General features: G+C 33.1%; 8 protein-coding genes and 1 long non-coding RNA gene across 11 annotated transcripts in view; 6 read left to right on the top strand and 3 right to left on the bottom strand.

Moving 5' to 3' along the window:
• Nucleotides 1-680, bottom strand: part of LOC108195209 (uncharacterized) — a 3,379-nt gene extending 2,699 nt beyond the window's left edge. The window contains exons 1-2 of one of the 3 annotated variants that reach the window (XM_017362174.2): nt 523-680; nt 184-427 (exon numbers count right to left, since the gene is read on the bottom strand). In XM_017362174.2, the coding sequence (XP_017217663.1) occupies nt 184-427; nt 523-571 (293 nt within the window). In that variant the 5' untranslated portion in view covers nt 572-680. Of the gene's footprint in view, nt 1-183; nt 428-522 lie in introns of those variants that run through there. The other 2 variants (XM_017362166.2, XM_064094366.1) reach the window with 2 other exon arrangements.
• A 1,888-nt stretch (nt 681-2,568) lies between these two features.
• LOC135152946 (uncharacterized) lies at nt 2,569-5,765 on the top strand. The gene is made up of 2 exons (XR_010292310.1): nt 2,569-2,917; nt 5,299-5,765. It is a non-coding gene; the product is annotated as an uncharacterized LOC135152946 (long non-coding RNA).
• A 3,773-nt stretch (nt 5,766-9,538) lies between these two features.
• On the top strand, nt 9,539-16,604 carry LOC108200833 (protein RAE1). The gene is made up of 12 exons (XM_017369127.2): nt 9,539-9,731; nt 9,811-9,875; nt 10,823-10,909; nt 11,656-11,733; nt 11,837-12,030; nt 12,626-12,767; nt 12,873-12,953; nt 14,114-14,242; nt 15,077-15,154; nt 15,924-15,995; nt 16,091-16,171; nt 16,277-16,604. Exons 2-12 carry the CDS (start codon nt 9,831-9,833, stop codon nt 16,325-16,327), a joined length of 1,038 nt encoding a protein of 345 aa, XP_017224616.1. The 5' UTR covers nt 9,539-9,731; nt 9,811-9,830; the 3' UTR covers nt 16,328-16,604.
• Nucleotides 16,605-23,899: 7,295 nt separating this feature from the next.
• LOC108205137 (beta-xylosidase/alpha-L-arabinofuranosidase 2) lies at nt 23,900-28,056 on the top strand. The gene is made up of 6 exons (XM_017374951.2): nt 23,900-24,423; nt 25,584-25,871; nt 25,972-26,141; nt 26,291-26,739; nt 26,865-27,275; nt 27,369-28,056. Exons 1-6 carry the CDS (start codon nt 23,995-23,997, stop codon nt 27,938-27,940), a joined length of 2,319 nt encoding a protein of 772 aa, XP_017230440.1. The 5' UTR covers nt 23,900-23,994; the 3' UTR covers nt 27,941-28,056.
• Nucleotides 28,057-29,094: 1,038 nt separating this feature from the next.
• Nucleotides 29,095-33,307, top strand: LOC108220134 (uncharacterized). Its single transcript, XM_017393817.2, has 4 exons — nt 29,095-29,247; nt 29,773-30,245; nt 31,815-31,874; nt 32,022-33,307. The coding sequence occupies exons 2-4, from the start codon at nt 29,784-29,786 to the stop codon at nt 32,907-32,909; spliced, it is 1,410 nt and encodes a 469-aa protein (XP_017249306.2). The 5' UTR covers nt 29,095-29,247; nt 29,773-29,783; the 3' UTR covers nt 32,910-33,307.
• A 1,412-nt stretch (nt 33,308-34,719) lies between these two features.
• Nucleotides 34,720-45,461, top strand: LOC108205127 (dynamin-like protein ARC5). The gene is made up of 17 exons (XM_017374934.2): nt 34,720-35,333; nt 36,173-36,337; nt 36,422-36,544; nt 36,831-37,052; nt 37,652-37,785; nt 38,213-38,305; nt 38,425-38,488; nt 39,532-39,580; nt 39,744-39,826; nt 40,217-40,374; nt 40,487-40,547; nt 41,791-41,853; nt 41,994-42,094; nt 42,981-43,038; nt 44,231-44,578; nt 44,899-45,063; nt 45,170-45,461. The coding sequence occupies exons 1-17, from the start codon at nt 34,989-34,991 to the stop codon at nt 45,242-45,244; spliced, it is 2,307 nt and encodes a 768-aa protein (XP_017230423.1). The 5' UTR covers nt 34,720-34,988; the 3' UTR covers nt 45,245-45,461.
• Nucleotides 45,462-45,812: 351 nt separating this feature from the next.
• On the bottom strand, nt 45,813-48,267 carry LOC108220143 (L-type lectin-domain containing receptor kinase SIT2). The gene is made up of 2 exons (XM_064094378.1): nt 47,508-48,267; nt 45,813-47,406 (listed from the first exon to the last, which is right to left on the bottom strand). Exons 1-2 carry the CDS (start codon nt 48,132-48,134, stop codon nt 45,946-45,948), a joined length of 2,088 nt encoding a protein of 695 aa, XP_063950448.1. The 5' UTR covers nt 48,135-48,267; the 3' UTR covers nt 45,813-45,945.
• A 22,047-nt stretch (nt 48,268-70,314) lies between these two features.
• Nucleotides 70,315-71,645, top strand: LOC108213508 (NAC domain-containing protein 104). Its single transcript, XM_017385341.2, has 3 exons — nt 70,315-70,640; nt 70,947-71,227; nt 71,317-71,645. Exons 1-3 carry the CDS (start codon nt 70,472-70,474, stop codon nt 71,458-71,460), a joined length of 594 nt encoding a protein of 197 aa, XP_017240830.1. The 5' UTR covers nt 70,315-70,471; the 3' UTR covers nt 71,461-71,645.
• A 57-nt stretch (nt 71,646-71,702) lies between these two features.
• LOC108213414 (proteinaceous RNase P 1, chloroplastic/mitochondrial) overlaps nt 71,703-72,089 on the bottom strand; it is a 17,231-nt gene continuing 16,844 nt past the window's right edge. Inside the window, exon 6 of the mRNA XM_017385239.2 lies at nt 71,703-72,089. This exon is cut by the window's right edge and continues 25 nt beyond it. Coding sequence (XP_017240728.1) covers nt 71,956-72,089 — 134 coding nt within the window. The 3' untranslated portion in view covers nt 71,703-71,955.

A 72,089-nucleotide genomic window follows, 5' to 3' on the forward strand; every position in this document is an offset into this window, starting at 1 on the left:
AGCTCAACTTCTCAACTACAAATCACATTTCACGGTAGAACAAATCGCTAGTCATAGAACATTACCACTACCATCAATATTTAATTACTACACTAACCAATAAAAGTAGTACTTAAAACAAAAACCTGCACATACAATATAACATAAACCCCAACAAACATAAGAATCAAGTAAAACTCTTACATTGCCGCAAACTGAATGGCATTGCCACCGCAACCCGTAAAACAATCCACAACCAACCCATCCTCAACCCGCTTAGCATGCCGGACCGCGATACTTTCGGGCGTGACAGAGTACCATCCCTCTTCATCCAACTCAATTCCCTCATCAAACCTCGAGAACAAATTGTACCTCTGTACCCAATACTTGCGAACTAATCGGGTCACTCCTGATGATTCTTTAGCCTTCTTTTTAATCTTTAATTTTACTGGAAACCATTTAGTTGATTATGCAAAATGAGTGTGGAATGTCGAATGGGATGCGAAGTAAGTGTGAATTGAAAAGATGGGGTTTTGGTTTTACCTTTGAGGAGCTTCCGGTGCTTTTCCCGGCGGCCGGATTTCGCTGGCATGGTCGGAATTTGGGCGCCTTGATCAGTGAGAGTTGTTTAGGTTAAGTTAAATTACCGTTAATTGCCTTGGTGTGCCTCCTCGGCTACTTGGGAGTTTTTAAAGTTTTATGCAAATCGAACCGTCCTCACTCCTCGATCTACTCCTCAGTTTTGAAAATATAATTCATTTGATTTTTTTCGCGTATTTTTAAATTCTTTGACCGCATACTAAAAATTATTATTTTTGATATTTTTTTTGAATAAAAATATATGATTGATATTATTATTCAAAAAAAGAAAATTTCAAAAATAATAATTTTAAGCATGCGGTCAAGAGACTTAAAAATACGTGCAAAGAAGTCAAACGACCTATATTTCAAAACGGAGGGAGTACATCTTTGATTTCAACTTTGTAGTATTAATTTTAAATTTTTCACATGTTACAAAAATTATTAGTAAAAAAATTGAATCAATTATTGTTGTTAAGATTATGATTCTTATATAACTTCCTTCATTTTATTTTATTGATAGTTTTAAAAAATTTAAATTTTGAAAAAGTTATTAAATGTAGAGCTGTTCGCGAACAAGCTCGAGCTCGGCTCGATAAAAGCTCGATTCGGCTCTGTTCGTTAAGAACTCGAGCTCGAGCTCGAACACATAAATGTGTTCGTTAAGAAAACGAGCTTGAGCCGAGCTTTTAGTGTGTTCGGCTCGAGCTCGGCTCGTTAAAATCGAAAAAATGCAATTTTTTTATGATAATTTCGTAATATATATGTGTTATTGAACGCCAAATTCAGCATATAATATATCAAATCCATCAGGAAGATATTAATTATAACATGGTACCATCAAAACACACTAAAAATTTTATCTGGCTTGCTATTTTAAGAGTAAAGTAGCGGTTTGACCTTATTTTTCTCTGGCTCGGCTCGTATTTGTTCGTGAACAAGCTCGTGTTCGGCTCGTTAGTTAACGAGCTCGAGCTCGAACACACTTTTCTGTTCGATAAGAAAGCTCGGCTCGGCTCGGTTCGATAGGAAAAAACTTAAAGCTCAGCTCGGCTCAGTCAAAATTCGGCTCGGCTCGGTTCGTGAACAGCCCTAATTAAATGTGGTATTGTTCTCTCATTTTTACATATAAATCTTGTATGAAATTAGGTGTATCAGAAATAGGGATGGGCATTTATCCCGCCCCGCTCGATCCCGATCCGATCCCCGCCCCGTTCGGGTCGGGGATTCGGGGAATTTTTCTGGGGCGGGGCGGGGATCGGGGAAAGGTTTATAAAAAATTCGGGGATCGGGGCGGGGTCGGGGATTGGTGTCTTTCCACCCCGATCCCCGACCCCGATTGTGTGTGTGTGTGTGTATATATATATATAATAATATATTTATATATATTATACTAAATATATTACTAGAAATAGATGAACTTTATAATATAATTAAAAGTAAAAAATAATCTTTATTTTTATTGATTGATTATAAATATATTGTAGTATAATATATTTTATTATTTAAATTGTTGTTTATTTATATTAGAAATCAATTTTAATATGATTTGATGTTGAAAATATAAGATAATATTAATTTTATTATTATATTAGGAGTTAGTAGTTTGTTTTTTAACTAAAAAGTATATTATATATTATAAAATTATTATTTTTTTATTAAAAAGTAAAATTCCCCGAAACCTCGCGGGGATCCCCGTTCCCCGTTCGGGGCGGGGATCGGGGAAGAAAATAATCCTCGTTCGGGGTTCGGGGCGGGATCGGGTAGGGGTATTGAATTCGGGGATCGGGGTCGGGGATAGCACTCCCCGCCCCCGAAGTGGCCCCGTGCCCATCCCTAATCAGAAATAATAAATGTTATGAATAACTAAGAATGTGATTATTTCAAATAAAAAACTAAGAATGTGATATAATTTATTTTTTTGTCATAATAATATGTGATATAGTTGAATGATTTGAGTAGCTTGAATTCCACCAGTGAAATATTCATTTTTTTTTCCTTTTCTTTTCCTTGCCACAAACCAACAGACTATTAAAATATTGGGTTAAATGGTTAGTTCGTCACCGAAGTAGAGCTAAACTTGTAAGTGGGTAATTGAACTGAAAAAACTTTCAATTAGGTAACTAAACACCATTTAACTTTTAATTAGATAACTATACGTAAACATAGCTTTCATGACCGTTAATGTCTCTTTACTTTTAATAGCACGCCGTTAAGTACTGCCATATCATCATTACGTAAGTGAATAACCCGGATAAAAACTTGACCCATTTACATATACCATCACTGCTAGAGACGAAATCAGAGTATTATTGTGCGATTATCAACATAGCATAAAGTGAAGCGATCGCGAAGAAATGTAAGTATCTTCATATATAGTATCTCTATGTTTAGTGAAGTGATTTGTGTGTTTTTACTTTACATGTATCGCTTAATTTATGATGTCCACTACCTGTTTGATGAATCGATTTTGTTATATTCATGTTCACACACTTATTTGTTTGCACAGGAGTTACAAGTGCACATTAGTTGTGTATCATAGTGGACATTTTCTGCATGTGCCATATAGACATTACTTATCAAGAACGAGTAAGGCTTATAATGATGTTGAACTTGAAAATTAGATGGTTTGAGGAATTGAAAGTAGCTTTAGGTGATGTAGTGGGAGAGTTTGATTCATTATATTATTATAAAGATGGGAAAAGTGTTAGTGGTGGGTTTTCTCTTTTAAGTGTGCTACTATGAGTCATATGAAAGCAGTGAGTAATGGGGTTGTAACGTTATTTGTTTATCATGTAAGTCCAAGTGGGAGAGAGGTTGGGAAAGAGGTGGTAACTGAATAGGAGACTCCGGGAGAGATCGATAGTGATGAACATGGTTGCAGCGATGAAGAGTTTGTTGAAATTAGGAGAGCTCCCAGGGCAGATAGGAAAGAATAGAAGAAGAGGAAGATGAACATTTAAGAGAGTATGGAGATTTAGGCAGTGATAAAGAAGGGTACTCTTTAAGTGCAAATAGTAGTGACTCAAAATATGATGTTGTGGTGAGTGAGGATGAGGAGGAGGGAATGTGCTATGCTGAGCCAACAAAGAAGAAAACAACAAATTTTGTTCCGAAAACTTTTAATAGCAACACACATGCCAAAGACATAAAGGGGGAAGTAGGTGTGATTTTTGTGGATAAAGAACAATTTAAAAGTGCAGTGAGAAATAGTAGTATGACAAGTGGGAGATCATATAAATATTTAACTGATGATAAAGGGAGGATGCATATTGTATGTGCACAAGGTTGCCCCTTCAAAATGTGGGTCAGCTACATTAAAGAAAAGGAAGGTTGGCAGATAAAAACATTAGCTGATGAACATAATTGTGTTTGGACCTGCAAAAATAAACTTGTGACTGTGAAGTATTTAGAGAAGCTATTTGGAGACAGAATCAGAAAAAATCCAAACTGGAAGCTTAGTGAGATGCAAGATGAATTCAAGAGGGTCTTAAAGGTTGATATTTGTGAGGCTAAATGCTGCAGGGTTAGGCAAAAGGCCCTGTTAGCGCGCAGTTGCGAAAAAAATGAAGGAACACTATGCCAATCTGAGGAGGTTTGGGGGGGGGGGAGATCTTGAGAAGCAACAGAAATAATACTATGAAAATCTCCACAATTAGACTACAAGAATTGGAGAGGGCATCAAAGGGAGCTGCTGAAAAGATGAAAGAGTTAAATCCTGCAGTTTGGTCCAAGGCATATTTTGGCACTCATTCTTGCACTGACAGTACAGAGAACAACATGAGTGAATGCTTCAACTCATGGATTCTAAAAGAGAGGTACATGTCTATCATAGATATGTTTGTTGAAATTCATGACAAGCTTATGGCTAGGATACATGAAAAAAGAGATGACATGGTGAATAAGGATTGCATTATTGTGCCAATAATTAAAAAAATGCCTAATTATGCTATCAAAGAAAGTGTAGGTTATAAGGTTTTGTGGGATGGGAGAGAGAATTATACAGTGAAAAATACAACATGTTCTTGTCGAGTCTGGGAAGTAACTGAAGTACCATGTACTCATGCAGTCAGTGCCATTCAACATAGTAGAAAAAAATCCAGTAGACTATGTGGCTAAATGGTTCACCAAAAAGACCTATATGAGACCTTACAGTTATACTCTAGAGGCCGTCAAAGGTGAAGAGTTTTGGGAGGATGTTGAGGGTGATGATGTGCTACCACCTCTTATTTCCAAAGTACTTAAGGGCAGACCTAAAAAATTGAGAAGAAGAGAAGGGTGGAAAGGGTCTATTAGATGTGGTAAGAAACAAAGGATAATGTATACTGGTAAAAAAATGCATTGTGGGATTTGTAGAAAGGAAGGACATAATAGATCTAATTGTCCAGATAAGCCACATAATTATCAACCACCGCCTAAGAAAAAAGCTAAAAATAACAAGAATGCAATTAAAGAAGAAGAGGAAATTAGGGATGAGGTAGAATTGCAAGGTGAAGAAGAAATCACCGATGAGGCAGAATTAATGGAAAAACGCTAAGAGGAATTGCCGATGAAGAGCCTCCATGCCAGAAAACCGCAAGTTTGGATGATATTGAGAAATCTTTGAGGGAGCAAGATATACAAAATCAGCAGAGTAGCATGAACAAGAGTACCATGAAATTTGTAAATTTTTTAACATTTTTACTAGTTAATTAGTACTTTGTAAGGCTTGATTATTGATATTTGTGTTTGTCATGTTAGATGCCTACACCTAGTCTCAAACACTGTGATATGAGGTCTGGTAGTACTCTTCCTGCATCAACTGCACCAGATGTTATAGTGAAAAGAAAAGCTAAGGGGTGCAACCAACTTGGAAGCTCACAGTCACAGTCACATGGACTTGTCACACAAGCAAAGACAAAGACTGGGAACTCTCCAGTGATAAGGAATAAAGCTGCTAAATCTAAGATTCCAGTGAAGCCTTTCTCAGCACCAAGAAAAAAGATTTAGTCGTGGATCAAGTATCTTTTGCTAATATTCTGATTATGCCGCCATACTTATATTTTGGTTTCATGTGTTGGCTTTAAGACTAGTTATATACCTTTTGTTTTATGTACTCAAGATTGCTGGTATTAAGATTTATTCTTATATTTTGTTGTTGCTATCAAAGACCACTACTGACATTTTTATTGGATTGAATGAAGTACCTATTTTCTATTCGATTGTTATGCTAATCTTCTTTACAGTTGTGTCACTTTAATTACTAGTCTTCTTTATAAACATATATTATTAAGATAAACGTACGATAACAAAATATAGTATTGATGAACCAATTTGTAATCTACAAATGTGTTAAATATTTAAAGAGTAATGAGAGCTAATGATATGTATATATATAAGAGAGATAGGTGGGTAAGTGAGGGATGGGTTTAATCTTCATATTCGGATTTACCGTTACAGCCAAGTCGGCATAGCCAGGCATGCTTATTTGAAACAAATCAGCAAATCCGTTTGTTTTCCATCCATTTCTCAAACTTTTATACGGCAATTGAAAGTTTTAAGAGGTTTAACTAGTTGACTGAAGTTTTTTCAGTTCAATTACCCACTTGCAAATTTAGCTCCACTTTAGTGACGAATTAGCTATTTAACCCGTAAAATATTTTAGTTCATCCAAGTTATAACAAAACCCAACTCAAATTTGGGTTATTTGAGTTTTTTTAATAAGTGGGTCGTTTGAGTATTTTATGGAGTACTTTTCCTTAGTTATATATCACAAATAATTAATCTTTAAATTCCTGTAAAACAAGATCGAGTATATATTCAAAATTCAATATTTAATAACAGTATACCTTTAATATGATAATATATTTAAGGGATTCTTTCATAAATACCCATACTAGAAAGATTTTTTGCAAAAATGCTGTCATTTTTTAAAATAAATTACAAGAGTACTATCATTCAAAATTTGCAAAAATACAATGCTTGCATTTGCAAAACCATATCTACAATAAAATAATCGTGTTTGTGTGTGTGATGCAAAACAGTGATCGAGACGAATCATAAGACAAGGAGACAAAAACAAGTATAACAAAACCCGAGTCCAGTGTGTGACTGTCTTCTTGAAGCGTATTCGCCCCCTCACCGTATGAGTAGAGCGATAGCATCCCAGAATAAAATGGGTTACGATGTCGTTGCAGAAGAAAGGCACCACCAGCGAGCTAGAAAACGTGCAAGAGAACTATCACCAGAGAGAGGTAGGGTTGTGGTATTGAGAGAGAGGAGGTTGTGTTTGGATGATCCCAAACCCTACAACCTACAGAGGTATTTATGGGTATAGGAAGACTTGTGTGCTACTCTTTTTCATAATTAAATAATCTGAAACAGAATCAGATTAAAACTTTCAATCTACTATATTCCATAAATAATCTGAAACTAGCAACTATATATGCAATATGTAACTTTGAAAAAATTTGTTGAAAATTATATTTAGTTGCAAAGGAGTTGCAAATATCGAAAAATAAATATCCCGGGCCAATATTAATATCACAAAAGTAATCATAAAATCAATTAAAAGTAACTCTTAACCAGGAGGTTGGGAAAATGACTTTAAGATGATGGTGATTTATATTAGAGAGCGAGAAGGGAGGATGAGCCGGAGCGTGTATTAATGATATTATCAGAATCGGTGGGGGAGTGGTGACTTCAACGGCGATCGTGTCGTGATGTTTGTTCAGAGAAGAGCAAACAGAACATACAGAAGATAAATCGCTCTTAATTTTCCCATCTTTTGATATGATTCTCATTTCGATAGGATAACCTTTCTCAATTAAATCATCGTTAAAAAAGTGTCCTTGAAAGCTCCACAAAAATTGACTTTGATGGTGTTGGTAAAAAAGGAACAGGAAGGTGAAAATGGTATTTTTGCAATTTAATTGCTTGTATGTTTAAAAGATGGTAAATTTACAAGGTTTTAAACAAGTTGATATTTAAACAAATAAATATTCAAAAGTTGGAATATAACCCAATCCAATTATGAATTTCGATTTTAGGTGATTCCGTCCTTGTATTCTGATGAAATCTTAGTGCTGGTGTTATTCATCGACAGATCTACAAAATATTTGCTTAAAATATGCATATGGACACATATTTTATCATATAATAAAACTATCGTGTCTTCACGTTAATCAGATAGTGGCTCTCTCAAATTTTAAATATATATCTGTGATTTGATATTTGATACATATTATGTGTTCTAGTAATCAGAAACCCGTGGGTCCTTTCAAAATTAAACAAATAAGAATGGATAAGAAAATCATATAAAAATGGAGAAAAAATTGAAAATATATCAACAAAGAGGATGATTAGGACTTCGATTGTTTAAATTTTGAATTTCAAACTGAAATCTTTGCAAGAGAGCATCGCAAGCCTTCACATGAACACATAAAGTGGCGGAGAATTATCCTGTTTCTCCATCAAAATAACCACAATCCTTAAGAGAGGAGAGAGAGTAAAGACGTGTTTGGCAAGGTGAGTAATAAGCAGACTCTCCTCTGAGCGAAGGCATGAGTTGCGAGGATGAATGGAGGAGGAGGTGTTTGAAAAGTGGATCTCTGATCGAGAGAATGAAACGGATCATTCATTTGGTTTGGTCTGTACACACGGGTTCTAAATGGATTATCCATTTGATAAACGGGTCAAGTATGTGGGAGAGCTGGGTACATTGTTTTACCCACAGATAAAATGTTGGTTATTTTTTCACCCTTCACTAGCAATCATTAAGAATATATTGAAATATTGAATATTGATATTGATTATAAGTACTTAATTTAATATCTATCCTATCAATATTTTAGTTCCGTTACGTAGGTGAATTCCACCAAACTAAACAAGGCCTTGATATATTTAGCCCTTACATTAATATAATTTTACATCCCACGAGGTTAGAGCATTTCCGAGAGTTGAAAATTGTTAGTTAAAAAAATATGTGTCATTTCATGTGGGTGGCCCTTTTAGATTATATGTAAAATAATTGCACTCCCACCATCACCCCCTTAACAAAAAAAATTATAAATAATTATATATCTTTACGGATAACAAAAAAATTATATAATCCATTGAAATAAACATTATAGCTAATAAATTTATATATCACCTTGGAGATGCTCTTACCAAAAAAACTAATTCGTGTATACATGGCACATAGCTTAACTTCATGTCACCCACTAAGAGCATCTCACCAAAACAAAATGACAGTCACTTTTGGCGGAAAAGTTGCTTCAATACAATACCAAAATGACGTCAAATTAATTGACACTAAACTAAAATTGGTGTCAAGTGTTTATTTGATTTAATTTTTACACCAAATTAGGAGTTTTTAAAATGTCCATTATACCCTCACACTTATTAAATAAAATAAATTTATTCCTTCTATGTCCCATTAAATTATTTTATCTTATATATTTTATTTTTCAATAATAATCGTTTTAAATTTTCTTCCTTTACTTTTTAATTCACATTGTTCCAAAATTTTCAATAAATTTATATTCTTATATAAAATTTTTTTTTCTTTCAAAAAAAGTTTTGTTTTTTAAATAGATTTGAATAAAAAATACACAATATAACGATTAAAAACATAAACCTAATAAAAATAAAAAGTTACATGATAATAAATTACCAACTTAATTTAGAATTCATATGATTAATTAAGTTAACTGGTCGTCCAAAATTTTAAAATATTCATCTGCAGAACAAACTTGTTCATTCCTTTTTCCCCATATTCATATAATTAAGTTGTCCTCTTGAATTGGTTAATAAATTTATAATTGAGTATAAATTAAATATTGATATAAATAACTTAATTAGAGAAGAATGTTTTATTTTATGTGTGTTTTTTTTTTATGTAGGATATTATGAGGATGAATTGGAGTGAATTTTTGTGATTACCCGGATGCCACTTCGATGTCATGGGTTTTTCATGCTCTACACTCTACCGGTTAGAAGCAGTTACCTTGTGAAAAATATTTACAGCTTATTTACTAAGCTACTGCGTAGCGTTCTCACTACGCTTGAGTTGTGTCTATATATATATACACGCACGCATAAAGCTCCTTCCCGTCTATTATACTAATAATAACAATAATCAGCTTCAAATATACTTGAAGAATCGTAAAGCATCGTTACGGTTTAAATCTCTGGTAAATCAAAGCTCGATTAACTTCACAGTCACATATACACACACGAGCTTGTATCTATCTTATTCTGTTGATTTTGCAGGCCATTTTCTCGCGCTCAAAATGTCGTTCGGTGTTGCTGATACGAATCCGAATAAATCGTTCGAGGTATTCTCGTGCTCAATTACTTCAATTTGTTGTTATTTTGGTTGATTATTGTAGATTATCTCTCGAATCGTTGTTAGTTTGATGAAATTGGCTGGTGCCGAGGCTATTAACCTATGAAGGTTGTACTGCATGTGTTATTTAGTGTTTGCGCGTTGTTATTTGGCCTGATTAAGTGCATTGTGCTTGATCATTGAGAGTTTAGTTGAGGCGATGTTAACGAGTTGTTATTTGGACTGATTATGTGCATTGTGGTTGATTATTGAGTGTTTTAGTTGAGGCAAATGTTCGATTATGTTAAGTAAACTAATGTAGGAATTTGATGTTTAGTGTTGAAGTTACTTGTTATGTTTTCGTATGTGTGCATGAAGATAATGTTTTTGTTTAGGCTAATAGACTCATTAAGTGCATTATGCTTGATTAATTAGTGTTTTAGGGGAAAATTTAATAATGTTGTAGAGAGTAATTTCGGAAGTTGGTGTTTACTGTTAAAATTCTTTGTAGTCGAGGCTATTAGTTTATAGAGGCTTCTTAGTGTATGCATGTTTTCGTATTTGTGCTTTATTATATGGACCGATCTAGTGCATTATGCTTGATTAATTAGTTTTTAGTGGAGGCAAGAGTTTGATAATGTTATGGAGAGTAACCTACGAAGTTGGTGTTCACTGTTAAAATTAAAATTTCCTCCTTCCCGAGGCAATTTGTTTATAAATTTTTTTTAGTGCATGTCTGTTCTCTTAGTTATGCAGTGTTGTTTTGACTGATTAAGTGCATAATACTTGATAGTGAAGTGTTTTAAGTTAAGGCGGAAGTTCAATAATGTTACGGAAACTAATGTAGGACGCAAATGTTAAGTTTTGAAAATATATACCTATAATAAAGGATGCATGAAATTTTGTTTGTATATGTTACAAGTGTTAAATGTAATATGTATGTTTGTTGATGTGCAGGTGACTCATCCGCCCACTGACTCTGTGTCTAGCCTCTCTTTTAGCCCCAAGGCAAATTACCTTGTGGCAACTTCATGGGATAATCAGGTTTGTTTTGGGTAACTTAGGCTATTTGCTTATTGCTCTGCAAATATTATCTTTTGTTAACTGGTATGGTAATCAAGCTTGAGAGATTGTTTATGAGCCTAACATACGTGTAAAGAGATGTTTTATTTTGTGCGCCTTAGGTAGTTGCAATTCTATTAATATTGTAATTGGATGCTAATGAATTAGGACTATGTTGGCACTTGTAATTCTTATCATATCTTGTTATACTATTTAATGACTATAGAGTTTATTGATCTTTCCTCTTATGTGTTGATGTTATATTTGTAAATAATAAGTACGGAGAGATCTGTATAAGTTTTGATAGCGATCGATTTAGGTATGTTCTCGCTGCTATAGCATTTAAAATTAATATGGAACTAAGCCCAGAGAAACGAAATTTGAAGTGTTCTAGGGGTTAGAAAAGATAATTGCATTATGTTCTTCAAAATATATCTGCCCGGAGAGCTGATTGCGGTGTTACAAAGAAGTTAAATATGCTCGGGAAGTCTCCACCTGGCTGCAGAATATTCATTCTTTACAAACATGTTGGCTCTAGCATACGTTATGTACTTATGTGTTACCAATTCACCCCCTCTTCTGTTCATCCTATTAATTTTCTTAGTATCGAGGCAAATTATTGACACTCTGTTATCCAAACTGTGCTTCATTCATTCTTCCCGGTTGCTTAGTTATCCTTTTATATTTTGTAAGTTACTCCATGCATTTTCGGGTAAATAATTCTATAGGTGCGATGCTGGGAGGTGATGAGGAATGGAAACAATCTCGGTACTGTACCCAAGGCACAAATCTCACATGAACAGCCGGTAAGGGGGTAACAAATCAAAAAAACATTACACCACTTTTCTATTTTATTGCACTTGGTTATTTAAATTATGTGATCTGCTTAACATATTTATCTTGTTTAAGGCTTTGTGCTCAACTTGGAAAGATGATGGAACAACAGTTTTTACTGGGGGCTGCGACAAACAAGTTAAGATGTGGCAACTATCTTCTGGTGGCCAGCCAGTAACTGTGGGCATGCATGATGCCGCTGTTAAGGATCTTGCTTGGATTCCTGAGATTAACCTATTAGTAACTGGAAGCTGGGATAAAACTCTAAGGTAAATTTTGACATTAAAATTTTCAGGCAGTGTGAGGTTTCTAAATTAAAAAAGTAAATATTTCTGAACATGTTTATTCTTTGAGACCATTGCTTCCATATGCTAAACCTGTGTTGTGATTTCAGATATTTGTATGTTGGTTGTTGTTCAAATATATTAATTGTACAGTACACACTTGTTAAAGATTGCCTTTGCTTACGGATGATTATGGCTTAGCGTCAAAGCATACTATATAGTGTCTCTTTGAATAAACATCAAGGCCTTCTAAAGCAATATTAACAATTATGATTGAGACCTTTGTATACACTAACCTTTATTCTTTCTGTCATGCCTGTGGGTTATATATGCATGTGTCCTGCTTGTCATTGTACTTGTTATTGCTGTGCTATGAAGTTCAGCAGGATCTATGATTTGTACATATTTGCTTCTAGCTTTCTGCTATATCTTAATTTAACTGCTGCCTAGTGTGTGTCCTCAATACTTCCTCATATGACAGAAATGAATATATCTAATTTGAAGATTAATTTTTAATTACGGGGCAAACTTTTTTTAATCTGTTGATCAAGTCTTTTTGCTATGTGCTATCATTAATCAGATACTGGGATCTCCGACAACCTAATCCAGCACATGTTCAAGCACTTCCTGAACGCTGCTATGCTCTTACAGTAAGACATCCTCTGATGGTGGTTGCCACAGCAGATAGAAATCTTATAGTTTATAACTTGCAGAATCCTCAGGTATATATTCTTTTTGAGCATTACTATTAACTTTTTCAAAAGTATAATCTTATATTCATTTGAAATCACTTTACATACATAAACTACTTGATCATCATGCAACAGACTGAGTTTAAGAGGATAAGTTCGCCTCTGAAGTACCAGACTAGGTGTGTTGCTGCCTTCCCAGATCAGCAAGGTTTCTTGGTATATATTTACTTCTGTTATATCTTCTCTCTTCTATTTCGTTGTCTGCTGAGTTGACGTGATCAGATTTTGGCTGCCAAAATTTCATATCAGACATAAATGTTTATATAATATGAATCCAGAATACAAGGTTGTGGGTGTGACTCAGCTAAACTTCTACCTGTACGATTGTTTTTAAATGTTAAAATATATTGGTTTCTCCTTCTAGACTTCTAGTTGCTGACGAATTTTGATGCTTCATTTTGAATTGATATTTTTGCCTACGATCTTGCTGGTTTTAATTGTAAGCTTAAAGAAAATCCTCTCTATGATCAAACCCAAACTTTTGAATTTTGATGTTGGTTCATCTGTCTTACAATGATAATTTTGTCTCTATGATTTTGCTGTTTTTAATTAGAATTTTTGTGTAAATTGCCCTTAGTTTGTTCTATAATAGTAGACGCGTAGAAAATTTGCTAGGCTAATTTTTTAAATGTATATATCTCAAATCAGACAAGTTTTTGTTTTCCTGTTCCAAGGTAAGTGCGATCCTGACCAGTTAGAAACAAAATAAATATTTTTAGTCGCACAAATTTTATATTTTATTTTCTTTAATTCATTTGTTTGTGTACTGAATACCAAGTAAATTAACTTTGAAGCATGGGTGAGAGGATAAAAATGTTGAAATGCTGTAAAGTGTAAACTAGTGAGTAGTGACAGTATACTAAGTTTGCATAATTTGAATACTAAGTGGATTTTCGAGTGTAATTTATTCTTCCCTCAAAAAGTATTCACACTTTGGATGTTTGAGTCTATCCATCATTTGTGAGCACCAATTTTCTTGTGGAAGGTCCATTGCCTGCAAATTGTAATCTACAGTATGTCAACAATCAGGGAGGTGGAATTGGCCAGAGGATTCTTCTAACTAGAAAATGTTTTCTGAAGTATAAAAGCAAGTAATGACAATAGAAAGAAAATTTGAAAAGCAAAATTGCATTCGAGTGACTCCACATTCTGAGTTGATTTTTTGATGATATAATTATATAACTTATAGTCCTTTCTGCTCTGGAGTCTGGAATTATTCCTCTGGTGCTCCTATTTTAGTGCTAAAAGGTTTTGTTCTCAGTATTTTGTTATAAGGTTTATTTGGCCTTATTGAGATTTATATCTGCCCCTTATAGGTTGGGTCAATTGAAGGGAGAGTTGGTGTCCATCATCTTGATGATTCACAACAAACTAAAAACTTCACTTTCAAATGTCATAGAGATGGGAATGATATCTACTCAGTCAATGCTTTGAATTTTCATCCTGTAAGATTCTGACTTTATCCTTTTGATAGTTGCATCCTTTTCTATTGTTATATACCTAAATTGCTGCTTGTATCATTTTTTGCCAGTTACTGTGTAGTTCTTGCTACTAAGCCGGACTATCTCAAGTTTATAATGTTCTACATGTCCTTTCAATCATTGTTGGACTAATTTAGCATAGTAGCTCCACGGTACCAAATTGTTGACAGAGGAAGAAGACATATGGATTATGGAGTTTCAAAGACTAATTTAAAAGTTTTAATTAAGTAACTATTAATTTTTTTTGAATATTAGGTTCGGAAATTGTTTAGTCCTATGTACTTTAAGTAGGGAATAACATATATGTAAATATAAAGTCTTTTAACTTTAGCCTTGTACTTGGTTTCTTGTTATGTGGCGTCTAAATGAGGTTTTTCTACATGTTGTATAGCTAGAAGTCTTCTTAATAGTCATTTAAATTGTATGGACATCATATGTTTAAGTTTTTTTTTTTTTTTTTGAAAAGCTATGTTTAAGTTTAATTCGATTCAAAGCAAAGAATCTTACCAGGTTTGACATGCAGTGAATCCTCTTGAAATAGAGGAGGCCTTCGGAACGGTTTAGATCTTTTTATCACATTTACGTATGAGGAAATAGTAGTCAAGTTCTATTATCTGTCGTATATTGTGATTTGCGATTGTAATTCTATAGTCTATTAAATCAGTGAAGAAGATAATAAATGTCCATTTCTGAGGTGTTAAATTGATATAAGGGCATATATATTTTGTTTATAAAACTCTTATCACTTGCATTCCTTTTTACAGTTATATACTGAGTATCTCATATCTTCTGTCTCAGGTACATCACACATTTGCAACTGCTGGGTCTGATGGCACTTTTAATTTTTGGGACAAAGATAGCAAACAGAGGCTTAAGGTATCATTATTTATTCGACTGGTGGTTTAAAAGATATATTAGGAGTTTTGGTATTTTGCTGTATATGTTACTTAGAAGTATGTTCTTTTTTAGTTGGATTAGTTAGTTGTACCTGTAGAACTCGGTGCGAGAGTTAGCTAGCTTACATTCCTGGGATCGTGATATCATTTTGCAGCACTAGTGCATGATGTTTATTCAAGAAATGTCTGTGTAAACTGTCTGCCCACTTAAGGGGGTGGATCATTTAATAAAGTTGCTTTTAGTATTAGAGTGAAAGTCAAAACTTTGTGCGTGTTGTCAAGTCTTTTAGTTAGCATTAAATTATCTATAAAAGGAGTCCATATTCTTTTTGGGAGCTTTATAATGTAAATGAAAATTACTAGCCCTTTTCTTTTCGTTTTACCTTCTCATGCCCATCTCCTGCCCTGAGGTATTGTTCTCTCAGTTCATTTGACCTTCTCTTGCTAATCTTGTCTTGCTGACTTCTTGAATATTCTGTATCCGAAGTTGGTTGTTTTCCTTATCATTGAGTAGTTTTATGTTATGAACCTGTGATATTCCACATTTTCATATGATGTCTTGTCTATGCTGTTTGTTTACAACTTTAATTGTAAACAAAATCATAGGTTGTGAAAAATAATGATCCCAATCTTCTTCTTTTCCTTACCAATATCAATATGATTTTCCTTTCAGTCTATATCAAATTAGCGAAAGCATATTATTGAGAACTGACGTTTAATAACCAATATCAATATGATATTCCTCTCAGGCTATGTCAAAGTGCAGTAATCCTATTCCATGTAGCGCTTTCAACAATGATGGTTCAATATACGCATACGCAGTATGTAATCAAATTTTGTTATTATTTTTCCTTCTAGTCAGTTAGAATTCAATTGACAAAGCACTTAGCTTTCTGATCGTATTTTCTCCATACAGGTATGTTATGATTGGAGCAAGGGTGCAGAAAATCATAATCCATCCACAGCTAAGACCTGTATATACCTACATGCGACACAGGTATGTACATATTTAATAGAGTACTGAATGACCAAGCTTTTATTTTCGCAAACATAAGCCATTTGTTTTACCTTTGTGGCTTGTGCCTTCTTTCTTACGGTGCAGGAGGCTGAGGTGAAGGCCAAACCACGAGTGACAACCGGAGGAAGAAGATGAACCTTTTGGGGGGTTAAAATTGCCTACTTTAGTGTTAGCTGTGTTACGTTAATAGTCTTGTTAATCCTTTATAGTCTTGTTAATCCTTAAATTATAACTAGTGACAACTGGTTGTGGATCTCTACTGTTCAACTGGAAAAAATGTCTGTCTTTGTTTAGCTTTAGCTGTGTTTTGCATGTAGTCTTGTGATGTTAAACAATATTTCTGGCTTGTTAGGTGGTGCTGTCTTTGTAATATATATGGCTATTGGCTAGTGAGATTTCTCTTGGAGTTTAATCATGTCATTATATGCCTGCTATTACTTGAAATCAGTTGACTTGTTCTAAAAATCCTCGATTCAACTGATTAATCCCCAACAATGTTATCGGCCGATTCGATTTTTGAAATCCGATTAATCCTTATAACTTTTTCTTAATTGAATTATATTTAATAATATATTCAAATTAAAATATTATATTACTTTAATATGAACAATTAAAGAACTTGTGACATAATAAATATATGTTCCTTAGTAGATGACTAATATAATAATAACTAAATATTAAAATATTCGATAAAAAAAACTAAATAATAAAATATAATCAATTTTCATTCTGATTAATCTTTCCCATTAATCCCCAGTTTTTGACTAATTCCTAAACCAGTATTTCAAGTCCGATTAGTGGTAACACTGCACCTGAGTAATAAAAAGGCTAATAACATGTGACACTGAGCCTACGTATATGAAGCCTTTTCTTGTCTGGACCGGGCCTATACTAAAAATTGGGTTCAGGTCGAAAACGATACTTTAAGATTGGAGGAATCATGGGCTTCAGTAGGCCGGCTGGACAAAATATAGTAGTGCCTCCGATATACAAACAGTACGAGACATGAAAGCCGTAACAAAAATGCTTTGACCTAGTCTCCATCAAATCAAGCACATCTGGGTAAACGACGTGAACATGTTTTGTAACATGGTGATTTGTTTTATAGTACATGATTCTTTCCAATAGCATATATGCGTGGTTATTAAGTAAAGCACATGGGGTTTAATATCGTGTGTGTTACCCTAAATTTGCATCCAATTGTTCATTTTTGTGCACATGTTTAATACTCCAAATTTTACAAATACCAGAAACAAAAGCGTCCTGATAAAAGAAAACAGAATATTTAGATGGACGTGTCAGAAGTTTATTATTTCCTCGGATTTGTTTTATATTTTGCAGCGTATATTATGTAAACTAAAAACACTGTAAATTATAATCATATATAAACAAATATATTAAAAGTGTAAATTATTTCAGAAATTAAAAATCTAAATATAATGTAGCTATGATAAATATCAAAGTGAGTTATAAGAGCTTCTCTAATGGTGCGGACTAAAATAATATAAAATATTGATTATGAAAAATTTGTTGAAAGTGTAAAAAATTTTGTTCTGAAAAGATTGAGTATAATAATCTACTATATCATAATAGTACATTGTTATTATTAGGGAAATCTACAAAACTACCTACCTTTTCTTTTATTGTTTTCAAAAATACTACCTTTCAGAATTATTTTTGAAAATACCTTTTCATAAAAAAAAAAATTCAAATATACTGTTTGCAACTTTTGCAACCTCATTTGCAACTACAGGCGGCGCCAGCCGTGTTGCAACCTGATTTCAAGTTCCAGTTTTCAAATGTCATTTTCGACCTCATTTTCGGAATCGATATATATATATATATATATATATATATATAATTCCGAAAATGAGGTCGAAAATGACATTTGAAAACTGGAACTTGAAATCAGGATTTGTAATTGCATATATGGTTGCATATGGTTGTATTCAGTTGCATATGGTTGCATTCAGTTGATTCTATTGTAATCTAATGGCCCCGCCAGGGGCACACCATACATCTGTTATTACTTACAGTTTTCAGTTGCATTTAGTTGCAACTGAGGTTGCAAAAGTTGCAACTGCAGTTGCAACCTCATTTGCAACTTTTGCAACCTCATTTACAACTATATATAGTTTTCAGTTGCATTTAGTTGCAACTGAGGTTGCAAATGAAGTTGCAACTGAGGTTGCAAATGAAGTTGCAACTGCAGTTGCAACCTCATTTGCAACTTTTGCAACCTCATTTGCAACTTTTGCAACTTACAGTTTTCAGTTGCAACAGTTGCAACTGCAGTTGCAACTTTCCATTTTTATTTGCAACTTTTGCAACCTCATTTGCAACTTTTGCAAACTCATTTGCAACTTTTGCAACCTCATTTGCAACTTTTACGGCTGCGCCGCCCAAGGTTGCAAATGAGGTTGCAAAAGTTGCAAATTGTATTTTTGAAAAAAAAAATTATGAAAAGGTATTTTTAAAAACAATGAAAAAGATGGTAGTATTTTTAAAAAAATAATTTTACAGATGGGTATTTTTAAAAAGATCCCTTATTATTATTTGAAATTGTTATTAACGAAATATATTAATTTTATAAGATAATGATGTTTCATTTCACTATATGTTTCTCCTATCAGTAGAGTATTATCAATAAATTTAGATTTTATTTTTAATATGTCAGGTAAATTTTTGCCAGGACTACACGAGGTCGGAGATACTTTTGAATATCATAACGGATACAAATTACTCTCTATGCCTTATTTTGGTTTTTTAATTTTCTTAGACGTATATTAGGATGCTAAAAAATTGTATCTAAATATAATTACTTTTTTATAATATATTTAAAATTTAAAATTCAATTACGTACAAAACTTTAAATCTTATATTAAACATAATTAATATTTTATCACTTGAAATTTAAAATTCAATTTAGTACAAAAGTTTGAATCATATATAGAATATAATTACCATTTTATTACATCTTAAAGTATATGTCTTAGACTCTTAGCCCCTCACCAGTTTTAAAACTAACTATATTTGTAGACAATTAACATTTTGAATAAATATTTAAAGGACTACGGACAACCCCCACATGGGAACTTAAATTAAAAAAACAAACTGACCACTTTCCGGTTCTTAATTCTACTTGTGTGCGCTAACTTTTCTCTTTATATTATCCGCATCTATATCTCTGCCACAATACAAAATGATGGAAATCTTGGTTTTCTATTCGCTAATAAGAGCAAGTCCAAGAGTGTCTTAGAGGATGCCCTATATAAATAATAAAATATAATGTCCTAGTAGTTTAGGACATCACTTTTATAAATTCACTCCAACAAAAAGCCTTATCCACAAGCCCTATTATTAAAATATTAATATTTTGAATGAAAAATAGAGGGAAAAGTAGTGGGGGGAGAGAGAATGATAATATTTTATTATTAAAAGTGAAATGAGGCTCAAGTAGGTGAGCCCTAAAAATAGGGCTGGAGTAAGTTGTCCTAGTGATTTAAGGCATCACTAGGACACTGTTGGAGCAATGTTTTCAATCAAATGCCTCAAATTATGACTTAGGACATCATTTGAGGCAGCTGTTGGACTTGCTCTAATGCTTTAAAATGTGGGTTCCAGTCACTTATATTAATACTATATTAGTTGGTGCCTTTGTGCCTTGTGGTAGGTCAAAGTGAGTAATCATCAACTGGATTGGGATCATCTCAGAGATATATAATCACATGAACTACCAGCTTTAATATCCCCAATCAGTGTTCTAAAAATCCCCGATTTAACCGATAAATCCCCGATTAATCCTCTGCAAGGTCGGCCACCGATCCGATTTTTGAAATCCGATTAATCCTTGTATATATTTCATAATCGAAGTATATGTGATAAATTATTAAAATTAAAATACTATATTACTTTAAATATGAATAATTATAGAGTGTATGAATATAGTAGATATATTAGTTACTAAATAGCTGATGTAATAATAAAATAAATATTAAATAATATTTTAATATTAAAATAAATCCGATTTTAACTCCGATTAATCCTTCCGATTAATCCCCGATTTCCGATTAATCCTTGAATCGGTAGCTCGACCGATTTGGTCCGATTTCCGATTTCTGTAACACTGTCCCCAATATCCAAAACAAATCATGTTATTCATTATTGATATGTTCATTTCATAGATGTTTTAAAAATATAGATTTAATTTTAAAAATTATTTACAAACCCGTCCAAAATTAATTTATTTGTATACATTTTTTCACTATAAAATGCATTTTCTAGTATGAATGACTGTTGTCCTTTTTTATTTTTTTTTTCCATGAATGCCTAAAATTTATAAGGGTTTGTCTACTATGTGCCCATAGGCACATGCTAAGCACCAACATTTATAAAATTGAGGGTTTTGATTGGTGTGCTTGTTGTAAATGCCGGGGTATTCACCATTATTAAAAAAAGTAAGTCAATAGATATCGTCCAAATTCATAAATTTTGGTGCTTAATATATGCTCATGGAGACACCATAGAAAAACGGAATTTATAATAATACATATAAGATGGGCAACATGATCCTCCAATAATAATAATATACACTATGAAAATATGTTATTTTGACAATCAAATCCTTTTAGGAATACAGGTTTATGTTATTTTGACGATCAAATCCTTTTAGGAATACAAGTTTTTTTTTTTCGCTAAATAGGAATACAAGTTTTACACTTAACGTAGAAGCAATTAAGAAATTATAGTGTGCATGATTGATTTGATAATTACAAAAGTAATCAGTTAGCTTGTCTAATCTCCAAGCCATTTCCACGTCCACTTTTGATTTACATTATTACATACCAACCGAACTTAAACAACCGATACAGCTTTCGATTCATTCATTTTAATCTTAATCTTGTTTTGATGTGCAGCTGTCTGATTGAAAAAACGGTTGTGAGTTGTGACGATTAAACCTCATTTTCATCAATCGCATGATTCACTTCTTTCTCTTTTCTCGAAATTTTTACTTGAAATCTCTTTCTTTTTTATTTCATTTTCCATCACTGATCTAAACACCAACAGAAGACGATACTAAGCAATGTGCAGTAGGTTGAAAGACTGGAGCCCCGGTTTTGAGATTTACAGACCTTGATCAAACTTAAATTTTCGATGACTAATTCATATATGTATTATTATCTTTTTAAATTCATATAAATAGTTATAAACTTTAGGAGTTTAAACGTTTGGACTTGTACATAATTGAGAGTTAATTTTGGGATGATGATCAAATTTTTATAAATTAGTGCTTGAAGTTTTTAAAAAATAAAAATGTGGACGGACTTTTCTGCCGTTTCCAAAAAGTGGTTGTCGTCAAATTCTTATTAATGATACGATGTTAAATGAATAATGGTTAAAATTTTCACATTTTCATAATATAGGTGTTGTGGGGATAAACTCTGATGTAAGGGGTCATTTGTTAAATCTGAATACTATTTTCTGAACGAATAAAATTCTGAACCAATAACAAATCTGGACGATGAAGAGATGATGTTGTTTGTTAGTGCCGCTTTTATTTTTTCTGAATGACACAACTTATTATTTTAAATTATTATTTAATTGTTTGGATAAAAGATTATTATTATTTATTCTGATAATTGTGCATCATTTAATCGGTTCATTTATTTTCTAGAATCTCAACACAAAATTTTATACAAAAATTAGCTTATTTATTTGTAATTATCTTACATTACTTTCGTGTGAATTAAATAAATTATTTCAATAAGCGCATGTAATTTATGAAAAATGATATATATGTATTAGTAAACAAAATTATTTAAGCAATTATGAATATAAATTATAACCCAAAAAAATATTAATATATGTAAACTTATGAAAATAGTCACAGACAGATTCTAGCAACTAAAGCCCACATCACGACTGGATGGTTCAGTTAAATATTTTAACATCTGTCGTCCAGATAAATTTGGGGGTCGTCCAGATAAACGATGTTTTGAACAAACGGTCAGGATGATTAAAACTCACTCATTCAGTCCAGCCTGACTCGTTCACCTGTAAACAAACGGGGCCTAAGTTTTATTAACAATAGTTTGGGCTGTAAAATTAATGCTTATCTTCTCTTTAATCTAATGATATTCTGTTGTCATTATAGAGGATATCAGTGTGCCTGCTCTGGTAATCATGCAGCTCACTACGATGCAGGCTTATACGCCTTACAAATTAGTATCTGTTCTAATAAATCTCGGGGTGAGCCAGAGTCGAACCCGGGTGTCCCGGGACAACAGAGGATAAGCCCACCACTTGGGCTATCCAATCGTGCTCTTCTGGACTGGGTTTTTAATATGCTGTGTTATCCTCGATTTTGAGGAGTGATTTTGGTTTCTCTAAATTCTCCTGGGTCGGTCTCCCTAGCCCTTCAAGTAAAATAAAATAAAATTTGATTATCAATAAATTTTAGCCATCATCTTGAAAATACTCTCATTGTATTATTAACTCTATAAACAATTACAAAAATAGGAATTATAAACACGTGGACACCCTAAAGGTCCGTTTTTCTAAACTTAATTCATATATATCCTACATATTCTTGAACTTAAACTTATATATAAGACGATTCCGAAATTTGGATTCTAAATGCATGTTTGACAGGTGACACAGAGCAAGTAATATCAGCTGTCTGAATCTTAAATGGGGTAAAAAACAGGACAAACGTAGAAACTGAAAAATGGATAGATGGATATAAAATACATACAGCTGGTTCACCGTCAATTATATATCACGGGGCCTTCTTAGTTCTTACACTCACAAGCCGCAACTTGACTGACACAATCTTACACAAACCAAGACAATATACGAGACTCTGTGCGTGGTTTCCTGTTTTCTGAATTTCATGTTGATCAACTTCATGCATCAACTCATGTAACACAAATCAAAATCAGCCTTTTTCATCTTTCACGAGAGTTGCAGTCTTGCACACATCACAAAACTCGACCAAATTGTATGCTATCGAGATTACATGGTGCTTACTGCGGCCATGCAATGCACGTACAAGCAAAATCGTATCCGATCGAGGTGTCAAAAAGAATCTCAATATTTAAAATTATAAAGATATCAAAAATCGCGGGTTCGAGTTTCAGTAGAATTACATGTTTGACTCGTATAATTGAACAACATTTAAAATGTGTCAAAAAGATCTCGATCATTATAATTATGAAATTATAAAATTTCACGCATTTGAATTTTAGTAGAGCTGTATAATCGAACATTATTAAAAATTAAGCAACTGACCCTTTTCGAAGACTAAAATAGACCATCCTAGTCCTCTAGACCCAAAACATTGTTGGACCATCCGGACCGACTGCTGATAGATTATACATTTTGGTGAAATAGTTCAATCGCACGTCAAATTTGTCTACTTTCTCTTCTACAAGTATATATATGAATATTAGTTTTGGAAGTTACTCTGCAGAATTTATGAGGGAGTGGAGATTCTTTGTTAAAAGTTATTTTTATAATCAAACATACTCAAACACGTATTTTATCATATTTTATCTTTTACAAGATTCGAACTCTCGTACTCTGATGACGCACCTTTACGTATAATATATAGACATGGTAGCAGACCATCTTTGCCTACATCTATCACGGGCTACTAGAAAACAACATATATTAAAATTTACTTATGTAACACGCTTCCACTATATAACAATCACTACACATTAATCAATCGTCTCATTCCCATCTTTATATTATCTACATTTTGCCATTTCTCTGTTCTGGGGGTACCCTGTTTTTACACAATGGTGTCCTCTCAGAACAGAGTACTATCCTCTGTTTTGCTCTGTTTTCACATCCTCTGTTTCGTTTCCTCCCCGTCTACTCGAGTTCTAGCACAATCTTCTGCTGTTTTCGCTTGTGATGTTGCCAAGAACCCTGAAGTGGCGAACTACGCGTTCTGTGATCCGAAACTAGACGTGAAAACAAGAGTGAGTGACTTAGTGAAGCGGCTGACATTGCAGGAGAAAATTGCGAACCTGGTGAATAATGCAGGTGGAGCTAGTAGGCTTGGAGTACCGAAATATGAGTGGTGGTCTGAGGCCTTGCATGGTGTCTCCTATGTTGGCCCGGGGACTCATTTTTCGAGTCTGGTCCCCGGAGCTACTAGTTTCCCTCAAGTTATCTGCACGGCAGCTTCGTTCAATAGTTCATTATTTGAAGCTATTGGAAAGGTAACAACTTCACTGTATCATCAAAAATATTTCTTCTGCAACTTTAGTTTTCACAGAGATTTTTGCATCCATTTTATCTGAATCATGGTACTAGGTTTTCTATCTCAGAAAAGTGATTGGCATATGAAAATGTATGAATGTTTCCAAGTTACTAATCATTATTTCCATGAATTAGATCCAAATGTTACTAATCGTACATTTTATTGCCTTGACTGGCCAGGCAACGCGGCCGGCCTAAAAGATAAAATGCCCCAAGATTAGAAATAAGTTTAATATCTGCTAATCTTGATGGAAACAATAAATTCATTGTTTAGTGATTGCAGAACGTCTAAAACTCGTATTTTAAACAAAACAAGAGCTAATCTTTAGGAAATGAATTCCAATGAAGACTAAATATCATATGCATAAGGATTTAGATAGGCATTAGCTGTGGACTTGCTAGATTTTCGACATAAAGTTTAACTACTTGAGGACATTCTTGCTGACTTTCGAGGACTTGAATTGTTTTCTTGTTTTGGTAGGTTACAAAAATTCTTATATTCCTCTATTGTGATCTAACCATTTTAGTATTATGTGGAGGCTCTATCTATATGCAATTTATCTGCCATGTTTTTCTTTCACAAAGTAAGTGGAGCCATGACTTTGCCTTGTTGGAAAGGGAAGGTTTCGAACAAGCATGTGATTTTCCTTTATCTTCTGGATTTACCATGAAATTCAATGATAAAGTAGATTATATCATCCCAACTTGTTATAAAGTAAACGACCTACCAAACTCAGGACTAATGTGTATTATACAGCTATGCAATTCTGATGCTTCATTTTAAATTTGCTTGTTCCAGAGTTTGAGTCTTGTGAACTGAGTACGATCTTTACATAGTGAACATCTTTGAAAGGACAGTGCCTAAGTTTTGTTCTGTGTTCAAAGTCATCTTAGTGCTAATTACTCACCACGCAAATTGATATAGATAGCGACAAATTAATCTCCAGTTAGGCACTAGATAGACTCTTTACTGACAGTTTACAGCATGTACGACAGGATGAGTAAACAATGATTTTGTACATTAGATAAGAACTGCAGATAGAACCAATGAGTTTTTATTTATATTTTTGTGATGCAACGGAAGAGTAGAAATAAGTAATCATAACATGAATGTATGCAGGTGGTATCAAATGAAGCAAGAGCAATGTACAATGTTGGTTTAGCTGGATTAACATATTGGTCACCAAACATTAACATTTACAGAGATCCTCGATGGGGAAGAGGTCACGAAACACCAGGAGAAGACCCTTTACTGACAAGTAAATATGGTGCATCATATGTGAAAGGTTTACAAGAAAGAGATGACGGTGACAAAGAGCGCCTTAAAGTTGGAGCTTGCTGCAAACATTATACAGCTTATGATGTTGATAATTGGAAAGGGATTGACCGATATCATTTCAATGCTGTGGTAATTCTATAATCTTAAGAAGTAGAAGAAACCTTTTTGATCTACAGAATAAACTCTACATTCTGCAAGAATTGTTGAAATCTTTAAATTTTTGGTTTAGGTGACAAAACAAGATTTGGATGACACTTATCAGCCCCCATTCAAGAGCTGTGTTATTGATGGGAATGTTGCTAGTGTCATGTGTTCCTACAACCAAGTTAATGGCAAGGCTACTTGTGGAGATCCAGACCTACTTGCAGGCGTGATCCGAGGCGAATGGAAACTTAACGGGTAATTTTCCTTACCCGTGGACTCTTGATCGCAGAAAATGTGCAATCTTAATGCAAAGTAATTCCTCATTTTTTTTCTGGATTTCTTTTTTAAGCATACATGTTGGTTTAAGTGATAACTGTATTTCTTCTGAATTTTGGTTTTTACAGATACATAAGTTCTGATTGTGATTCATTAGATGTGATGTTTAATTCCCAACATTACACCAAGACACCACAGGAGACTGCAGCAATTGCTATAAAAGCTGGTTTGGACCTCAACTGTGGGGATTTTCTAGCAAAACATACAGAAGATGCAGTTAAAGAGGGGCTAGTGAAAGAAGCAGACCTTGATAATGCAGTCACCAATAATTTTGCAACATTGGTAAGACTTGGTTTCTTTGATGGTGATCCAAGCAAGCAATTATATGGGCAATTAGGTCCGAAAGATGTCTGCACCACCGCAAACCAAGAGCTGGCCCGAGAAGCTGCAAGACAGGGCACAGTTCTGCTCAAGAACAGCCCTGGATCGCTACCACTATCGATCAAAGCCATCAAGTCCTTGGCAGTAATCGGACCCAATGCCAATGTCACAAAAACCATGATTGCAAACTATGAAGGTATAATTATTTGGGCTACTGATATTATCGCTTTGAACAAATCACTTTCATAAAACTCTGTAAAAAAATTTAGCATTATTTTACGTGGTACTCACTGAAAATATACCTAATGTGTATGTTTCCAGGTACTCCATGCAAATATACAACTCCGTTGCAAGGCCTAACAGCATTAGTTCCAACATCGTATGCACCTGGTTGTGCCAACGTAGCATGTGCAACAGCACAAGTTGACGCGGCAACAAAAATAGCTTCGACAGCAGATGCTACAGTTCTAATAGTAGGGGATGATCAATCTATTGAAACCGAGAGTCGTGATAGGATTGACATTACACTTCCAGGACAGCAGACATTACTAATTCAACAAGTTGCCAAGGCATCAAAAGGACCTGTAATTCTTGTGATAATGTCTGGAGGTGGAATGGATGTGCAATTTGCTAAGGATGATCCTAAAATTACTAGCATATTATGGGTTGGTTTTCCCGGTGAAGCTGGTGGAGCTGCAATAGCAGATGTTATTTTCGGTTTTTTTAATCCAAGCAAGTTCTAAAAACTCAAATAACACTGCCAAATTAATCAAACCTTTTGCGTTAACACTTTTAACACTTGACTTTTTATTTTATTTTTTGCAGGTGGAAGACTACCGATGACATGGTATCCACAATCATACGTTAACAAGGTGAACATGACAAACATGAACATGAGGCCTGATCCTGCCACGGGCTATCCAGGCAGAACTTACAGATTCTACATAGGGCCAACCATATACACATTTGGGGACGGGCTAAGCTACTCCGAATTCAGCCATCACTTAGTAAAAGCACCGAAACTTGTGGCAGTTCCACTAGCTGAAGGCCATGTGTGCAAGTCATCTAGGTGCAAGTCCATTGATGCCCTGGAAGAGAGTTGCAACAATGTTGTTTTCGACGTTGAACTGAGAGTAAAAAATGCAGGACAAATGAGTGGAAGCCACACGGTGTTCTTGTTTTCGAGTCCTCCTGCAGTGCACAATGCACCACAGAAACACTTGTTGGGGTTCGAGAAGGTGCATTTGACACCACAAGCACAAGGAGTTGTTAAGTTTAGTGTAGATGTGTGCAAGCATTTGAGCATGGTGGATGAGGGTGGTAATCGAAAAGTGGCATTAGGTATGCATGTTCTTCATATAGGGAATTTGAAAAGCTCCTTGACTATTAGGATTTAGAATGCAGTTGCCAATTCTTGATGGCTATTGAAGTTTCTGTTTGTTTTTCAAGGAATAATCTAATCATAAAGGATAACAAAGTTTTCCAGGAAATTGAACTGTGTTATTCATGATTTGACCATTTCTCTTTTTATTTTTTATAGTCAATTTTACTTCTAAAAAGGACACCACAACCAATTCAAGTATTCAACGATAGTCTAATGGGTTGGTTTATCCTTCTCTGTCGATTTTAGATACCGGATTTGACTCTCACTCGGGTTAAATATCAAAGTGGTCACTGAGGTGGAGGCCATATATCACTTTACTCACTGATCTTAACGAGGTATCATTTCGATCATTAAAGTCACAATAAATATCAATCAAGTACCTCCAAATTTTAATTTAAGGAGTAAAAATATTATTTATAGAGTTTGACACATTGTTTTCGAATACTACCAGAACCAAATAAAAGGTTATGACTTCTGGTATTAATAATAATATATTTAGATTTTATCAATTTTGTTTACTATTTATTTTTTATTATATAATTATGATTTTTGTTTTAATTAAAAATAAATAGTAAAAAAAATTGATAAAATCTAAATATATTGTCATATATACTGGAAATCATAACCTTTTACTTGGTTGTGGTAGCAATCAAGAACAATGTGTAAAACTCTATAAATAATATTTTTACTTCGTGAACTAAAATTTGGAGGTACTTCAATGATATTTATTATGACTTTAATGATTGAAATGATACCCCGTTCAGATCAGTGAGCTAAGTGATATATGACCTCCATTTCAATGACCGTTTTGATATTTAACCCCTCTCACTCATTTCGAGAAGTATTAGAACAGATATGATTTTGTAAGCCATATAAGCTTTAATTGTAAAAAAAAAAAAAGAATGATCAATATTTATAGGGTCCGGGCCTTTGTCAGGCATATAAGCTCGGTTTCTCTCAATTGATTGTTTGTTACGGCATCAAATAATTTGTTGTTTAACAATGAACTGTCAATTTTGAGGGAACATCTTCTATATCAATAACCTAAAATTTGGTTAATAAAAAATGAAGTGAATACATTATTTACAAATCTCGGTTCAAATTCACCTATTCAAGAATAAAATATTTTTAAAAATAACCGGAATTGTCTGTGATCAGAGCCTGCAATTTTGTATACCACACCAAAAATACCAATACATACACAAACAACGGATTTGGTAAAAGTATATATAGAGCAGCTCAGCAGCATCATACTCCACAGCTTGAGAGTAATCTTCCAATAACAACTCAAAGCTTCTTCATTTCGCTTCGTCGGTCGAGGTCAGCTCTCTCTCTCTCTCTCAATTTCATCTCATCATTCAATATATGATCTGTAACTGATTATATATGATAATGTAGTTACGTACATGTATGTTACCTAGATAATCATCTTTATATGTTTGTATATATGCATCATATACACGATATAATCCGATTTCTGGCAAATTTCATGCTAATCAAGTTTCGAATTGTCCGATTGAGTGTTTTTCGAGAGAGATTGCATTTTTGGCGCGAGTGCGAAACTCAAAAAGTTTGTACAGTCATGTATGTGTCTGTGTGTATATACATGTCCGAATCCTGACAAATTTCATGTAATTTAGTTTTGAAATTGTTTGAATGAGAGAGAGAGAGAGAGAGAGAGAGAGAGAGAGAGATTGCAAGAATTTTGGCGCGAGTTCGTAACTTAAAAAATTGTGTACTTGCACATAAAATTGTTGATTAATGCTATGTTTTTGATGAATTTGTAGCGGTTTAGTTTAATTATAAGCATTTGATTGAATTTCTGTTTTGTTTTTGTATCAACAGAGTGAAATTCAATGGAAAGGATTTACATAGATAACAATTCTAAGCTTCATAAAGTGATGGCCTTGCGCAGTGGAATTTCGCCTTTCAGCAACACGCCTGTCGGTGTATATAATCATACACCGAGAAGTCCTGGTTTTGATTTGCGAGCAAATTCAAATGTTCTGAACAGTTCAGAGAATCTGGAATCTCCAATTGTCAGGTACTACCGTTCTGGAGGATCGCCGTTGTCTGCAATTGAGAATTTGGATATTTCGCCAAACACGTTGTTTAAGACTTCGGTCAAGGTGGAGGAGGATGTGCTTGTTATGGACGGAATTTTGGTAGGACCAGTGGCTGCTAGTAGGGTGAGGTCTTCGTCATCTACATCTGATTCTGGTGGTTCATCGTCTTCGGGAGGTAAAAGCTTTTATAAGACTGAGATTTGTCGATCTTGGGAGGATTTTGGAACTTGTCGCTATGGAGCTAAATGTCAGGTATAATATGAGGATCTAATCTTTATATAGTGATTATGTTCCATCTTTGCATACTACTTGTCGATGATTGAGCACATTTGTGAATCAGAGAGCCTTTCTAATGCTTTATATAATAGTCTAAGCTAGGCCTGAACAATAATAAATGCTAAGTGCATAATTTCTTAAGCAATTATGATCATTTCTTTGGTAGCAGAATATCCTCTTATGCAGATTGATTCAATCAATTTAAAATGATCAAACACATACTTGTGCACAAGAATTTTAAATATTGAAGTCTACACTTCCTTTAGCGAAATTAATCATTCCTTTGGTTTACTAGATATAATAGTGGAAGCAAGTTACAAACAAGAATTTTGGAACGTGAAACCCTGTTTACTACACTTGTTTACATATAGTCCTGTTAATTATGTGCGGACTTGAATTGCATACTCTGATGATACATTTATGATATTTGACATGGAGGGTTTATTATTTTATACTCACATCTGTTACTTTTGAATTGATTCTGCATCAAATAGTAGTTGCAACTCCATCTATTCCAGCGAATTGGATGAGAACCAAATACAATTTTAGTATATCGTTGAAATTAGTTTCAACAACAAAAAAATGGCTGTGCTTCAAAAAAAAAAAATGGCTGTGCTAAGAATTGGTTGTGCACTTGTTAAGCTAATACATTAACAAGCACAAAAAATATGTCAACGGTAGTGCTCTAACTCTGTGATCTGGAGAAGTCTTGTCTATACGTATTTTACTGTATTACTAATACTGTGAAGTTTTTGTTCCGATATGTAATTACTAGTCATATTATTAAATACCAGTTTCTCCTTGTTTAATAGTCTGGCAACTCTATACCTATAAAGTTATGTGTTTTAGGAGTACTTTGTCAACAATTTAAAGAGTATGAAGCTGATGTAGAATTCTTGTCATACAAGCAAATCCTAAGCTTTCTTCTTGTATGTGTCTTAGTGCCAGCAGAAGTTGTGGTAGTGGAAATGAATTGACTCCTTTCAGGCACAATGTGCTTCATTTTAATGTTATTCATGTAAAACAAGGGCTCTGTGAATTGTGATGGTTGAAAGAGATAAAATGAGTAGTTAAGCCAGTTTACTGTAAGCCTAGGTGTTTTTTCTCTAATATATATGGTTTTTGCATGCAGATAAAATTCATTAGAAATCAAATTTTTCGTCATATATTTGTATTGTAGGAAACTAAATAAATGACACACATCTTTTACACTTACGGGTTAATGCATCTTCGATCAAAGTCTAATCCATATGCTACTGAACATTTGGACTAGATGGGACTCTTCAAATTCATGGCATCAATCACTATAAACTAGAAAGTTATGTTTAGATCGTTGTTCTCATTGTAAGTTATTAATGATTATTATTTTCCTAAAAACTATCCATTCTGCTGTTTTAACCACTGTTATCCTAAAGCAAATCACTTGGCATAGAAATTTTACAGCTAATTGCTTGAGAGTACTCGAGCATGATTACATCTTATACAGATTCTTACCTGTGCTTTGCATATGATATCCTTTAACCATCTTAGCTCCATATTTTACAGTTTGCACATGGAAAGGAAGAGCTGCGTCCAACTCGGTTTTTTAACAAGAGCAAATCAGAGGTAGAGAAAGTCATCAGTTAGAATGTAGAAGTGAACTCATCATCTGTTAAAAAAGACGTTGTTGCTACTTTTGTGTCTATTTTCTCTTTATTGACAGTGTAGACATAATTTATACAGTGCTAAATAAATGTCTTTTGGTATTTGTAGACCCAGATTTGCAGGGCATATAGTTCAGGAACATGCTCATATGGCTCACAGTGTCGCTTTAGTCATGAACAGACCAATTCGCCTGCATCAGGAACAGATTCTCCATTTACTTTAGCGAGTCGAACAGTCTCACAGAACAATTCGCCTGCATCAGCAACTGATTCTCCTATCCCTGCTTCAAAAACTCAAGCTGTCTTACCTATCAAGCTAGAGAAAGCCATGAACTGTGCTGGAAGGAGCCCTTTGACAGCACGAACAATCTCACAGAACAATTCACCTGCATCATCAAAAGATTCACCTCTCTGTGCAATTCCTTCAGAAATTCTCTTACCTATGAAGTTAGAGAAAGCCGCTAAGTGTGCTGGAAAGAGCCCTTTGACAACAAGAACAACAATCACATTGAACAATTCACCTGCATCATTGGAAGATTCACCGTTCTCTGTGATTCCTTCAGAAACTCTTTTACCTGGCAAGCTAGAGGAATCCATGAACTGTGCTGGAAAGAGCTTGTCGACAACACAGATAGTCTCACAACACAATTCTCCCGCATCTGCTACAGATTCACCAGTCAGTATGATTCCTTCGAAACCTGGAACTGTCTCACCTATCAACCTAGAGAAACCCATGACCTGTGCTGGAAAGACTTCAATCACTCCAACAGTCTCACCTATTAAACTACAGAATGCCATGGACTGCTCTGAAAGCTTCATATTTGCTAACAGTGATTGGTCTCCGCTGGATGATGACATTGAGGTTGCCTTGCCTTGTTCTTCCTCGGCTGACAAAGCTCTGTCTAGAGAAGAAGTTGATGCTTATATAAACAGGGTTCTCTATGGTCCTAGTAAGAGGAAGACATTGCCTGCTTTTGCTGCAATCTGCCCAAGGTAGAGAAATCCATATTCCCACACAAATCTCATTTTCTACATCTACGAGACAGATTAAAGAACATAAAACTTACTGCTGTGTTATAGTCGCCTTCAAGGAATTTTTTCCGGTACAGTCTTACCACTTATCAGCTCTGTACATCTTATATAGACCATATATCACATATGAAGTCAGCTATGCACTTAACTTCGAAATCAGTGGATAAAGTGAATCGAGTATTAGTGTGGTGCTTGTCCAAGTAAAGCCTGCATTAGAATTTCAGAATAGAACTGCAGAATCATGTTGGTCGTTTAAAGGTTTTTGAACTTGTGACAATCTATACAGTCGCTCACATTTGCATGAATATGCAAATCAATGATTTTTCTTTCCTGGAATATTAGATAACTCACCTGGTTGTTTGACACATAATAAAAAAAATTACCCTTATATTTTTCCATTTTCACATCATTTTTAGTATTATTTTTAAAAAATACTACCACGATTGGCATTTGGCACTACCATATGTCAATTTTATTTATTATATTTTGTTTATGATTCAAGTTCTAAAATATATTTCTCGATGATCGAAATTAGGAATGAAATTAACACCAGAATTTATTGATTGTAAATTTTTGACATCCCAAATTAACACCCTTTATTGCATGATTTGACGTCTCACTTCGTCACAAATTATTATTACACCATTTAATATTAGGCCGGGATACATTATTTTAAATAATTAAAACGTGTTAGAATTGTCTTTTCAGTATTACACTGTTTCATATTAAATTGAGGACAAATTTATTATAAATATTTAGACACAATGACAAGGTCTTGCGTTTAGTAAGAATTGAATTCTCCAATCACCGGATCAAGAGGGTATGGATTTATTTTAGTTATCACAATGACTTTTTTAATTTAATTCCATATTATTTTAATTTAATTTGTGACTTATATTAGATAATTAATTTCATCTAAAACACATGTATCTATTGTATATTACAAAGTTAATATAAAAATATAACGATAATTAATTTGTAGTGGGTGAGTGCATTTTAATTTTTATAATCAGTTTGCGCAGAACATTGTCCAAAATGATTATGTACAGGAACAATGCTTTAAATGACCACTAGGCATTCACTATCTACGAGTATAGAAAACAAAAATAAACAAAGAATACGCATTTATTGTATGCGTATCTAGTATTGAATGATCACATTTATGCATTCTTCACATGCGTATGCCACACTCATGTGATCCACATGTCATTCCACGATATTTGCATGCCATCTCGTTTGGTCAATTGTTATATGTCTTTGCTTAAAATAATTATTACGAGGCAGGCTCAGGCCGCTTAACAATCAATGAATGCACCCTTTCTTTATGCGTCTTTTTTACATTTTCTTAAAAAAATACATACGCTTATTTCAGAGGGTAAAGTGGACACCTTTTCTGCATATGGTTATTTTGGACACATGACCCCTAAAAAAGAGTTATTTTTGACATTTTCTCATTTTGTAGTTGAATGCACTCTTGGTTTTATATTTAAAATTAAGAGTATATTTTTCCACTTAAATGACTTTATTTGGGATAATATTTGTCTAATTATTATATTCTATATCACTCAATATTAAAAGCAGTTTAGTTGGATAAAAACTAAAAGGCAAGCCTAAATTCAAATTTAGTAATGAAACTTATATTAAATTTTTTTTATTTATTTTAAGGCCTATAAACACTTTTTAATTTTATGTTTACATAAAACAACAAAACAATGATAAATAAATAGTGTCGACTGTCGACTACATATCAAACAAAATTCAAAAAGAGTAGAGGGACAAGAAAGCTAGTGTACAAAATTGACAAAAACAAAACACACACACAGCACACTCTATAATGGCACAACACTAGATATCAGTATCAGCTACACACACTCCACCACCACACACTCACCCGGTGATTTTTTCAAGCTTACACGACTAGTTTACAATATACATTCTAACAATTATCGTCGGAGTGACGAGAATCGAACGAATCTAATATTCGTTCTCATAATTATCTTTAGGAGCGAGCGAGAATCGAACCTGAACTCACGGTAATAAACAAATGTCAGGAGACTCACAAGACTCAATGAGCGAGCCAAGCGACTGGGACGACTCGCAATCGAGTCTCTACGAGGCCTACAACGAGCTCCACGGCCTAGCGCAAGAGCTCGACACGCCGTTCGATGCTCCGGCGGTCCTCGTCGTCGGTCACCAAACGGACGGCAAGAGTGCTCTAGTGGAAGCACTCATGGGATTCCAATTCAATCATGTCGGTGGCGGTACAAAGACTCGGAGACCTATTACGCTTCATATGAAGTTCAATCCTGATTGTCATTCCCCTCTTTGTTACCTTCTCTCCGATTCCGATCCTTCCGTTACGCAGCACAAGTCTCTTCTTGACCTCCAGGTCTTTGTTTCTTCTTGTGTTGTCTTGTTTATGCGATTTGGAGTTGTATGAATGTGTGCATTGTGTAATTGCTTTACTAATTGGCGCGATATGCTTAGGTTTGTTAAATAGAGATAAATTAGTATTCGCTGTTGCACGTCGTGAAAATCCGTGATGAGTATTCTTAATTATGAAAAGTTGTTTATGGTGTCATTGCTCGTATTTAAATGTACTTATTAGAAATGTTTAGGTTTGGTAGATAGAGAGTAAATGAGTTTATTCGTTGTTGCACATCGCGGAAATCCGTAAAAATTGATTTGCATTAATTATGAGGTGTTGTTATGGTGTCATTGCTTGTATTTGAATGTACGTTATTGGAAATGCTTAGGTTTGGTAAATAGAGATAGCTGAGTATATTCGTTGTTGCACGTCGCGAAAATCCATGAAAATTGAGTTGCATTAATTATGAGGAGTCGTTTATGGTATGTACATTACCGGAAATGTCTAGTGCATGCGTGCGAAGGGGAACTAAAATGATGAAACCCGTGAAAGAAATGGTTTGGAATTGTCAGCATTATGCGCATTATTTATTTCTGATGAAGTGATAATGTTTAGAAGTTGTTTATGGTGACATTCCTTGCATATTAAACATGTATAATTTTTAATTTTTGGGCGCAAGCAGATTGAAAGTTGAACAAACAAATTCCAGAAAAACTGTAGGTTCTATTTGTTGAATGTGGAGAAATGCCTTATGTTGGAAATGTCGCTTGTGTATTATGAATGGAAGTTTATAAGGACTTTAGCCGTACAACTTGAATTTATAGGTGATTAATAGTTCTTTGTGCTTAAAATATCTGCAGGTTTACATTGAAGCTGAAAACATGAGGTTGGAGCATGAACCATGTCAATTTTCTGCAAAGGAGATAATTATTAAAGTTGAATATAAATTTTGTCCGAATCTCACCATTATAGATACCCCGGGGCTTGTTGCTCCTGCGCCTGGTCGAAAAAACCGTGCTTTACAGGTTCAAATCGAATCAAGAATTTTCTCTTCTCTGATTTAAGTACATGAGGTAGCATGTTGGTCAATTTCCTGGCTTATGTGGCAGGCTCAAGCTCGAGCAGTAGAATCCCTAGTGCGTGCAAAAATGCAGCATAAGGAGTTCATCATATTATGTCTTGAAGATTGCAATGACTGGAGCAATGCAACTACACGCAGGGTGGTAATGCAAGTATGTCCACCTCAGATATGCTTAATTATGTCTCTGCATAGTCGGATTCTTTTCTACTAATTTATAAGAACCGGAAAGTATTAAAGGACCAGTAACACATCATACATGTTCAACGATTTAGTAATTACAAGAATGGAGATCTTGTGTGATAAATCAATCTTCTAGGACAGCAGGTTAAGATCTTGTGTTATAAATCTATCTTCTAGGACAGCAGGTTTTGAGGTGAGCTTCTCTGGATCTATTACACTGAAAGCAAAGGCTTGATGTCTCCACTAACTATATGCAGATAGATCCTGAACTTGCAAGGACTGTGGTTGTGTCGACAAAGCTTGACACCAAGATACCTCAGTTTGCACGTGCTTCAGATGTGGAAGTTTTCCTTTCACCTCCTGTCTGCGTTCTTGATGGCTTCATGCTAGGCAATTCTCCATTTTTCACGTCTGTGCCATCTGGAAGAGTTGGTTCTGGACATGAATCTGTTTACAGATCCAATGACGAGTTTAAACAGGTAAATCCTTTAATTAAATTTATTCATAGTATTATGTAACGACTTATCTTTGTGTACAATTTAATTTTCTTGATGTGCTTGCCTTGTGGAGATCCGTGTACATATATATATACGTATGTATTTATTCTCATGAAATAGGGACCACTTATTTTCATGGTAACACATGCAATTGAGTGGTCCATTTGCTAGCATGAGTACATTGGCAATACAAGCCCAAAGATATAAGCTAAACAGTCAGGTTCGTACTAAAACAAACTAAAACATTGTGTACCACTCGGAAGTAGGATCCGGGGAGGGTAAGAAGTATGCAGACCTTGCGCCTACTCCCAGAAGTAGAGGTCTGTTTTTGCAATATATGGTTATTGTTTGTTACAATGTCTGTGATGACATATGTTGTGGCACAAGAGATTAATAGCTTTCACTAACATATGAGCAAGTATTAGAGTCAAATACATGTAGAATTCTAAATTGATTAGTTTGGTACTCTTATCATCTTTGAAGGCGCAATAGGTTTTTTATGTTTGAGCTGTATCGTCCACACCACTGCAGTAATAAATATTATAAATTTTATCATGTTACTTATTGATTTTTTGTTGCAGGCAATTTCTTTGAGGGAGATGGAAGATGTGGCATCGTTGGAGGAGAAGTTGGGCAGGTCTTTATCAAAGCAAGAAAGAAGTAGGATAGGTGTAAGCAGCCTTAGATTGTTCTTAGAGGAGTTACTGCAGAAAAGGTAGATAGGTCTTTCTTACTATAATCTATTAAAAAATAAGAGATATTGATGATACACCATTAAATATCTTCGAGGTTTTTGCAAAATTATTATTTTTTGAAATTCTTTTGCAAACTATGACTTTGCGACCAAATGCAACTAAAACATAAAACTTTTGCCACCAGAATCAACCGAATCCAACTGCAAATCATATTTAATAAAATGTAAAAACAAAACTTGATTCTGCTGGAATTTGGTTGCAGACCGTATTTTTTGCCAATATTTCCAAGTTCGCAATAGAGTTGCAAATTTGTTTGAAAAAAGCAGTGTTTTGTTAATTGCTCAAGATCTTTTTGTAAGAGAAATATGACCATTAACTGTTAAATTCCATTAGTTTGAATGTTTAAAGATACAAGTCTCATAAGTTGTGGCTGTAAATGATCATTAGATATATGGATAGCGTCCCACTGATCATTCCACTTCTTGAGAAAGAATACAGGAGTACCACAAGAAAGCTAAATGAAATAAATCAGGAACTCAGGTTTGTACTTTGCTTATGCAAACATTCTATTGTTCTAATTTCAGTACACAAATTTGATGATCTTTTTGTGGCATGACTGACCATTTCCGGGTTTTTTTTCTTCTGTTTGTTCCGTTTAGCACTTTGGATGAAGTAAAACTAAAGGAAAAAGGAAGAGCTTTTCATGATCTGTTCCTGACTAAGGTTTGGATCCATGTGTGACTTAATGTTGTCCTGGTATCTAAATTACTGATTTTTTTATCAGATAAACCTAGTTTGCAAATTTAAATTGTTAATATAATTTGCAAGTTTTTTTCAGGTTTTGAAATGTCCAAAACCCAAATTATCGTCTATTCATTCATATAATTAAACAACGAGACTAAGTTGCTCATAATAAAATGTTTTGTCTCAAGTTTTATGGTCAATCCGTTCATCATGTAGCAAGGTTATTACGGCGCCAAGTCGAGCCTCGGCGCCCGGATACCTTGGAATCGACTAGTTGACAAGTCGCCCGACTAGTCGTAAAAAGTCGACAAGTCATTCTTATACATATTTTTACTAGATTTAATATATAAAATATAGTTGAAAGCACATCAGTTTATAGTTTGAATCAAAAGTAAAAGATAATAAGCAACAGTGAGATGTATACGACGTAGCAGATTGTTAGTTCACATATATATTGAAGCCAGAAAGTAGTGATAGGAAAGAAATAATAATGTGAAGTTGAAATGATACAAATCTTAGGGATATACTTATATGTGTTGAAAGTGATACAAAGATTACATAGCCTGAAGTCAAAAAGTAGTGACAGGAAGAAAATAATACAGTAATGTGAAGTTGACAAAAAGTAGTGATAGGAAGAAAATAATAATGTGAAGTTGAAATGATACAAAGATTAGGGAGACACTGATATGTTGAAAATAAGTCGCCAGACTAAATAAGTCGTTGCTCGACTTTTTCTATAAAATGACTTGTCAACTAGTCGTCGACTTGATAACAATGTCATGTAGGCACTTTAGCAAGCACATGATTGAAGAATTCCGGTTAATATATCATGTCAGAACTCAGAATCAGATTATCAGAAGAGAACCTAATATAACTTTAGGTTACTTATTACTATAAATATGGGAAATGTATGATTTAGTCATGATACTAGATCTATTTCAAAAATACTTTTTTACCTTAGATTTATTCAGAATTTTTTTTCATTGTTAATTTCGTCTTACTATGTTCTCTTTGTTGCTCAGTTATCATTACTATTGAAGGGGACTGTGGTTGCACCTCCAGATAAATTTGGTAAACCGTCTAGATTAATTTAGGATTTAGAATATGATTTATCTGATCATCTTGATTTCCTTATACATTTGTGTTGTTAACTACCTAAATGATTTCTTCTTCTATCAGTTTTGTAAACTACTAAATCATTTTAAAGTGTAGCATCTTCGTGCTTTCATTGTAGGGGAAACACTACAAGATGAGAGAGTGAATGGAGGGGCATTTATTGCGACTGACGGTCTTCAGTTTCCCCACAAGCTAATACCAGTAAGCCCTATATTTGATAATGCTTGTCCTCTATTCTCTGAGGTAAATTACTGCATAAAGTTGCATGTAACGGATACTTTTATCCGTCATAAATATTTATGTCTCATTACTGGAGTATCGTGTCTGTATCTCTACTAATTTTACTTTGTATGGCCCTCTAAGGTGTTAGACTTGTATATGGACATGCATTATCTTTTTGTTCTTGTCGTCAAAAGTAAAACACATATTGGTGGCCTTTTCCTTGTTTGTTTAATATAAGTTCTTGCATATCTATTAAGAGGTTTAATTCTCATCAGCAATGGAAGTATGAAACAGAGAGCAGGGGAAAACAAACTGTAATTTTGTTATCCATTTTATGAGTTTGCTATATTTATTTTCTGTTTTATACAGAATGCAGGCATGAGGCTCTATGGAGGTGCGCAATATCATCGTGCAATGGCTGAATTTCGTTTTGTTGTTGGTGGTACCAAGTGTCCTCCAATTACTCGTGAAGAGATTGTAAATGCATGTGGAGTGGAAGATATTCATGATGGAACCAACTACTCAAGGTAATCTCATGTTTAAGATTCTTTTTAGTTTCTGAAACCTCGAATGTCTAAGTCGCTTTGTACAATTGTATCTCATTCCTAATGTTTTTTGTATCACTTCTCAAATATGTAGGACTGCTTGTGTAATTGCTGTTGCAAAAGCTCGTGATACATTTGAGCCTTTCCTTCATCAGGTGGTTAACTCCTTAAAGCTGAGGATTTTTGTTGCAGATATCCTTATCCATGATTGGACGTAGTGATTTGTAGAATAGAGCTGACATAAACTAATTTGTTGGAGTAAATCATTTCTCAGAACATTTTGGGGATTCTAAAGTCAGTATGAACTTGTGGAACAATATATGTAGGCAAGTGCAATTGTGCTAAAGCAATGTAGTCACAGTTGGCGTTAGGGGAAAAACTTATGTCTGATCGTGCTGAGAATAGACATCATTAGGAAAATATCTGTGGCATACTTGTTTTTGGGCATAGACATGTATTAGAACACCATTTTGAACCTCGGACCTTGGTTATAGGTATGTACTGTAGTGGCTTTTAGAGGGTATATTATATGCTATTCACCATGTTACCGGACCTGGCTAGAAGTGTGCTATATGGATATGTGTCTAAGTAATGACTGAGAATTATTTGGTAGTTTTTTGCATAAATTGGCCTAATATGAAGTAGAATTGTATATTTACATGTCAAGTGTCTAGAGTTCAACACAGGTACTTCAGAATTCATATGGAATATAGAGTAGGGGTAACGTAGCTTATAGCAACCACATCAATATTGCCAAAATGTGATGTGCGTGCAGTTGTGTGCATGTTGTCTAGGGCTTGATATAAAATTGTTCTTCCTATCCAAACATGTTTTGAGGTCAGTGAAGCGTGTCCCTCATCTTGCTGATTGACTTGAGTATTGAAATATTTAGTGTATAATATATTGGCATCATAATTTCACTGTTCTGTTATTCAAATTCTTTATGTTGGAGATTGACAATTGTGTACTTATATGGCTCAAATTACGGTGATGAGGGAAACCTTGTACACTTAATTCAGTTATATGAGAACCAGGAGAATTGATAGGAATTAAGTATATTAATTTACTGGATGTGGAGGAGCTCTATTCTGCGTCATTGAAATTACCATTTATTCATGCACACATTTGTTCCAACTTCTAATACTCTGGTCAGATTTTTCTTTCTAAACGTGTCCAAGAGCATGATCCTTGATTGTCAATATAATGATATCAATGCTTAAGTGCTACATTTCTTGAGTAGGCAAGTGAACTCTAAGTCTAGGACTAGAACATTTAGCTGTACCATGTTGCTGGACATAATACATCACATACTTTCTTATTGACGAATTCTGATCTTTATGCATGACTTGACCTTATATATTTATGACAATTGTATAAATTTTACTTAATGGCTTACAGTTGGGCAGCAGGCTCCTGCATATCCTGAAGAGATTACTCCCTATTTCTGTTTATCTTCTTCAGGTATGTGTTTTCTCAATTGTTATTCAGGCTTGTTATTGCTTGCAGATCTTTTATTTTTGTACAGTCAGGTACTTGTTTCACTTCTAGTAAGGCATAATAATTGCGTATTTATTTCAAGTTATTTTTGATTTTACCAACAGAAAGATGGTGAGTTTTTGAGTGGCCACGAAGTGTTTTTAAGGCGTGTGGCTTCTGCCTTCAACAACTTTGCAGAATCCACTGAAAGATCATGCCGTGACAAGTTTGTATCCATTCCTAATCTTAATTTGTTTATGCGATTTTCGTTCATCTTTTTAAATGCATATCAAACTTGTGATGATTTCCTTCAAAGTTTTGAATTTTTTTTATGGCAAATATGCACCAAGATAACTTGTGATCACCTGTGCAGATAATTTCATCTTTTAAAGTTCAGAGTTTATTGAGCAATTTGGTTAGTTAATTAGTGCTGCTTCTGTTAGACAGTTGTTTTTTGTTGATCACTGGTCTTGACTTGTTCACATATTCAAAATGTAAAATTTTTCCAAGTTTTCTTATCTTCATAAATGTTACTGTATTTTTTATTTCCTGTCTCATCCATATTATTTTTGGCAAACTTCGAAAATCTACTCCAATAGTTAGCAACCTAAAAATTTGCCTACGAGGTCCCATCTGTAAAATATAGAAATGATACGATAAGATGGTACAATATAAAAGAGGTATAACTATATAAGCTTCTGGACAATTTTATGTGTTTTTCTATTTAGGAAGTTGTCAAATTTTGGCAACCTTGGCTGGCAACCTCATAACTCCGATAGGTGGGCAACGAAGAGTGTCTTGCCACGTCAACATTGGCAACCTCCTTGCTCTCCACCAGGGGTTGCCAACGCTTTTGTGTTCCCCTATGTAATATATGACTATAGGTTTTATCAACTGTACAAAGTGAATGTTTTCAGTACATTGGTCACCCTTTTAGATGTAGGCTCTTCAGTCTTTCTAATCCTTTTTCAGATGCAGACATTATTTACCAAGCATAAGTTTACATTGCTCATATTGGATTATAATACTTAGTGTAATTACTTGTCAAAAATAAAATAAAATTAGTGTATATAGCTGAGTGAATCTCTTTTCTATCATTATATCTTTTCCAGATGCATGGAAGACTTGGTAAGCACAACACGTTATGTGAGCTGGTCCCTCCACAACAAGGTTGGCACTACTAAACTTTAAGATGTATCTTATAATATTGGACTGGCATTATTTGTAGTATGCAAAATTTCTTACAAATATATGATAATAGCATATATGTTTGTTGATGTACATGTATTTCTTACAAATTGCATATTATAAATAAAAATATTCCACTATACAAGATCAAAATTTTAAAGAATGTTTTATAATCTTTCATTTTAAGTCAACTTATTTTATATAATAGATTTTCAGATTTTGGGGCGACATGGTAAATTTTTGAATTGGGCCTCCGCAGTATATTAGACAGCCCTGACAGTGGAGTGTTCTAAAACTAAAAGTACCCAAATAGTCTAAGTAATCATTAATCCCCAAAAGGTCCTTCATAAATTCTGTCTAAATCCCACCAACACCTGATTTTTGTCCCAAAATATTTACATACATTGATGTATTTTTTTAAAAGAATATACATGTTTAGCATATATTAATATCATATCTATTGTAATGATCTATACTGTACTGGACTATTAAAGCCTAAAAATTAAAAGTTTGGTTGGTCGGTATTTTTTTTTTGGTGTTCGTAATTCATCTTATACTAGATATATTATTTAATAATAAATTAAAATAATTTATTATCTAACTTGCTACTAGATGTCAAATGCCGTTAACAACATATTATAATTATGTAGGTGTTTTTTAGTTCTGATAATATATCTTATTATAATTCTAACACAGATATTATTCTAATATTAGCACATATTTTAGCACATATTTTACAAATGTATATATGAAAATATATATAATAATATAAAAAATTTTAAAATCAACCCGTGCATCGTGCAGGATACTAGTCTTGATTAAAATATAATGTGTAATATGAAGTAATTATATCCCAATTTGTGTTTCAGGTATATATATTTTAATTACAAACTAATAATGCTTCGATTAATCCCTGATTATCCAGTTTATTGCTAGGAAGGTATGTAACTATTGTTATGGCTCTTGGTTTGAGTTGCTCCCTAATTTTCTTTCTCTGCCATATCTTGGTTTTGACAAGCTCAACCTGTTCGTTTTCTTTATCCAAAAAAACTTTATTCACAGAGTTGCCTTAGGCTATCAAGATCATTTTTTCACTTGTCAATTTTAGTTTGTGTACCTTGTTTCTCTGTGCTAGACTGCTATTCTTCTTTTAACCTGGTTCTATGATATGCAGAACCGTGCTGGCTTACGTCAATTCTTAGACTCATTTGGTGGAAATGAACAGTCTGCTATTGGAGGCAACTCGTTGCAGGCAAACATATCACAAGATTCCTCTTTTAGCTCAGTGCTCAGCGATAAGCAGGATGGTAAGGCAAGGGCAGATGTGAAACTCAGTCATTTGGCTTCAGCAATTGACTCGAGCACAAATATGCAAACTATGGAGACAAGGCTAGCAGATCTTTTAGATAGCACCTTATGGAACAGGAGACTTGCTCCTTCATCTGAAAGAATTGTTTATGCTTTGGTACAACAGATATTCCATGGCATAAGAGAATATTTCTTGGCTTCTGTTGAACTAAAGGTAGGTTCTTACTTATTCTTATTGTTCTATATTTTACTGTTTTTAATATAGCGATTCAGAACTGGTAGACGAGGAAACCAGTAATAAACTAATAAGAACAATTTGGAGAAGCTCTGATTGTTTCACTTTGTTTAACATCTTTTTCACTTTGTTTAATATCTCTCCTCTGTATAATTTGTCATTTAACAAGCTGGTGGCTGCACTAATGGTGCTTTCAACTTTCCTCTGGCTGTTGCTTTTTTTTTTTTTTTTTTCCTGGTCTATAATTAGCCCTTTTGAGAATCTGTGATGAAGACATTATGCATTATCTTGGTTTGCAGTTCAATTGCTTTCTACTGATGCCAGTTGTGGACAAGTTGCCTGCACTTCTTCGAGAGGATTTAGAATCTGCATTTGAAGACAATTTAGATAATGTTTTTGACATCACTAATTTGCGCCATTCATTTGGTCAACAAAAGAGAGAAACAGAAATTGAGCTGAAAAGGGTAAGTTTCTCATCTTGTTCTTGGGATCCTCTCCTGCATATTGGTGTTGCTTATATAGTATATTCCTTGCTCATATTCATGTGAATACGTGGTTACCTATCTGCAGATACAGAGGCTTAAAGAGAAATTCAAACAAATACATGAGCAGCTCAACTCTGAGAAGCGCATTCGAACACCATAACTTCTACCAGAGTGCTAGATTATAATATCATACGGAATGGAGATTTGTTACATCAAGAACATCTTGTGTTATATCTGTGAGCCCTAGTTTCTTTCTATCTTCAGTTTGTAGTTATGGTTTATGAATGGAATACCTTGCATGTATTTGGTTGCTGTACTTTAGACATGATTTTAGTTTACCTGATTTTATGAATATATTCTCTCTCATTTGTAAGTAATTTTAAGCATATAACACTAGCATAAGTGGTTAATCTTTACAAGTAGAGTGCATTGAGAGCATGAAATTCAAAAACTTTATTTGAGTGTCGATATAAAAGCTCTCTACGTATACCAGTTTTATCTAGGTGCAACTAAAGTGTGCACTACCTTAGTGATTTATCAACAATGATCAAGTGTATGTACAAAGTAGCTGGGGGGTGTATGAGGCGGTGTATAAGCCAAAGCCCGTCGAACTGGCAAGTACCACTCCCTGAAATTACTTGACCACAGAAAATTTGTTTGTATGCTAAATGTGGAAAATTAAGTTGAGCTGCTTGCTAATTCAATTTATATGCACATCCTGATGCAAGGTATCCAACTTGAAAGCAGTAGAATCTAAGTGATACACATCTCCATTTATATAGAGTCTAATACAAAATGTAAAAGTAGGTAAATTGTCACCCTTGAAAGAGAAACTGAACACTACTTTGACGAACACACTGTTTATAAAGTAACTGCTGTTGGCCTCGTATTAAATTGCAGTTGGTTAAACCTTGTGAAACTAGTACTCTGTGATGATGGTTCTATATTGCTCGAAGCAGTTAAGTCATCATCGTAGATAACTGAATAATTTGTTATTACTCCAGCGTTTTCTAGGTGTAAATTTGAAGGCAGAATAGGAAGGCTGGCATCGCCCAGCAAAACTTGCACAACACTTCTCATACTAGGTCTGTGATCAGGATTAGGATGAGCGCAAAGCAGTCCGAGACTGAGCACGAGCTCAGCTTCATATTGATTGTATTCCTCCAAATTAGGATCAACTGCTCGAAGAATCTCTCCTTTGGAGTGTAGTTCCCTAACCCAGTCTACTAATACCAGTTCTTCAGCAATTCTCCGGGGTTCAATTGGCCTCCTTCCACATGCCACCTCTAGCATTAGTGCACCATAACCATACACGTCTGTGCTTGTTGTAGCCTTGCCTGTTCTGGTCAGTTCAGGGGCCAGGTAACCCAGTGTTCCTACGATGTGCGTTGTCTGTGGGTTCAAACCATGACCATAAGTCCTGGATAAACCAAAATCTCCAAGTTTTGGTGTGAGATCTGCATCTATAAGGACGTTGCTCGGCTTCACGTCTCTGTGAACTACCATCTGCTCACACTCTTCATGAAGGTATAACAATGCGTGTGCAACACCAGTGAGTATCTTAAATCTTTCTTGCCACGTCAGTAGCTTCTTTTCCTGCTCATGTTTGTTGAACAGTAGATCATCCAGGCTTCCATTGACCACGTAGTCATATACAAGATGCAGCTCGTCTTGTCTTCGGCACCATCCATGTAGCTGAACAAGATTACGATGCCTAAGCCCTCTCATGCTTGTGATTTCTGCTACAAATTCTCTCATCCCCTGCCTTGAGTCCTGAGCTATTCGCTTTATGGCCACTTCGAGACCTGTGCTGGGGATAACTCCTTTGTAGACTCTTCCAAATCCCCCACACCCAATTAGGTTCTTCTCACTAAATCCGTTTGTTGCTGCAACAAGTTCAGAATAATTAAACCTACAGGCTCCATAATCCACTTCCCAATATTCCAAGATATCATTGTGGTTTCCAATATGATGTATGGTGTGTATAACACCAAGTAGAATCAGAAAGGCCAGAGTAATCGTTGCCAAAGTAATACCCACTATAAATCCCTTAGTGTGAACTACCCTCACCGGTTTATTTAAAGATGGAAGGTGCAAAGATAAATTTTGTGCTTTACCACCAATTCTGAAGCTCCATCCCAGAACATTTTGACTTGCTGAAAGCAGACCCGTGGAAGCAGTGAAGCCGGCATACATGTAATCATCTAGCACTGATGACAGATCAATTGGCAAACATATCAGCGGCTTAGGGGGTCTTAGAGTGCCGAGAGGAGCTATGGTAACATTTAGTAGCTTCTCCTGGCTGTTGAAATCAATCCAAACCTGAACAGGATCCATATCAGCGGCTTAGGGGGTCTTAGAGTGCCGAGAGGAGCTATGGTAACATTTAGTAGCTTCTCCTGGCTGTTGAAATCAATCCAAACCTGAACAGGATCGCCATCCTTGAGATTGATGGTGTTGGGGGTGGTGGTATTGTCAAAATAGTAAGCTGCTGGTTTAGAAGTGATAGATACTAAGCCGGATATGTCTATTCCGACGTGATTATCATTAATGTCCTTGAGTTCAAAGCTTTGAGTAACATCAAACTCGACAGCTAGGACTCGAGTAGAATATTTCGCATTACTTGTAGCATTTGGAAGGCCCAAGTACTGGTTTGCGAGGCATCCCTTTAATTTGTTTGTAGACAAAAGAACAAAGGCGATGCCATGGCCTCCGATTCCAGGATGCATAGGCTTGATGGAGAATACAAAAGTGGTGCTGAACGTGGGAATATAATATCTGTTGCCACTATTCGTTTGGTTCTGCCTGAACTGCAGAGGAGATGGATACAGTGCATGCCCGATTAGATTTGGTTCATCGTGTGTCAAGCCTAATATGCCATTAGACCAAAGGTATGCATCTCCGTCCAAGCTCAAATTTGCATTCTTAAAGCCATTGTAGGTGAACGCGATTTCTGAAATTACAACTTTGAAAAGGAAAAATAGGATGATGAAAAACGCTTTCATTGCTGCGTTCATGAGATGTCGAATCTGTACAACGCTCAGTAGCATTGGTATTTTAGCTTATGGATTTCTAGGATACTGACATTTGCGTATTAGTGTAGAGACTGAGAATGCAGTAGATGCAGAGAGTTCAGATTTATATTTTCTGAGAGAACAGTCTCAGAACTTTACAATGTTTGAGAAAAAGTTTAACACCATTGTTTTCCTATCCTGATTTTGATCACACTTTGCAGATATGCAATGATTTTTATATCATGCTACTAGCCTATTATGTATTGAATACAATTGCTGCAACTTGCAAATTCCTTGATCCCATACTAAGCAATTAACATGACTCTTCTCTTTCTAATATGATTATTGCATGCACATGGGCTTTACCAAATAAAGGTAGCAAGATATGAAGTTCTCTTGAAGGCTTGGAGCAACAGCCTCTTTTTGCTCATCTGCTGCTATTATTTTTGGATAAGTCAATCCATTTTATAAACGAGCTTTAGGGGATTATCTTGGAAAACCAAGTTACTAATTACAAACACGGTTGTGGATAGAAACTCAGTTCCATTCTTATTTATATCTCTGCATAAAAATTTGGATCATGCTTTGTGATGCACCTTCTGAATCTGAATGGTATGAATTAGTAAACTTGGGATTCTGAACTTGCATTAGGATCTGTTATTCGTATAGGTATATACGTATTGTCTCTGTATTATTAGTTGGATTAGTTGTGACTTGTGAACTCCAATGATATTGGATGCATGTTGAAACCTGGAAGACTGAAAATGTGGGAGAAAATGAAGGCATGGTCTGGCTTTTCTGCTACAAACTAGAGTCCCTCATGTTTTGGAGAGAACCCTGACTTAAATATCCGGGAGCCCGTTTGGGGGAGTGCAAGATGTTTCTCGTTTGAAGTTTGAAATTTTTTTGTTTATATAAATAAACCAAATAATCTAAAGTCAAAAGTTAATTTCTGTAAAATTATTCACTAACTTGATTTTTACTTTTTTCTGATAAAATTTACCTATAACTCTATAAGGAACAAGAGCATCTCCAACAGCGTTGGCTATAATCGTTGGCTAAATTGAACGTGCAAAAGCATTTCCAACTATGAAGACCTCTTAGCTAAAAAGTGAGTTGTCATGTCAAAAATAAAAAATTTAGTCAACCACTTTAAAAGTTCACACTCCAACCATAGTGACCTGTTGTCTATAAATTTAGCCAACTTTATATGGATGACTAAATTTGTCGAAACTCTACAGGTGTGTAAGAAATCTGTAGGAAGATTGCACATCATTTATTATCATATTGAACTGATATATTCTATTTTAACAATCTAAAAATATTAATAACATACTATTTTTAAATTATAGCCAACCAATATAGCCAATACCATTGAAGAGAATTGTCTGACAGGTTCAGCAAATTTTACATAACATCTTACAGGTCCAATTTAGCCTACGATTATAGCCAACACCGTTGGAGATACTCTAAGAGCATCTCCAAGGGTTAAGAACTGTTAGCTAAAAATCTTATGTGTCATCCTATGTGTCATCTAGTTGGCCCTTTTAGATAATATGTAAAAAAAGTTGTACTCCAACCATCATCCTTTAGCAAAAAAATTATAGATAACAAAGTATCATTCAATAAATTTGTTGATCCAAAAAAGCAATTAGGTATAATTTTAGCTTATAATAATTATAGATAACACCATTGGAGTGAAAACCTTTACTGTTAGCAAAAATTTTGTATAATCCATTTAGATAAGCATTATATCTAATGAGTTTAGATATTAGCCTTGGAGATGCTCTAAGACATTATGTAAATTTTTTTGAACCAATAAGACATTGTACTTCAATGGTATTGACTATAATTTAAATATAGAATGTTATTAATATTTTAGTTTGTTAAAATAGAATATATCAGTTTAATATGATAATAAATGATGTGCAATCATTCTACAGATTTCTTACAAACCTGTAGAGGTTCGACAAATATAGCAATCCATTCACGTGGCTGGAGTATGATTTTTTCAACAGGTTGGCTAACTTTTTTTATATTTGAAATGACAACTATTTTTTAGCCAAGGAGTTTGTATGATTGGAGATGCTCTAAGTTACCTATAAATATTTTTTTATATTAATAATTCATGAATCATTAATAAATCACAATTACACTAACATGCATTTTAAACTCTTAACTTATCATATTAAGTCACGTTAAGTTGTAAGTCATAATTTTAAACTCGTCAAACGGGCTCCTAATATGATAAGTTGGGAGTATAAAATGTATATTTGGGTAATTTTGATTTATTAATGACTTACGAGTTATTAAAAATGTCATAATAAAAAAAATAATTTATGAATAACTTATCACTTATGAGTAACTTTTATCAAAAAAAAATTAAAAAATCAAGTCAAAGGAAATGTACTTCAAACTAACTTCGGACTTTAAGTCAGTTTTAGATTTATTTCTAATTTTAAATCCGTTTATGATTTATTACAGAAACATATAGCTTATTTTTTATTTTAAATTAGTTTTTGATTTATTATAAAAACATTCGACATGAAACAAACATCCTCCAGATAGCATGAGTAAGAAGTACACGTTGGTCTGGCACGTAGACTTGCTGGTCAACATCCTATCCTATCCTATCCTATATTATAATACCTGAGTCTACCCAGCTATGCAGTTAACCAATCAGAAAAGAGGAATTATTTTAGGCCCAATTCTATATTATAATACCTGAGTCTACCCAGCTATGCAGTTAACCAATCAGAAAAGAGAAATTATTTTAGGCCCAATCAGAGCTCATTCCTAAATTTTAGACCAATCATACCTGAGTCTACCCAGCTATGCAGTTAACCAATCAGAAAAGAGGAATTATTTTAGGCCCAATCAGAGCTCATTCCTAAATTTTAGACCAATCATATTGATTCTCCAACTTTCCTTCTACCACTATATGCAGTTAACCAATCAGAAAATAGGAATTATTTTAGGACCAATCAGAAGTCATTCCTAAATTTTAGACCAATCATATTCATTCTTCAACTTTCTTTCAACCACCTTATGCAGTTAACCAATCAGAAAAAAAGAATTATTTTAGCACTAATATTATTTATTATACAATATAATTAATCAACTCCTTTTCATTATCTGATTATAACTCAACTAATTAGACTCCTTTTCATTATCTAATTAAAAATAATCTAATTAGATAATAATAGAATTTGAGATTTACTTTAAGTAATTTAATTTAATTCAATTCAATTTATGAAAAAATAAATTATTTTAGGATGTTAACCAATAAAAAAAGAGGAATTAATTTAGTACCAATATATCATTCCTTATTTTAGGTCAATAATATTTATCCGTTAACTTTAGATAATTTTAAAACAAATCAGAGTCCATCCTCAAATGCAGTTAACCAATCAAAAAAGAAGAATTATTTTAGGACTGATCAGATGCCATTCCTAAATTTTAGACCAATCATATTAATTCTTCAACTTTCTTTCAACCACCTTATGCAGTTAACCAATCAGAAAAAAAGAATTATTTTAGCAGTAATATTATTCATCATCCAACTTTTCTTCTATTAAATTTTATCCAAAATATTAACCACATACAAGTTAATCAATACAGTTTTTTATTATACAATATAATTAATCAGCTCCTTTTCATTATCTGATTATAACTAAACTAATTAGACTCCTTTTCATTATCTAATTAAAAATAATCTAATTAGATAATAATAGAATTTGAGATTTACTTTAAGTAATTTAATTCAATTCAATTAAATTTATGAAAAAATAAATTATTTAGGATGTTAACCAATAAAAAAAGAGGAATTAATTTAGTACCAATATATCATTCCTTATTTTAAGCCAATGATATTCATTCTTTAACTTTAGATAATTTTAGAACAAATCAGAGTACATCCTTAAATTTTTTTATATGAATAATCAATAATTATATGTTTAGATCAATTTGATAAATCTTTTTTAAAATTATACGAGTCTCCACACCCTACAGATTAGAACGAGCTTTTTATTTACTTGATGGCAAAGAAAAACAGTTTCCTTCTGTTGCGGTGGATAAAATATTAACATGTTACATGACGTGCATGGTCTTTCGAGTATTATATGATATATAAAATTAGATATTTACTATTTTAGAAATTTAAATTCACACTTAGCCAATATAAACATCGTTTTTAAAATTATAAATATATAATTATAATGTGATTGGTTAACTGCATACCTGGGTAGACTCAGGTATTATAATATAGGATAAATACAAGTTAGCATCCAGAATGACCAGTTTTCATAAACCTCACAGTGATTTTATAATTTACTAAGACAAATTTTTTATTAAATCCATAAAATTTATTGACATAAGTGAATTTTTACAAGATATACACTTTTACGGCATACTCGATTGAATTTAATAATTTTTATTATTGCATAAATAAGTTAAGTGCATACAAATTATCAGAAATATGGCTATAAAGACAATTATGCAAATTAAATGAATATGCGTATAAATCAATTAAATTATATAATATAATAATAACGACTGATATTAGGCATGTATCCACCCGATCCGATCGACCTTAACCCAACATTACTTTATTCAATAGGGGAAATTAAAAAACATTATGACCTTGAAATTACTCGCCCGCTCGCGTCCTCATTCACTAACTGGCTCCCCAGTTCTCATATATATATTATAAAAAAATTATACATAAATATTACAATATTGTTAAAATTAAAATAATTTAATACAAGTCCACCCATAAATTTTCATATGACTAAACAATATTTTTAATTTGTTGCGGTGGTTAAAATATTAACATGTATTACGTAACATACATGGTTTTTTGAGTATTATATAATATAAAATTAAATATAAAATATTTCTAATATGTTGCGGTGGTTAAAATAATTTTATACGAGTCCACCCATAAATTTTTATATGACTAAGCAATATTTCTAATTTATTGCGGTGGTTAAAATATTAACATGTATTACGTGACATACATGGTCTTTTGAGTATTATATGATATAAAATTAAATATTTCGTATTTTATAAAATTAAATTCATACTCATCTAATATAGTGAAAATGCCCTAAATAACTAATATTTATGTAATGCATGCCCAAAATAACAAACGTCGAGTTTGATGCCTTTTTGATGCCTCTTTTAACCAATCAGTGGCGCATTCAAAGGATGCGTGTATATGAATCAAGTGATTTAACCACTACGGAGTACTTCTGATCCAAATAAAGACAATCCATGCATATTTCTTCATATCCAAAATAGCTCTAGACTCCGTGATGCTGTATGTATGATCATATATGTGTTTTCAAAAGGGAACAAAAAAAAAATGACACGCATTCTGACTATGCGTGTTTGTTGGTCACGCATACTATATATGCGTAACTTGCAAGCAGATTTAAAATTTAGTTTAATCCTCACACATGATTGATGCTCATGCACAAAATCAGCCAAAGCATGCGCATTAACTAGATCCGCACTCAGTATTCCCATTCAGAGAATGCGACTCTTTGTGGTTATTTTGGTCCATTTTAGTGTGGGTGATTATTATGGACAATATGCGCAGAAAATGAGTTATATTGGATATTCACCCTTTAATATAAACATCGTTTTTATAAGTGTAAATTTATAATTATAATGAGAAAAATAATATAAAATAAACACAAGTTAACATACAGAACGACCAATATAGAAATCTCACAATGACTTTACAATTTACTAGGACAAAATATTCATTATGTTCGTGATTAAATTAGATATAAAAATAAAATATATTTATCTTTTTAAATTCATAAAATCTTATTTACATGAGTGATTTTGTTACAAATTTATACTTTTAAGGCATGCTCCATTGAATTTAATAATTTATATTACTTCGTAAATAAGTTAAGTGCATACAAATTTTCTAAACTATGGCAACGAAGACTAATCATGCGGATATAAATGAATTTTTGCGTACAAATTAATTAAATTATATATTATAATAATAATGACTGATATCAGGGGATGCATCCACCCGACCCGATCGACCTTAACCTGACATTACTTTATTTAATACGGAAAATTGAAAAAAATTATGACCCTGAAATTACTCGCCCCGCTCCCTTCCCTGTTTACTAACTGCCTCCCCAATCCTCATATATACTATAAAAAAAATTCATACATAAATATTACATAATTGTTGACGATAATATAATTTTATATGTACATTTTTTTATTCTCTTATTAGTTTTCAATATCTCATATTATAAAAACAAATTAATTTAGATCAACATTGGTGCAAATTCAGGATTCAGTATGAAATTGAGATAATTCAGATTTTGGATCCGAAACCGGGAGCAGGGATTGCATTCGCATTCCATGATCTCTGAACGATAGTCGATCCTTATATAATAATATTTGATTGAAAAGAAAATATGATTATTTCATTTCATATAATATGAGGGTGTTGAGCAGAGTATTTAAGAAATAGTATTATTTTTTTTAAAAATTTATACCTATATTATGTAATAAAATTACATAAATGATAAAACAATATGTACTTGAATTTGTAAGTATACAAATTTATTTTTATTTTATAAAAATAACCATTCGGTGCGTAGCACGGGTAAAATGCTAGTATTGTTATAATTTCTTTCTTTTCGTAAAATTTTAGTGTTTAAATTTTTTATTCAATAAAAATAAATTGTATAATATTGAAGTCTTAAAATATATATTATATAATATGAAAAAATTGTATAGAAATGAGTAAAAGTGAGGAAATATATAAATTATCCTCCCTTTAGTTAGATTTCATTTGTTTTCAATCATTAACTAAAATTCAAATATTATATAATTGAAAATTCTTGGAGAAAATATATCAGTCATAAGTATAATAATTTCTTTGAACATATATGTTTTGGTTACTTAATGTCAAAGAAATTCGCAATCTATAATAAAACATATCCCCAATTTAACTACTTAAAAACTAAAAGGAGTCTAACCTTAGGTTCTATCAACTAAGCCATTAACTATAATTGTATTTATTGAATCAATATTTTTAATATAATTTTGTTTAATCGTTATTATGACTTATTAGAGTATATCTTGTATTGTTGGCTAAACTAAATCTAAGATATTGTGTAAAATATATATCAAATTTTTAATATATTATGTGTCAATAAACTATATCAGCTATTATTTTATAAGCGGTATATTATTATTAAATTAGTTATTATTAAAAGGATATATTGTTTTCGTAAATTAATAGATGATTTTGCATTGTGAAAGTTAGACAAATATAACTAAGAGATTCACTTAGACAAAATTTTTATACATAGATATAAATAATAAATCTAATGTTTTAATTTTATGCGAGATAGAAGTTGTTAATTTTCTCTATGTATTTAAAATATTTTTTATCACATGTGAAATAATGAACAAATCTATAAGATTAGAAAGAGCAGTAAATTTAGCAACTATAAAATGCAAGTTTGTATGATATATAATTAAACAAAATATATTGTACTTTCTTGAAAATAAACAAAAATATACATAACAACTTTTAATAAATTATCACAAATTTGAAACTAAAGATTGTAGGAATATAGTTCGAGTATTATAATGAGAGTTCGACTTCGACTTGCTGAAAGTGGTGATCGTTTGTTGGAATATAGGGTATGTAGAGGGAGTAGCTCAGGCTACCACTAGTGGGAGTTTTTAACGGAGTGGTGGGTGGGGGTTACAAATTGAAAGCTAATACAAATTTTGTTTTAAAGTGTGTATGGATATTCATTTGCTTATAACCCAAAGTCCAGCCGTACAAAATGCAATAACATCAATAAATAAGTCTCATAACCATTATCTTATAGGGCTGCTTTCTTTTTTGTAAACTTGAAAGTTACCAAATAGTTGGGCAGAAAGAGACCTAACTCGAATCATGAAACATTGGATGACAATTGAGTTTCATTTTCTACTTTCTATCCACTTACATTGTGGACTAGCTACATGTAAGTTAGAGCCCACCATACACAATTCCACACACATTATTTACAGGTACTTAAACGATGGATATGACAATAGCTCCATGTGGTCATTCGTCAGCGGGACGGAATCATGTGAGTTCAAATCTGGACTGGAGACTGAAGTTCCGACTTGGTCATAAAAATTACTTAAATAAGTTCATTTCAATTGAATAATATTTGTATATAAATTCATATTTGTTTGAGTAAATAACAAAATGGTGCCTGTAGTTTTTTAAATTTTACAAGATGGTGGCTCGATTTTAAAAATTGCATAATGGTGGCAGGAGTTTACTTCCGTCTTTTAATAAGGTGACGGTCGTGAATTTCTATTAATTTTCCTCCGTTAACTCCAAAAAAAAAGAATAAACGACAAAATAGTGGAAATCCAGCCAACATTTTGTAAAATTTGAAAAACTACAGCCACCATTTTGTCGTTTACTCTTTTATTTTTTGGAGTTAACGGAGGAAAATTAACGAAGTTCATGGGGTCACCTTTTTAAAAGAGGGAAGTAAACTCCGGCCACCATTATGCAGTTTTTAAAGTCCGGTCATATCATCTTGTAAAATTTGAAAATCACGGCCACCACTTTGTCATTTACTCTATTTATTTATATATTCAGAAATTAGCTTAGCAAAATCTTATACAAACCCTAATCAAAGCTTAATCTTGCTCATAACTTTACGCCACAAGTTAACATCGCCAAACTCTATTACGGCTCTTAAAGTAAAAGAGGATAAGTCCTACTAGTACACAAGCCAACAAGTGGATTAAGTTTCAATAATTGTTTTTATCGTGATTAGTGGTAGTAGTTATCAATTGTCATGCATGTTTCTTCACTAGTACAGCAAAACAAGCAATTACCCAGGAATCAAATATTGGCCTTTTCAGGTGCGCCATATAGCCTTTGCGAGCATATGTAATGGTGTTACTAAATCACTCCTTAAATAATAATATAAAATGAGGCTTTTAGTGACTTAATACATTAAACAACGTGTGAGCTCCAATGTTACTCTCTATAGTTGCTCTCTATTTATATTTTATACTTATTTTTAATTCAATTATGCCAACACGGCAACACATTCAATTCAAATTTTAAAATGAAAACTAATCAAATATTTAAAATATCAATTTTATAATATGATTTAATATCGATTATAATTTATAATATTATTTAGAGCTTATTGCAATTCGCACCCCTAGATTTCGGCCCAAAAACACTTTAGTATGTAGACTTTGGATAATTGCACTTCGCCACCCACATGTATTTTGTGCTCGGCAATTTGCAACCCTTCCGTCAATCTCCGTTAAATATTTGTGTTTACCGTTACTTTAGGCGGGGTAAAATGCAAAAGCCGACTGCTGGTACCCAGAATATGGCGATAAGGTGCATATCGGAAGAGGGAAACACCAGGATCTCGTTTATGGGGTTGGTTCTGCAAGATTCCCAACCGTTTGGCCGGAAATCGAGAGCAAAAGCGGAGCCACCGTCGAGTTCCTCGACTCTGGCGGTGCTCTACGCGCTGCCAACGTGAAAACTGAGGGCATGGTTCGACTGGAAATCACCTAAGCAATCTAATGGTACCATCCAATCGATCCCAGACTCAATAAATATGAAAATCCCAAAATTCAATCAAGAACATTCAAAGTTCTCGAAGAATCCTAATTCGAAAATCAAACAGCAATTTCACCGTGTTATTGGAGTCCAATCTGACGTATAATATATGAAAATGATCAGGAAAGAATTATCTACAACATGCACCTCATCTTTTCTCCAGTTGATAAAACAAAAAAACAAGTAAATTAGGTCTAATAAACATGAGATTAGGGTTTATATAAGGTAAATGGATGAAGAAGACTATTAGAAGTGGATTTTCCCATTTTTACCCTGCCTAAAGTAACGGTAAACATAAATATTTAACAGAGACTGACAGAAGGTTGCAAATTGCCGCGCACAAAATACGTGTGGGTGGCGAAGTGCAATTATTTAAAGCCTGCATACTAAAGTGTTTTTGGGCTGAAGTCTGCATACTAAAGTGCGGACCGTTAAATCCTTGAATTGAATCTGAGACCGGAGAAATCGAGAGTCCAATTCAGTAGGTTATAAATATTTTATAAAATATTGAAAACTGAACGAAATTTGTATTTTGGTTAATCGAACCGAATTTTTTTCAATTATTCGGTTCGGTTTCTGGTTATTAGAACCGAATGCACATCCCTGGATGAACCGGGATTCAGACATGGAGAGAGACAAAGAAAAAGAGATGGAAAAAGAAAATAAAGACATGAGAAAGAAAATAAAGACATGAAAAAAAAGTCTGGCTACTTTCTTTTAGTTAATTTTATGGTTTTTTTAATTGATTTCTGATATTAGTCTTTGTCCCGTAGGGACGCTCATTTTTCAACCATAGCTATCACTTATCATTATGTAATTTTCAACGGATTTTTTTCAAGGTAGCATTTATGATTGCTAACAGTTATAGATATGGTTGCAAATGCAATCGCCATATTTTTATAATTTTATTTGAAGGACTGTATTTTTGCAATTTTTTTTGAAAAATTATAATATTTCTACAAAAAAATTTAAAAAACTTAAATATTTGTGAAAAAATCTCCTTTAACAAATCACCCCTTATCTCCCCTACTTCTTTACTAAATGGTCACACCAAGACTATTTGAAAGACTGTAGCATGTTAGAATACCCACAATGGCTGCCCATTTAGCGTGCAAGGACTAGGAAAATGACCTGGGTAAGTGAAACAAATGGTCAGCTTTACTCGATGATTTAGAGAAAACTGGCCAAGCCCACAAGATAGTCTGCACCCATTCACCAATTTTATTTATTTTAATAATTTTTTAGCATAAACTTGCTCTGTACCCTAGTTGTTCCGTACTCTCTAACTATTTATCTAAATGAAATTGGCTTAAACGTTAAATGAAATTGGTCACATTTCTACATTGACCACCGCAGTGTTAGTGTAGTTGGCGCAAAGATAATCCCATGAAAGTGGAAATGGTCATCTTCATGTGGATGGTCTAGAACTTTACCATAAATAACTAAAAATTCATATGATCTTTCCAATTAGTACTCCCTCCGTCTCTTAATACTTTTTCTGTTTGTTTTTGACACGTTTGCCAACACATGTTTTTAATTAATAATATCTTTACTTTCGTATTAATATTAAATATAAAAATTTCACTGTATTAAAATACTCATAAATATGAATCTAACAACATCACTCATGATTATATTTGATCCTATAAATTATGCATAAATTAATAATTCGTCTCATGTTATGAACAGTTCCAACATCTCAAATGAGAAAAGAATAAAGGAACCGAAGGGAGTACTACATATTTGGAGTTTTGTATAACCTGGCGCTGGAGAGAGTTGGACATAAAAAAGTAGACAAATCTAAACAGGAGCTTCTAAATAGCGATGTACCGAGGTTTTTCACAATATTAATGATTGCCAAATGCCTCTAAAATATTGATATGTCATGTTTATAATTATATTACCTGAGTATAATTTGGTTTACTATTATTATTGTTCAATTTATTCGTTTAACACGTTTTCGATCTTACCACCACATTGTTAAAGAACATTTGGCACATTACTATATAAAAACTAGAATACTTTCGGTGTTTTCACAAATTTATAATTGTAGAGTTAAACGTGTTCCGCCAATTTCAAGTTTATAGTAGCATTTTTCCTGGCCTTTGAATTAATGTATATATTATATGATTAATAGCATATCTTGACGATGAAACTGAATAATATCTGGAAAAAGTTCGCCCTTCGGGTTCGACTTATAAAAACAGATCAGAGTTTAATGAAATGGTTTCTTCAATTATTTTAAACAGCTGGTTGAATCATTAATATGATATATAAGATAATAAAGTTAAACAATAAAAAATAATAAAACACACAAAATATTTAGAGTTTAGTTATATGGAATTTCTAATTTTTGTGATCTACGTCTTGATCAATGAAAATAACACTAATGAAATAGTTTGCTTAATAGTTTTAAACAACTTGGTGAATCATAAATATGAAATGTAAAATAATATAATAAAATATTAAATAAGAAGGATTTGGCTAGCTTGAACTCCCAACTGTATCTTAGTCCTGATTTGATAAGAGAATATTGTTAGATCGATGAAAATAATACTATTACAAATACAATAATATATTTTTTATTTCTGATAGGTGAGATCACAATTCTTAATCTCTTTTTCCCTTTGAAAACTACATGCCTCTGGTATACTCCTTTCTAGCAACTAGATCTCCAAATTCTTGTTCGTAATAAGCCTTCTTTTTAGTACTTCAAGATGCTGGGAAAATAAAGTGTAAACTTGAGAGTGTGACCAAAATTTACGCCGATTTTTAGAAAATTGGTCAGAGTTTCAAATTTTCAAAAAGAGCGCATTTTAAAAGCATGGCTCCCGTTAAATGTCACTAATGGGAGCCTAACAGGAGCCACACTTTTAAAAAACAAGCTAAAGTTTGGCCACTTTTCTGAAAATTTGAAACTCATTTTTACCATTCTATCCGTTACTCCGTTAGGGACATTCAAGGGGAGGCACACTTTCAAAAAGTGGAGGCAAAATTTGGCAACATTTCTGAGAATTTGAAACTTTGATCAACTTTTTGAAAATCGGTGTAAATTTTGACCACAATTTTAAAGTTTACTCGAGGACAAATTACCACAATTATATTGTATCATAACATATTGTATGAATATATCAAAGAGCTCAAGAGAATAAAGAAAATCGTACACAACACATAAAATTTAGATATAAAATTCAAATCACAAGATTCTTGACTTTCAAATTTCAGTTTTAATTTGTTGCAATATTCAGACATTGACGTGTAATAGCTTTTACTCGGTAATGGATTAAAACACCTTGAAACAAATCTAAAAAAATACACAGTTCGAAAAATATATAGGAGTTGGTATTAAAAATATTTTTGAATGATTATAAATACTAATTTTAAGAAAAAACAATTTAAAACTGTTTTGTTAGTTTGAAGATATATTATATTAGCATATTCTTACAAACATTTTCATAAATAGCTGTAATAAAATCTATATGATTTTTGGACTTGCCGTTTTTTGGAACGCTTTTGGAGTCACAAACAACATGTTGAATTCTTTTGACATTTCCAAATAGCTTGTTGAATTGTCGGAATATAATATGATTATGATAAGTCTCAACCTAACATCGCAAGGTTCTCGGAGAAATAGTCATTTAACATGATATTAGAACTCATCAGGTTAGCGGCAGATTCGAATTCAACTCCCATGACTCACCTACATGAGCTCATGTTCATAATTTATTATGAACATGAAAAACGAATTTATGTTCCAATGACCTTTAAAATGGTTTTTGAAAGGTAAGAAAATTATGTTGAGACAAATCAAGATATATCTAAGATAACCAACATAACAATCATAATTTAAAAAATATTTAAATAATTATATTTAAATGACCATAGAATTTCAAGGAATTTCTCAAGTATATTATATTACTTAATTAGTATTATTTGCCCACCACCCTAATATATATCTCATAGAGTCTAGAAAAACAACGGGTATGCTTAATGAAATGGAAAGGATTAATTAAGAAATTTGTACACTATTGACCCCATAATAATTATAAAGTAAGGTATCCGTATATATAATGCATAAAATTACTTACAATATATAACACTCACATCACCTTTTTTTTTATATATATTTCAAGTGGTTTCACGTCTTCCTTCCATAATATCGATCCAATCTACATGAAAATCAAATTGAACTCACAAAAGACATATAATAAAATAATTTTACACATATTTATGAGACTCTTTTTAGAATTGAAGTCATTCATAAAATTACTTTATAGTATTAAATATAAGGGGGGGTATGATTTTTCTGTTTTTAATATTATTTGTTAAATAGATTCTTTCAAGTTATAAATATATTAAATAATAAAAAAAATGACATCAATTTTACATTCTCTTTGGAGACTATATATTTAAAAATGTTTAATTTATAATATTTTTTTCGTATATTTTACCATTCCAAATAGTAAAAAGTATTAAAATAATATTTTTATATATTAGAAATAATAACAAAAATTTTGAAATATGTTTTTATCAATGGTTCTATATATATCATCCTTGTTTGTCCTCATTCAATCTTTACAAAATGTCAAGAGGGATGCAAAATAGGAAAATTCCATTAGTACCATCGTACTTTTGACTTTTCCATTTGATACCACATGACCTTTTAGACTTCCGTGTGGCACCACTGAACTAGTGACTTTGTACTTAACATAGCATTCTGCTAAACAAACGTTAGTCGCAAAGTTAAATTCAAAAAAATACAGCATAAAGGAAAAGTTATAAAAAGAGGTGAAGGAAATTAAAATATTTCTTATCCCTTCAAACCCTAACTCTGCCTCCGCCACTACAATCCGATGTCGCCACCTTTGATTTACACCGACACAGACTCTAATTACGTGTACACACATATATGAACATACACCCACTTATACCAACATCATCCCTCTTTATTACCCTCGTAATTCCGCAACTCCATTCCTTCGGCCACACCACTGTCTAATGCCGCGGCAGAACTTCCATCTCTGACCTCTACAACTGATCACAAACGTGACCACATCTCAGTCGGAATCGCTAGCTAGCCACCCACTCCGAACACTTTATCTCCCTCTGCGTGCTCGCGGCTGGGTCGCTACAAGTCAATTTCATCGTTCTCTGTCAAACCCATCTGCAATGATACCACCACAGCCATCAAGAAGCCAACCGGCCTTTTTTTTATCCATCGTTGACTCAACCCCAAGCAGTCAATGGTGACAAAACGCGTCGGCGCCGTCATCAACTGATAAGCGGCTAAGCCACTGCTTATATGCTAAAAACGCGGCTGCGCCGGCCTTCAACCACTAAAATCAACTCCCAAAACAATCGACCACCACCAAGCACACCCCTCGGACCTCTTTTTTCCTCTGTTTGCTCATTTTAATCTTGTTTTGTTTGCGTATATATGTTTAAATATGTATTACGTTTTATTTTAGTCTTTTCTATATTTTAATTTAACTAAAATATTTGTTTTTAACGGCTTACTGACGTTTTGTCTGACGGAAGGTAATACACGGTACAAAGTCAATAGTTCAGTGGTGCAATACGGAAGTTCAAAAAGTCATGTGGTATCAAACGGAAAAGCCAAAAGTACAATAGTACTAAATGGAATTTCTCTACAAAATATTATGGACAGAATTAATTCAAATTAGGCTATAATCTTCATACATTGAGACCGGAGTCACAGCTAAATCAAATCTTAATAATTTTCTTTTTATAATAAACACTAGGACGTGTTCCAAGCCAATCATAGCCCAAGCTTAGCAGCTTCATCCAAGCTTTATATATATCATCTTCATGAGCCTACAACCAATCTTGCTTTATATATATATAAATATTATTCTCATAAGCCTCGAACCAATCTTTATATATATTATCCTCAACAGCCCAACTGATTTCTTCAAGAAATATGGAAGAAGAAGCGATGAGTTCAAGCAATTCTAGATCTGGGCAACAGGTACTTAAATTTGTACATTAAGTACCTACTGTCCAGATCTGGAATTCCTTGAACTCATCGCTTCTTCCATCCATAATTTTTGAAGAAATAAGTCGGGTGGCTGAGGACAATATATATAAAGATTGGTTGGGGACTTACGAGGATTATATATATATAAAGCAAGATTGTTTGCGAAATATATATATATATATATATATATATATATATATATATATATATATATATATATATATATATATAAAGCTTGGATGAGGCTGCTAATCCTCAGCTAGGATTTGCTTGGGGCGCATCCTAGTGTTTACCATAAGAAAAACTATTAAGATTTGATTTAGCTGCGAGTCCGGATGTATGAAGACAATAGTCTAATTGGAATTCATTCTGTCCATAATATTTTGTATCTCTACTTAGGGGTGGCAATTTCGGTTAATGGGTCGGGTTCGTGTTGGGTTGGACGTACCTGGTTTTTTTTTTTCTGACCCGAACCCGACTCGACTACTACAACATCATCATCAATGTTTTGATTTTCAGCAGGAGGGTCAATCTCGGGCAGGTCAGCTTCAGCAACATTTGCGTTTTGATTTTCACTTTCACTTTCCATTAATCTGCATAAACACATAAACATACTTGATTAGTTTGATTATAAATATTTTCAATTGATATGTATGCTTCGAAGAGAGAAAACATCTCTATGTATACCTTTGATTCTTTGAAGATTTGATGCGAATTTGCGATTGGATTTGTTTCGATTTGATCTTATCTGGTTTTGTCGAGAGGAGATGAGCTTGTGAAAGAGGCGTTAGTATGAAAGAGGAGGAATGATTACTGATTACTACTAGGGTTTGAATGGACACTATTATGGATTGGGCCTTACCGTAAGTGGGCTGTAATTTCGGATCACATCATCGCAGGCGGTGTGTCTTTAATATATATGTAATATTGTAATTTATAATATATATATATATGTGTGTGTGTGTGTGTGCGTATTAAAATAAGTAGGTCGGGTTCGGGTATTTCGGGACAACCGGAAAATGACCCGATTTTTTCGGGTAAATTGTTACCCAACCCGAACACGACTCAAAAGTCAAAAAACCCGACCCTAATTCGTATTTTTTCGAGTCGGTTTCGGGTCGTGTCGGATTTTGCCACCCTTATCTCTCCCGACATTTCGTAAAGATTGAATGAGCCCAAATAACGATCATATATATAGAACCATTGATAAAAACATATTTCAAATTTTTTGTTGTTAATTCTAATAAATAAAAATATTATTTTAATACTTTTTACTATTTTGAATGGTAAAATATACAAAAAGATACTATAATTAAATATGTTTAAGCATATAATCTCGAAAGAGAATGTAGTGTTGATGTCATTATTTTCCATTATTTGATATATTTAATAACTTGAAAGAATCTAGTAAACAAATAATATTAAAAACAGAAAAATCATACCCCTTATATTAATACTATAAAGTAATTTTATGAATGGCTTCAATTTTATAAAGACTCGTATTCAACTCCCCATGATTTCTAATATTGTCATAGTTTATCATGACACAAAAGATGAATTTATGTTCTAGAAATGAGTGCTTGTGATCCACTTTCGACCTGAATATAGGCTCCGAGTTGAAGAAAGTGTTAAAATATAATACGATTCATATAAATACTCCTTGTAACTCCCTCTTCTTTTCAATAATTTTAATAACAACGTACAAATAACAAGTTGAATACATCAGATTTCTGAATTGTGATCATCCACATCCTAAAACATTTCACAGATTTGTAAAGATTTTATTACCAACAATCCAAGATGTATCATGTAGGAATGAGCTAATTACACGAGGAAGGATAAAGAATTATATAATTTATATTATATTTAAGAGCCAATTAGGAGACTCTCGGAGATACTCCGGCGATTTGGAATGCCTCTATTCATTGCAGCCACATTAAGGGTCATTTGTTAAATCTGAATCATTAAATTTGAACAATTAATATATCTGGATGAATGAGAATCTTAACGATAGATAAGTGATATCATTTAACAGATATAAAATTTAAAATTTCTGAATGATAATATATTATTTTATCTTGTAATTAATAATACACAAAAAAATTCAAATTTCCACATATTTAATATTTGACTTCTTTATATACATACTTAAGAGCTTAGATAATATAATTATAATTATAATTTTTAATAACTTTGAATATTAAATAATAATTTTTGTCACAAAAAATAATAAATAGACAATATAGTCAAATTTCCTAAATTAAATGTCATTTATTAAAAATAAGAAAATTAATATTTAATCATATATACATGCTATGTTTTAAAAAAATATGAAGACCTGAATAATTCTAAATTTAATTAATATTAAATGTTGACGACTTTAAAACAACTTTCAATTACAATTTTAGAAGTAATGAAAAAAAAATTAAACAAAAATGAATTTAATTATGTGTGTTGGTGTGTCTTCATGAATACTCCCTCCGTCCCATTTTAATTGACACTTATTCCTTTTTGGCAGGTCCCAAAAAGAATGAACCTATTAAACTTACTATTTTTGAACACTACTTTTCACTATTACACCCACTACTTTCTTCCACTATCTCTATTCTATAAACACTATTACACCCACTACTTTCCTCTATTATCTCAAATCTATTACTCACTTTATCTCAATCAATTTTATACAGTTTCCTTTTTGGGATGTCCCATCATTTCTATACATTCTCAAAATAGCAACTTTTTATAATATAAAACACTACTACACCCACTACATTCTCCCACTATCTCCATTATATAATAATAAAAACACTATTACACCCACTACTTTACTCCACTATCTCAAATCTATTATCAAAAAATACATGGGTCCCACCATTTTACCCACTTTTCATCTAAATTTACTCATTTATTACACTTTTTCTTGGTCTACGTGTCCGATCCCAATGTATATAATTCATTGGGACGGAGGGAGTATTAAAATTTTGATGGATCCCACCACTTTACCAACTTTTCAACTAATTTAATTTCTTTTACTATCTTTTTCTTAATCTCCGTGAAAATCAAAGCAGTTCAATCTTTTCGGGACGGAGGGACTACATTGACTAAACAAAACAGATTGTCATCTGGACCAAAACACCTCCATTTTCCCAAGTGAGTCGCTAGAAGGTTTTTTGATTTTGTCCAGAGGATTAACAATGATCCAGCACAACAGATATCTAAAAGCTGAACCAAATCATTCGGTGTGGTTAAGCTATTAACAAATGAGGTCTTAAGCCATGATATAAGGTTTTTCTTGAACTTACTCTTATAAACTTATAATTCCATCAATACAAATATCTTTGGTTTTAATGAGACAGAATTAATCATTACTTGATTTATATATAATAAATTCCAAGATCAGTAATTTAATATTATTATCTTTAAGAAAAACGGGAACTTTCTCACTAATTTAGTAAGAAATGGGCGGTTAATTAACCGGTGAAAACGATGCGATAAGAATAATATGGTATAAAATTTTTTTTTTTTTTTTGCAATGTGTGAATTAAAGAAAGAACTATTCTCACCTTTATTTTTACAATATTGTAATTGATTTTTAGCAAATGTTATATATTTTATTTTCATTTGTGGTGACTTTGTATACGGTTTTTTCTTGTATAATATCTTTTTGATTAAGCAAAATGTAATAAAATTAGTTTCAGTTAGATATCGTTACGAAAAATATATGAAAAAAATACACAAAACTAGCTTTTCAACATATAAAATATAGTTAAATGAGTGATATATATATATATATATATATATTTAAACTTCATGAACAAACTCTAATCATAAATATATTTTCATTTGACTCTTTTTTTTCTACTAAATATTCATTTGATTGTATATATGTAAACTATCAATATACATTTATTATCACAAACTAGAACAAAGAAAGTAATATAACAGTAGAAAAACTCAATTATATAATCATATTATAAAGAATATCTATATGAGAAAGTGATGATTTTCTTGATTGAAAAATACATACGGTTAAATGAGTGAATAGTGGCCGTGGAGGTAATTATAACAAATATAAATAGTCCAGTGTGAATTGACTGCTGGTCTCCTATAGTGTACGAATTCTACATAAGGTGTCATCTAAACGCAGAAAGATAAAGTTGAGAAATTGGTGCGTGGCATTTGCCAAAACCTTCTACAAACTTCAAGCTTGCTTAGCATGCCTTGCAATTTATTAGACCATGATCGGGACTATGTGTTGTTATTTGCTTTGTTGAGAAACGGATTATATTGCGTATGCAGACAAGTTTCAGATAAGGAAGGAATATATTTTTCACCCTAAATTATATGTTGTTTTCTATTTAGATTCTTGAATAATAAATAAGATATATATTTCAATTTCAAAATATTTAAAAATTTCGATTTACATATCTTGTTCCAAATTTGACCAACGTATATGAAAAAGCAAAAATTTCATCTAAGAGGGTTTAAAAAAATCACGGTGAAAGAATTCGATTTTGCATTCAATTAACGCGTAGAAATTTGTATGAATTTTTTATTATTTCATATTTTTGAGATTAAAGTATAAATATATCTCGAAACCGAAATTTATTATCACTTTTATTCTTGTAGTCACTCTAAAATTAATATATCAAAAATTGACTAAATAGAATCTTTGATTTTCAGCTAAGAATACATTGACTAATGTCTATTAATAAAACTTTACAAAAAAAAAAAATGTCTATTAATAAAATTCAGATAAAAAGAATGATCAGAATTTTTAAGAAGTAAGAGATCAAAAAAATTTTGTTTCACGAGACGATGATTTAAATCAGAAACACACAAGGACGGAAAAATATATTGTCCCATTTGAGATGGGACTCAGTTCAAGATCATCATGAAATTACGATCTTAAATTGAGCTCTAACATTAAATAACTGACCATCAATTTAACGATAATTATTTTAAATTCGAGACAGAGATGAGACTCAAGGCGAGTGAGGTATACGTAGTGATGATATAAGCATGACGAAAAGACAGCGAGTAAACACTTGACATTACTATTATAATATAGGTTACGTATACACTTATATTACTATTATTATATGACTTACTTTTAGTTCCCTCGGACACTTACAGCCCCCGTTACTTATTAAGCATCCAACGTTCTTCTTTTTATCACTTCTCTCCCCATCATTAGTCTTCTCATTCTTCTCTTTATCCAGTGTTTTATCTATTTAAACCATCTTTATATATACTCACCTTCCATGGATGTGCTATTTTGCTACTTTCATCAAAGTTATGCACAAACCTTTTGCTTCTGCTCCTCACAAACTATGGATCCACTTTATAGTTTATCACTTGTTTTTAATCATAAAAAGAATTAACAAGAATTTTTTGTGTGAATGCAAAGTTTTACTCGACAATTAGTTAAGCTACTAATGAAAGGTCGTCGAGAACTTGAGATTCCTATAAAATATAGTTTCATAATTTGAGATTTCTATAAAATATAGTAAAAATTTGACGTTTAAACTTATATTTAAAAAAGATAAATTTAAAAGACGTTACAAAACTATATTTTATAGAAGCTTCGAAATGCATGCGTGTAAACAGTCAAGGCAAACAACTACAGTTTTGAAAGGTTCAGGTAAATATATTATACTTTTGGAAGGTTTAGGTAACTATATTATATGTAGTCTGATATTTCTTTATTAATTGGTTCACATGTCACTTCTTATATACGTTTGTTCGTGTATAAACTATATTACATAGGGGTGAACAAAAAACCGTTTAACCCGCAAAACCGACCCAACCCGCCCCTTATTTCGGCCGACCAAACCGAACCGTTCCAAACCGAAAAATAATTGGGTTCGATTTTTTATAACCCGACTAAATTGGGTTGGGTTAGGTTTTTTAAATAATTAATCCCCACCCAACCCGACCCAACCCGTTTAAAGATAATAAATTTATAATAGTGTGACTATGTCTGCTTAGTTTATATCTTGTTGCTTGTGTTTTATTGTTCAGATTGTTTGCATAATCGTTTATATTTTAGTTGGGTTGAGCTTTATTTTTTCTTGACTTATAAGTTAGAGAAAATAGTTAATAAATATTTATGGCAGCAGGAACTGTAAGATATTAGAAAGCCAAGTAAATTAGATTCCATGCACACTCATTTTGTATTAACAGGGAATCTCCATTTGTATTGCAATGAAGTAACATTGACATGACTTAATAGTGAACAACTGAACATAGTCATGGTAACATAGATTAGGATCACTGCTGGGCAAACTATATGCTTTAAACAGATATTACAGCTGAACTTGGGTTTCCTCAAGCGCTACACTCGTAGAATAACCCGATTAACCCGACCCAACCCGACCCTACCCGACGTATGAATAATAGGGTTGGGTTGAAAATATTTTTGAGGGTTAATGGGTTCGAATTTTTATAAACCGATTATATTGGGTTGGGTTGAAGTTTTGCCACTAACCCGGCCAACCCGACCCGTGTTCACCCCTAATATTACATGTGTAATTAAGTGCACAACCCCCATACATGCAGCATGATCAACAACACAACTTCTATATCACGTCAAACTATATCTGCAAATGTTATGTAACGTGACACTATATATACCGCTTCATATACTCCATACCTCGCAACACATTTAGCATATATAGCAACTCTTCTCTTCACCCTTCTACTGCTACTACTTACTTCTTCATGGGTTCTGGGGAAAACAATGTAAATCTCCCCCCTGGTTTTCGGTTTTCTCCGTCAGATGAAGAGCTCGTCGTCCATTTCCTCCAACGGAAAGCTTCTCTTCTGCCTTGCCATCCGAATATCATCCCGGATCTTGATCTCTATCCTTATGATCCGTGGGACTTAGACGGTACGTGCATATTATTATGTCAATTACAGAAATTTAAATACTAGTATAGAAATATATTATACTGAACGACTTGTTATAACCAAGAGTTGAGCATGCATCTATTCTATTATTTTGCGTTTATGCATGGTACATGATATACTGTTCAATCTCGATAAATGAATATCCATCGGACAAAAGAGATTAAAATTTATCGAGTTGACAAATACAATGTCCTTTTATTTTGGGATAGACATGATATTTATTTGACGAGGTGATTCATTCTTTTATCGAATATTCAGTTTTTGAGGTTCTGCTGTATTTGTGTAGGCAAAGCCATGGAGGAGGGAAGTAAGTGGTATTTTTACAGCAGGAGGACGCAAACTCGGATAACAAGGAGTGGAGTTTGGAAATCAATTGGTGAAGATGAACCAATTTTGAGTAGTGAAAGTGGTAGCAGCAAGAGAAAAGTCATTGGCATCAAGAAATATTATGTGTTTTATATAGGCGAACCCAACTCTGAAGGCATTAAAACAAACTGGATACTGCAAGAATACAGTCTCTCAGATCAATGTGGCTCCAGCAGCAGCGCCAGAAGAAAATCCAAGAACGTAATTCATCTATCTAAACCTACGCGATATTAGATATTCATCATCTATAACTATAAGTACCTGACTGAAGTATGCATGTAAATTTTCAGGATCATAGCAAATGGGTAGTCTGTAGAGTTTACGAACACAAGAGCTATGGCGGCGAAGATGATGGTGAACAGGAGCTTTCATGCCTGGACGAACTCTTTTTGTCCCTGGATGATGATTATGATGAAATTTGTTCGTCGAATTAGTTCTAGCCTATTTCTGAAATTTTAAATATATAATAGCATACATATAATTATATATATGTATACACAGGATTGAGACGGATTCTCGTTATTAAGATCTAAAGTTGTGTGCAATGTGTTATTATGGACAAGACAAGGTATTATTTAACAAGTGCAAACTGAAATTGGTGAAGTGATGAGTTTGTGCCCCCACTGCGTTACTTCAAAGATTTGAACACTCATGAACAATTATTAGTGCATGCCTGTACTTGAAAAGCATAGTGCATTATAAATTATATTCAAAATTTAGAAGTCATGTTTGTATCAACTGATTCGACCTCCACTTTTAATGGCACATCCTATCAAGAAAATGTTACATTCGCTGGAGGTGGAGAGGTATATAATTAAATTAAAAATCCCCCAAGGGGTTTGTTAATTTCCTATTAAGAATGAGATGACCAATTTTTACCTCAGAGAACACATCTTCTACCTCTCAACTTCTCACCTCCGTTCAATTGATTAAAAAAGTTGACTCAACGGCTTAGTTGCTTTGGATGTATTTTCCGCTTTACTAATATTAATAGGCTCCACGGTTCGAGTGGCACACAGCCACTGCCTCGGGATCTCAAGGTCGTCCCCTGTGACAGTTGGAA

This window comes from Daucus carota, chromosome 1 (assembly GCF_001625215.2).
Source record: "Daucus carota subsp. sativus chromosome 1, DH1 v3.0, whole genome shotgun sequence".
NCBI classification, from domain to species: domain Eukaryota; kingdom Viridiplantae; phylum Streptophyta; class Magnoliopsida; order Apiales; family Apiaceae; genus Daucus; species Daucus carota.

Coding starts and splice junctions, on each gene's coding strand:
- LOC108213508 (XM_017385341.2), top strand. CDS start 70,472: ATGGGTTCTGGGGAAAACAATGTAAATCTCCCCCCTGGTTTTCGGTTT. Junction 70,641..70,946: donor TGATCCGTGGGACTTAGACG/GTACGTGCATAT, acceptor GTATTTGTGTAG/GCAAAGCCATGGAGGAGGGA. Junction 71,228..71,316: donor CCAGAAGAAAATCCAAGAAC/GTAATTCATCTA, acceptor GTAAATTTTCAG/GATCATAGCAAATGGGTAGT.
- LOC108205137 (XM_017374951.2), top strand. CDS start 23,995: ATGGTGTCCTCTCAGAACAGAGTACTATCCTCTGTTTTGCTCTGTTTT. Junction 26,740..26,864: donor CATGATTGCAAACTATGAAG/GTATAATTATTT, acceptor GTATGTTTCCAG/GTACTCCATGCAAATATACA. Junction 27,276..27,368: donor TTTCGGTTTTTTTAATCCAA/GCAAGTTCTAAA, acceptor TATTTTTTGCAG/GTGGAAGACTACCGATGACA.
- LOC108205127 (XM_017374934.2), top strand. CDS start 34,989: ATGTCAGGAGACTCACAAGACTCAATGAGCGAGCCAAGCGACTGGGAC. Junction 36,545..36,830: donor CACGCAGGGTGGTAATGCAA/GTATGTCCACCT, acceptor AACTATATGCAG/ATAGATCCTGAACTTGCAAG. Junction 38,306..38,424: donor GAAATAAATCAGGAACTCAG/GTTTGTACTTTG, acceptor TGTTCCGTTTAG/CACTTTGGATGAAGTAAAAC.
- LOC108220143 (XM_064094378.1), bottom strand. CDS start 48,134: ATGCTACTGAGCGTTGTACAGATTCGACATCTCATGAACGCAGCAATG. Junction 47,407..47,507: donor AGGATGGCGATCCTGTTCAG/GTTTGGATTGAT, acceptor GATCCTGTTCAG/GTTTGGATTGATTTCAACAG.
- LOC108200833 (XM_017369127.2), top strand. CDS start 9,831: ATGTCGTTCGGTGTTGCTGATACGAATCCGAATAAATCGTTCGAG. Junction 15,155..15,923: donor ATAGCAAACAGAGGCTTAAG/GTATCATTATTT, acceptor TATTCCTCTCAG/GCTATGTCAAAGTGCAGTAA. Junction 16,172..16,276: donor TATACCTACATGCGACACAG/GTATGTACATAT, acceptor CTTACGGTGCAG/GAGGCTGAGGTGAAGGCCAA.
- LOC108220134 (XM_017393817.2), top strand. CDS start 29,784: ATGGAAAGGATTTACATAGATAACAATTCTAAGCTTCATAAAGTGATG. Junction 30,246..31,814: donor GCTATGGAGCTAAATGTCAG/GTATAATATGAG, acceptor CATATTTTACAG/TTTGCACATGGAAAGGAAGA. Junction 31,875..32,021: donor TTAACAAGAGCAAATCAGAG/GTAGAGAAAGTC, acceptor TGGTATTTGTAG/ACCCAGATTTGCAGGGCATA.